The 72,089-nt window shown below is 45.4% G+C and overlaps 1 protein-coding gene and 1 long non-coding RNA gene across 4 annotated transcripts; one reads left to right on the forward strand and one right to left on the reverse strand.

Moving 5' to 3' along the window:
* Nucleotides 1-5,033: 5,033 nt before the first annotated feature.
* Nucleotides 5,034-12,084, forward strand: LOC116638648 (L-amino-acid oxidase-like). The gene is made up of 7 exons (XM_032414755.1): nt 5,034-5,040; nt 6,726-6,940; nt 7,382-7,494; nt 8,587-8,788; nt 9,309-9,377; nt 9,531-9,730; nt 10,296-12,084. The coding sequence occupies exons 1-7, from the start codon at nt 5,034-5,036 to the stop codon at nt 11,086-11,088; spliced, it is 1,599 nt and encodes a 532-aa protein (XP_032270646.1). The 3' UTR covers nt 11,089-12,084.
* A 1,656-nt stretch (nt 12,085-13,740) lies between these two features.
* Nucleotides 13,741-35,825, reverse strand: LOC116648881. 3 transcript variants are annotated; one of them, XR_004302578.1, is made up of 6 exons: nt 35,676-35,825; nt 35,391-35,473; nt 33,481-33,571; nt 32,909-33,020; nt 25,572-25,679; nt 22,403-22,439 (listed from the first exon to the last, which is right to left on the reverse strand). It is a non-coding gene; the product is annotated as an uncharacterized LOC116648881 (long non-coding RNA). The 3 variants fall into 3 exon arrangements; XR_004302584.1 differs by lacking the exons at nt 22,403-22,439; nt 33,481-33,571 and adding an exon at nt 13,741-15,517 and having other exon boundaries at nt 35,676-35,815; XR_004302575.1 differs by lacking the exon at nt 33,481-33,571 and having other exon boundaries at nt 35,676-35,814.
* Nucleotides 35,826-72,089: the final 36,264 nt, after the last annotated feature.

Here is a 72,089-nt window from a genome sequence, read left to right on the forward strand (position 1 = left end):
TGGAAAGGAATTTTGTCCCAGGATGGATCATACCCAGAGTCTTCCCCATACCTGATCTGGATGATTTAGAAAATCATTTGAGCTGACAATATTTAGATGAGATCTTGGATTAAGATGATACTGTCATGTATCGAAACTGTGGGGGATTTGGGGCTAAATATGTTTGGCATGTGAGACAGACATGAATTTGGGGCTGCCAAAAGGTAGACTGCACTGGGCTGAAAAGTGGCTCCCCAAAAGATATGTTCAAGTCTTAACTTCTGGAACCTGTGAATGTGACCTTATTCGGGAAAACAGTCTGTTCAGGTGCAATTAAGTTAAAGATTTTGAGATGAGATCATCCTGGTTTAGGGTGGGACCTAAATCCAATGGTGTCCTTATAAGAGAAGGCAAAGGGAGATTTGAGACACTCAGACACAAAAGAGGAAGACCATGTGAAGGCAGAGATTGGAGGTAGGCAGCCCCAAATATAAGAACACCTGGAGTCACCAAAAGCTGGGGGAGGCAAGAAAGAATCCTTCCCTAGAGCACAAAGGGAAGAACCCAAAAAGCATGGCCCAGGCAACAATTGTGATTGAGGACTTCTAGCCTCTACAACTGTGAGAGAGTAAGTTTCTCTGGCACTAATCTGTTATGGCAGCCCTAGGGAACTGCTAGAAAAGCCAAAATAAGTGAAAATAAGTGCTCAAATACTTGTAAACAAATGTACATAACAGCACTATCCACAATAGTCAAATGGCAGAAACAACCTAAATGTCCATCAAACGATGAACGGATCAATGAAATATAGTATATATACACAACAGAATATTGTTCAGCTATAAAAAGGAATGAAGTAAAGATACATGCTACATGTGGATTAACCTCCAAAACATTATGTTAAGTAAAAGAAGACAAACACAACAAGTCACATATAGTATGATTCCATTTATATGAAATATCCAGAATCGATAAATCCTTAGACAAAGAAAGAAAATTGCTGGCGATCAGGAAATGCAGGGAGGGAGGAATGAGGAGTGGCTGCTTAATGGGTACAAGGTTGTCCTTTGGGGTGATGGAAATGTTTGGGACTGGATACAAGTGGCACTTGTACAATATTGTGAATGTGTGATGAATACATAGTGAATGTGCCACTGAAATGTACATGCTAAAATAATTTCATGTTCCATGAACTTCACCTCAATAAGAAGCTGTTCTTTAAAAACAAAAGTACAAAAATCATACTCTGAAAACTGCAAAACGTTGTTGAAGTAAGTAAAGACTATCTAAATAAATGGAAAAACACCCTGCATTTATGGATCAGAAGACAATATTGTTAAAATGGCAATACTTTTCAAATTGATCTACAGGTTCAGTGAAATCCCTACCAGAATCTCAGCTGACTTCTTTGTAGAAATTGACAAAATTCATATGGAAATTCAAGGGACTTGGAATAATGAAAACAATTTTGAAAAAGAAAAACAAGGTAGGAAGACACACTTCCCAGTTTAAAAACTTACTATAAAATGTTCATCAAGACAGTATGAAAGTCCAGAGGTAAAACCACGAGTCCATGCTCAACTGCTTTTTGACAACAATGTCAAAATCTCTCAGTGGGGGAAAGACTAGTCTTTGGTGCTGGGACAACTGGATACTCTCATGCAAAAGAATGAAGTTGGACCCAAACCTCACCCCATATACAAAACTAACTCAAAATGGACCAATGACCAAAATATAAGAGTTTAAAATTAAAAGCCATTAAGAGGGGTGCCTAAGTGGCTCAGCTGGTTAAGCATCTGCCTTCAGCTCAGGTCATGATCCCAGTCCTGGGATCGAGCCCCGCATCGGGTTCCCTGCCCAGCAGGAGTCTGCTTCTCCCTCTCCCTCTGCCCCCGCTCCTGTACTCTCTCAGAGTCCTGGGATCAAGGCCCATGTTGGGCTCTGCGCTCAGTGGGGAGTCTGCTTGTCCCTCTCCCCCCGCTCGTGCTTGCATTCTCTCTCTCAAATAAATAAATACTTTTTTAAAAAAATGTAAAAATTAAAAAATAAAAACCCATTAGGAGAAAACATAGGGGTAAATATTCATAACCTTGGATTTGACAATAGGATTTTAGATATGATACTCAAAGCACAAGCAATAAAAGGAAAAATAGATAATGTGAGCCTCATCAAAATTTTAAAATTCCATGCTTCAAAAACCATCATCAAGAAAGTGAAAACCTGGGCACCTGCGTGGCTCAGTTTGTTAAACAACTGCCTTCGGCTCAGGTCATGATCCTGGAGTCCCGGGATCGAGTCCCACATCAGGGTCCCTGCTCAGTAGGGAGTCTGCTTCTCCCTCTGACCCTCCCCCCTCTCATGCTCTCTCTCTCAAATAAATAAATAAATAATCTTTAAAAAAAAAAAAAAAGAAAGAAAGTGAAAACCTGGGGCACCTGGGTGGCTCAGTTGGGTCAGCATCTGCCTTCCCCTCAGGTCACGATCCCAGAGTCCTGGGATTGAGGCCCATGTTGGGCTCTGTGCTCGGTGGGGAGTCTGCTTGTCCCTCTCCCCCCGCTCGTGCTTTCGCTCTCTCTCTCTCTCTCTCTCTCTCTCAAATAAATAAATAAAATCTTAAAAAAAAAAAAAAGCAAGTGAAAACCTATAGAATGGGAGAAAATATTTACTAATGTATGTGCATATATCTGGCAAGAGATTTGTATCTGCAGTGTATAAAGAATTCTTACAACCCAATAATAAAGAGACAAATAACCAAATGTAAAAATAAGCAAAGGATCTGAATACACATTTCTCCAAAGAAGATATATGAATGTTCATTATGCACATGAAAAGATGTTTAACATCATTAGTCATAAGGGAAATACAAATAAAAAAACACAATGAGATACCACTTCACACCCACTGGGATGGCTATAATCAAAAACAGATAGTAACAAGTATTGTCAAAGACGGGGAGAACCTGGAGCTCTCATTTGTTGCTAGTGGGAAAATAAAATGGTGCAGCCTCTTTGTAAACCAGTCTGGCAATTCCTCAAAAGGTTAAACATAGAGTTAACACGCAACCCAGTAATTCCATTCCAAAATATATACTTAAGAGAAATGAAACTCTATGTCCACATAAAATCTTACAAAAGAATGTTTAGAGCAGCATTGTTTATAGTAGCCAAAAAGTGGGAAAAACCCAAGTGGCTATTAAGTGATAAATGGATCAACAAATATGGTATAAATGAAATATTATTCAGTCATAAATGGAATATTATTTGGTCATAAAAAGGAATGAAGTACTGATGCATGTTACAACATGGGTAAATCTTGAATACATTATACAAGCAAAAGGAGCCAGTCACAAAATACTATATATTGTATGATGCCATTCATAGGAAATGTCCAGAACAGGCAAATCCATAGAGACAGAAAGCAGAATAGTAGTTGCCTAGGGCTGGGAGGACAAGCAGAATGGGCAGTGATCGTTAACAGGTACCGTATTTCTTTTTGGGATAATGAAAATGTTTTAAAATTGATCCTGGTGGGGGAACCGCTTCTCCTTCTCCCTCTGCCTGCCACTCTGCTTACTTGTGCTCTCTCTCTCTATCTCTCTGTCTAATAAATAAATAAAATCTTTTTAAAAAATTGATCATGGTGATAGTAGCACAACTCTGTAAAGACACTAAAAACCATTGAATTACTCACTTTCAATGGAAGAAATGTAAGGTCTGTGAATTATATCTCAATAAAGCTATTACAAAAAAATAAAGGGAAGTAGAGAGAAAGAGTCCTTGCTCTGTGCCTAAAACCCAGCTATCCACACTGTAACCCCCGTGTGTTATTTTCTTTGGTTCTTCCGGCCACCTTGTGGTGGAGAAATTACCTCCCTTTGAAAGATATTATGATTGTGTGTGATCTGGTATCAAATCAGACCTTATCTCCAAAGAGAAAAAGGAAGTCAGTTTAGATGCCTATAGAGTGCAAAGTGCTATGCCAAGCTCGTCACATACATCATCTCATTTAATCCTGAGGCACCCTATAAAGAAAGTGTTATAGCATCATTTTATAGGTAAAGAAATCCAGGCTCAGAGAGGTATAAGCCTTATGCCCTAAGACACACAGCATTGACATAATAAAGCAAGATTTGAACCCAGTTCTGTCGGACTCCATTGCTGGTATCCTTTCCCCTACGCCACCCCTGGTAACCAGGATCTGAGTCCCGTGCCCCCGATGCCAAGTGCTCCTACCTGCCTTCCTCCCCAGCCCCATGCTGCTAGACTGGTGCGTGCTTCCTGTCCACTTCTCTCACCAGCCAGCCTGTCCCCACCCGCACTGTATACAGAGAGAACAAAGAGCTAGCCTTGGTGTCACAGCCAGCTGGCTTGATTCCCCAGAAGAAGGAATTCCAGTGCCAGAGAAGCCAGCCTGTGTCTACGGAAGCCCCAGAGGACCCAGAGGAAGAGGGGCAAAAAAACACTCCCCCACTGCAAATGGGCCAGGCCAGAGATGTCTGCCCAGCCTGCTGAGGGAGCCCCTGAAAAGGGCAGGACCGGCACAGTCCTCCATGGGAACTCCTGGCCAGAAGCCCCACCTCGGACAGACTAACAGTAGAACAGAAGGCTCACGGTGAGACAGCAGTAGAACTAGACGTTCTCTGCTGGGAGCAGTCGGGAACTTTGACCTGGGCCAGGATCCCGGACGCTGGCCTTCCAAAGCAGCCCAGACACTTAGCCTCAGTCCTCACCCATTTCCTGGGAGATGGTTCCAGCAGGTTTGGGATGGCCCACGGCTCCCACAACCCCGCCTCCCCACTGGTACCCAGGGGCTGGGGACTGAGCTGGGAGAAGGGGTTTTCCCTCAGAAGGGAGATGGGCCAGGAGGAAGATGAGGCCAGGGATCGTCTGAGTCACCATGGTCTTTTCACCAGGAGGGCAAGGCTTCTCTGCTTGGCCCAGCCCTGGGGGCAGGCTGGTGGGATGCGGCCAGCCACTGCTGGGGTGGAGCTGGCTCCTCATAAGGAGGGGGAGAGCTGCCCCAGACTCAGTAGGAGCTGCAGGGCCACGGCCAAGATGAGGGGTAAGTGGGGTGCCTCCTCTAAATCTGAGAGTGAGGCACCTGAGGGAGGAAACAGGGCAAGGAGCTAGATGGAGGGAGGGGGTTGAGATGGGCTGGAGGGAGAGTCTGGGCATAGGGCCATGCAAAAGGAAAAGCAGAGGGACTGAGACAGGACAGGGCTAGATCGGGGGCTGCACATAGGTCCAGGTGTTGAAAGGGAGTCAAGAGAATGTGTCCAGGTCAGGATAATGAGTCTGGGAGTTGGGCCCATTCACGGGGAAGGACATGGGGCCTGAGACAGGAATGGTGGTAGCTCAGGGAGATGGGAGAGTTTGTCAGGGGCAAGAATGGATTTGGGAGGTTGAGGTAGGCCTGGAAGGTGGGGAGAGGGGGTGAGGGTTGGGGATCTCTGCCACGGTGCATGGTCACCCTCTCTTCTTTTCTGAGGAGTCACCCCTGCAGAAGGTTCTCCCAGCATTTGGAAGGGCCTGCACTGGGAGCCAGCTGGGTCTCCTGCCCCTCTTCAGTGGGTGGTCCCTGGAGATCCCTTTCCTTCAGTGCGCCTCGGGTGGCCGGCATGGACAAAGGCTGGACTAAGGGGGTTCTCACCCACCCCCAAATCCTATAGGGCTGGTGCAAGGGGGTACAGTGCGTCACAGCTCCTGGCTGTTCCCCGTCAGAGCAGGTGACACCCAGGAAGCCACACAGCCTCTTGTTGCAGACTCCCAGGTGAATCTCTTTGTGCATCAGAGCAGTTCATTGTGGAGACGAAAACCACGTCACTCTGGACTCATTGCGTGTTACGTATTAACTACGGTTTCCCGTCTTGGCTGCCCATGAGGAAAGCTGGAGGGATGTGAAAGAATACTGTGAGGCTGGAGAAGAGCAGTGGGCCTGCCAAGGTCCCATGGGGCACTGGCGACACCACTAAGAAACTGATCACAGCTCCCCCCGAAGAGAAGCGAGCCTCACAGACTCTTGCTTTCACACACCCATGCCCTCATTGGCATGGCATTGGCATTGAGAATGCACACATTCTCAAAGGACAGAGACACCCTCTGGCTCTGCCACCCAACCTCATGCTCAAACACACTCACAGAATCACACACAAGAACACCGGCAACCACTTTCCTTCTCAAACTCCAGCAAATGCATGCATGTCACGCTCACTCTTCGGACCCAGGCCACACACACCCACCTCGCTGTCCCATACAGATTCATCCACACATTTGCTCAGGGGCCCACACCATGCCACAGACACACCCCCTCCCATGAAATCACAGATGATGCACAGTCTTACAGGGCAACAATCACAAACTCATGATCGCTGCAACTTACATCACAGACAGGCTCACACACACACACACACACACTCACCATCAGAAGCAGGCATATTCACAGTCAGAGCTGACCCTGGACACACTCATGAGTTTCCAATCACGTGCACACACATGAACACACGCATTCACGTTTACCATCGCACAACTAACACCAGCACAGTTCACACATACATCCGTACCCCACATAACACAATCGCCCCCACATAGACACAATCAGAAACGCACATGTTTACAACCCCACACTTGACAGATACTGTTTCACCGCACCACCCCTGCTCGTTCACACGGCCACGCTCCTCCTGGGTAGGGCAGCACATAGAGCCTGGGCTCCAGAAAGACAGCCCCCAATTCCCTTCTCCGCCACAGGAATCCTGATCCTGGGGCTCCTATTGGCTACTCCCAGCTGCCTTGGCTACTTGGAGGACCTGGCCAAGTGCCTTCAGGACCCCGAATATGAGTCCAGTCTTGTCACGGCGCAGGAGGGACTCCACACCTCCCCAGTGCCCAAGCGCGTGGTAGTAGTGGGAGCTGGTATGTCAGGCCTGGCGGCGGCCAAGGCCCTCCAGGATGCTGGCCACCAGGTGAGCAGATCTTGGAGGGGTTTCAATCCTTTGCCTCCAGTTTGCTTTCTTGGGCGGGAAAAGGAAAAGAGAGAAGATACAGCCAGCTCTTAGATGGCTGCTCATAACTGGCTGGGTCTCTTAGCCCTTAGTTATGGTTCCTCAAAACTCCAGGCTCCCCCAAGACTTGACCCTAGCTGCACTTGTGTTCTCATGGAAGCAAAGTGGAGAAGAGTTGTGTTAACAAGAAAAGGCCAAGAGGCACTCGGTCCCCCATGGAGCATTCTGCCCCACTTACATTACTCAGGACCCTCCCCGCCTCCATCTGGTTATTCTGCACATTCAAGGAACCTACTGCTGGAAATTCTGGACTACAGCCTGTGGCGGGATGGAGATGGGTGTACGGGGTGGGAGAAGGGAAAGCATGATGCTGAGAACAACAGCAGGTCCTCTGGACCCCAGGTAACCATCCTGGAAGCCAGCCACCACATCGGGGGTCGAGTCAGCACATTCAGGAACGAGCAGGAGGGCTGGTACCATGAACTGGGGCCCATGCGACTCCCAAAGTCCCATAGGTAAGTCCCAGGGAAGGAATGGGCAAAGGGCAAGCAAGAGGAATTAGGTGGTGGGGAGGGGGAAGGACAGGGGCCCTTGCTGCTACAGTGTCAGAGTTTCTCAGATCCACTGTCTCATGTGGTTCAATCCTGCAAGTTGGGACCAACACTGGTCTCCCATTTGACAGGGAAGACCGAGGTTCAGAGCCCAGGGTCACACAGAAAGTGGTAGGTCCCAGACTAATAATAATAGTTACCATTAATTCATCAAATGGTGTACTTCAAATATGGACAGCTTCTTATATGTCAATTATACCCCATTAGGCTACAAAATAATAATAATAATCCTATCAGCTGACATTTGTTGAGCACCTCTATGTGCCAAGTGCCGTGCTGAATGCCACATGTGCATTATTTCATCTGATCCTCTTATTTTTCCCAGTTACAAATCAAAAAACTGGGCTCAGAGATATTAAGTGACTCATCCAAGGTTCTCCTAGGAGAAAGTGACAAAGCTCCTCTTCAAAATCAAGGAGGCAACTGGCCCAAAAACATACACTCAACCCCTACGCTCTAACTGGCTCCTGGAACAGAACCCAGCCCCTGGTTCTGAGGCTTCTAAGACAAAAGAGATCCTTCGCCCAGTGTCCCACAGACCTCCAAAAATATGATTACTTTTTTGCCTTAAGTGTAAACTGAACCCAAGTCTTCCCTCCAAACACCACCAAAAACAAAAACAAAAACAAAAGGAACCAGCCCAAACTAGGAGTCTTTAGATTTGGTCTCACCTTCCTTAGAAATGGAAGATGGGATTTCAAATACTGTCTGAAACTAAAGGCCTTGGTCTCTACTTAAGTCCTGTACTCAGGGATTTCTTACAGGGCTTTCCTTGGGTGATGGGTAAACTCTGTCCTCACGATCTTCCTTGGGGCAAAAACAGAAGGAAAAGAATTAATACCACAACATGAGGAAGCAGAGTTAGAGTTGAAAAACAGTCCGAGCTCCCTGGGCACATGAAGAAACTCGTTTCCCTGGAAATGGCCTCTATAGTCAAGCCAGCAGGAACGAGGTGTCACTGGGAGAGGTGCCATGTTACACCTGTATCTGCTCCAGGCTGGTTCATACCTACATCAAGAAGCTTGGCCTGAAGCTGAACAAGTTCATATCATATGATGGCAACACCTGGTACCTCATCAAAGGACAACGCTATCGCTCCAGGGAGGTCCAGAACAATCCAGAGGTCCTGGGCTATTCCGTGAGCCCAACGGAGAAGGGCAAAAGCCCTACAAATCTCTTCTACCAGTCCATTGCCAAGGTGCCTACTGCCTCACCCCTCCCAGGGTCGGGAAAGAACAAGTTCTGGCCCCAGGTCACCTGGCAAGTTAGTGGATAGACCCAAGTGGCCTGGTTCCCACTCCAGCACCCTTGTGATTGGTCTCTCCTCTAATGTCCCCTAAGAATGTTGCCACCCTGTCCCTAGTGCCCAGCCCCATCTCTTTCCCTGTCCCTGGTGGTCTAATGGCTTACTGCTTGATGGTGACAGTGGAAGGAAGGGGAATCACCAGATAACCCAGTCCTCGGTAGCGAATCAATCTTCCTGGATTGCAGTGAATGTCTTCCCCTTAAATTTCAGTCTCCAAAGGTCCTTCAATGAAAGGGAGACTTAGGAGGAAAAAGGAACATTTAGGAGCTCTTGGAAGCATCCTTCCCCTGGTCTTTCCATTCCCCACCGCCTTGTTCCTCCCCTCTTTAAAGGGACATCCAGAGAAGGCAGGAGTCCTGCCACTGGCTCTGTGGCTTTAATCTCAGCTCTTCCCCTTTCTCCCCTTTTGCAGCTCAAAGAAAATCTGAACAACTTCAACTGCAGCCACCTGCTGTCCTTTTATGATTCTTACTCCACCAAGGTATGTGAGGCACAGAAGTCCCAGGATAAGGGTGGAAGGGGTCTGTGCTCAGCCTAGCCCCCTGGGGTTGTCCCCTGATGACAAGGACCTTCTCTTCCCGCTACCAAAGTCTTCACTTTCCTGGAGTCCAGTCTTGCCCCTTGCCTGCCCTAGGCCCCTGCTGAAGCCCCTTCCTACATGCGGGGCCCTCCATCTGGAGCTTCTACCTCTCCACAGGCTTACTTGGTGAAGGAAGGGATGCTGAGCGAAGGAGCAGTAAAGATGATCGGGACTGTGATGAATGAGGATTCTGGATACTATAAGTCCTTCCTAGAGTCCCTGTGGGATAGCTTCATCTTCTCCCAAAGTAACAAGTAAGGCCAACTGGGACCAGGGATGGAATCTGCTCCTCCTCCACCTCTCAGAGCAGAGAAATGGAACTATGATTACTGGGTAGTCACTATGTGCCAGGCACAGTGATAAGCACTTTCCAAAAAATTGTCCCATTGAATCACCTGGAAGGTTGGTACTATTATTCAGAGCCATTTTACAGGTGAGGATGCTGAGGCTCAGCGGAATTCTATAATTTACCCAAGGTCACATAATGGGTGAAAGCTGGAGCCAGAATCCAAACCCAGGTCTGTGGGACTCATCCTGGGACACAGGACTGTATGGTAGCTGAATCCATGGGCTGTGGGTCTAGACTGTGGGTGTCATCCTGGGACAGTCCCTCTCCACCAGGTAACAGTTTCCCAAAGTATAAAATTAAACAATGATCCCTCTCTCACAGAGACTAGCTAAGGAGATGTATATGAAGCATCCAGCACAGGTTGCAGGAAGCTAGTTTCCTTGCTTTTCAGACCAGGAAGGCTGTCAGCAACTCAGCAAAGGGGCCCAGTGCCCCCACACTCCCCCTCTGCCCTCCCCTCACCCCTGCAGCTTTTCCGAGATCACCGGTGGCTTCGACCAGCTCCCCAAAGCCCTCAGCGCTAGCCTGAAGCCTGGCACCATCCGCCTGGGCTCCAACGTGGAGACGGTAGTGAGGGATGGGCCTGAGGTCCGGGTCTCCTACCAGCTGGGCAAGTCCAGGTGGGCGCTGAACACCCTCACCGCGGACTTTGTCATCATCACGGCCTCAGCCAAGGCCACGCGCCTCATCACCTTTAAGCCACCGCTCTCCCCAGACAAGACGGAAGCACTCCGCTTGGTGCATTACACCAGTGCCACCAAGGTGATCCTGGCCTGTGAGGAGCCCTTCTGGGAGCGGGATGGCATCCGGGGTGGGGTCTCTGTCACCGACAGGCCCTCGCGCTACATCTACTACCCCAGCCACAGCTTCCCCAGTGGCAAGAGCATCCTGCTGGCCTCTTACACCGTGGACGATGACTCTCTCTTCTTCACATCCATGACGCACGAGCAGTTGGAGGATGTGGTCCTGGAGGACCTGGCGGCCGTGCACCAGATACCCAAGGAGGAGGTGCGGCGCATGTGCCCCTCCTCCGTGGCTAAGCGCTGGTCTCTAGACCCCCTCACCATGGGTGCCTTCACTGAGTTCACACCCTACCAGTTTATCGACTATTCACAGGAGCTCTTCAAGCCCGAGGGCCGCATCCACTTTGCAGGCGAGCACACCAGCCTGCCCCATGGCTGGATAGACACTGCTATCAATTCCGGCCTGCAAGCGGCCAGGAATATCCAGGCTGCTGTGGATGAGGAGGCCACAGGAGAGTAGAAGACATCCACTCACACCCAGAACCATTTCTAACCTAGAGAGAAACCCCTGAGGGAATCTGGCAGGAAAAGGGCTGGGAGGTGGGAGTTGGAGGCAGAGACCCAGGAGAGAGGTCACCGTTAGTCCCCCTGGCCCACAAGCAAGAATCTAAAAATGTGGAAGAATCAGCTGTCAAGTCCACAAAGAATCACTCCCTTTCCTGCTTCTCTCCCCTGCCAGGCCTTGAGGAGGGAAGCAACTGAGTCAACATAGATGGAGGGTAGGAACAAATCAAGGATGGTGAGCACTAGAATCAGCCCTTAGCTTGGATTGTCTCCTGCTGCGTAATCGTAACAAGCAAAAGAGAAAAGCTCCAACAGTGCCCTAATTTCTGTCATATACAACCAGAAGCTTCCAAAGGAACAGACAAACCCCAAACCATAGCAATGTTAAACCACAGATTAGCCACACACAAACCCACAGAGCATATAAACCCCATCATTGCGTGCCTGAGCTGGGAGCCTCACATCTTGGCCCAACATGAAATCTAGATGGATGGGAGAGATAAGGGTTCTTCTCTGTTCTTTTTGAGCTTGCAAGAGCAGGAACTTGGCTTCCTAGAGACACCTCCTGGCCCATAGACTTTTCCTTTTCACTCTTACCTCCCCATCACCAACCAGACCCCCCCACACACACACCTCTGCCTGTCCATCCTACACATCCCCCGGGGAGGACACAAAGCTCCATTCTCCATACTTCCACTCTGCTCTTCTTTAGCAGAAGAGCCCTGTCCTTCCAGACCCAACTAACTTATTCCTCCTCCCCGAATCCTCTCTTAACAGCCGCACCCAAACCCCAGGGATCTTTCTCTCTTTCTTAAACCTCCACCCTTCCTCCCTAGAGTCCCAAATGTTTGGACTGTGGATCTTCCCATGTTATTATGTAATTACTTTGTGAGGGCATATTATCTGCCCATCTACACTGAGAGCCCCAAGGGCTGGGATCATATCATGTATGCTTCGGTTAATTTTCCCCCATAAACAATATATGCTATTTCCCTCACCCTCTCAATAAATATTCATTTTGCATCTACCATGTGTCAGGCAATGTGCTGAGTGCCAAGTACAAAGAATAAGCTGCATTATTCAATTGAATCAAACCTCCAACTCTACCTGTGTCCCCATACCTCCAATGATCAGCTTCCAAATATGGCTCATTTTTTATCCCAATTTCTTGGGTATTTGGGTCCAATCATGCAAAAGAAAGAAGTAAATAAAGGGGTAAACTCTTTCCCTGGAGAACATTCCTACCAAGGTGACCCTGGAAGACTCTGAAGACCAGCATGATGCAGGGAGTGCTATGTCTTGAGACTGGCATATTGCATAGAAGGAAAGGAATAGAGAAAGGAAACTCACATTTTCTTACTGCATTTTGGTCTCTTGTTAAAATCCCAGCTGGCTTTATTCCAGTTTTTCACTCACCTCTATATTAGTCAGGACTTTTTCAGTTACAAGTGCTGGAAACCAAACTCAGACTAGCTTAAAGGAAATGAAATGTTTTAGCTCACATATCTGGAAAGTCCAGGGTGAAGCTCACTTCATCCAGGCTGATTGGGTTTAGGCATTAATGAATTGTCATTAAGGTTCTCTCTCTTTCCACCTCTTGACCCTTAGCTAACTTAGCTTCTGTATTGAGTTAAATAGTGTCCCCCAAAATTCATATCCACCCCCAAACCTATGAATGTGACCTTATTTGGAAATAGGGTCTTAGCAGATTTAATCAAGTTAAGATGAGGTCATACTGCAGTAGGGTGGACCCTAATCCAATGACCAGTATCCTGATAAGAAGAGCGAAATTTGGACAGAGACATACACAGAAGGAAGACGGCCACGTGAGGATGGAGGCAGGTGGGAGTGATGCATCTACAAACCAAGGAATGCAAACGACTGCCAGATACCTCCAAAAGCCAGGAGAGAGGCATGGAACAGATTCTTCCTCAGAACCCCCAGAAGGAACCAACCCTGATGACACCTTGATTTTGAACTTCTTTGAGTACTGCGAGAAAATAAATTTTTGCTGGTTTAAGCCATCTAATTGTGCAGTGATTTGTTATAGCAGCCCTAGGAAACTAATACAGCTTCCTTCCTTCTTCTGGCAAGGAACACAGTCAGAAGCAACTCCAAGGTTATATCTTCATAGGTTGTCATCCAAGGGGAAAGAAAGAACTCTTCTCTCCCAAGGCATTTTTTTTAATATTGTCACACTCCCCGTCCACCTGATGGATCAGGCGCCCACCCCTTGGAATAGAAAGCAGGTCTTGTGACTGGCAGCCCCAGCCACCAGTGGAAGGGGAGAAAGGACCATCTCTTAAGAAGAGTATTTGGGGCAGATAAAAACAACAGATGTACACTGCTAACAGCAACACCTCCAGACCCCAGGGTTGGGCTAAAGGATGCTGCAGACAGCCATGCTAGATAAAGAACCAGACCACCTCCTTTGTTTTAGAGATCTTGGTTGAGTTTGATAACTGACCATTTGGGCCACTTTTCTTTTATCTTCCTGAGCTTTAAATTCCTGCTCTTATGTTTTAAATTCACCAAAAAAAAGAGCATGTCTATAAAACCCTAGGTCCCCCACCCTCTACCCCAGTAAAAACAGAACCCCAGGCCCATGTGTTCCCTTTACCTGCAACTTTCCTGTGTAGCCTCAGGTGTGCGGTGTAACTTCCAGGTCTTGTAAATAATAAATCTTTATTTATTCAAAGTTTCCTGATGGTTGTTACTGAAAGGTGCCTTATAATCATAAGAACTACAAGGGTCAATCCAGTCACAACATTGGTTTGGAAAGGGAAGATGTCTGCGGGAAGCTCACCAGGGCCAGGTGAGTGCCCCCTGGCATTTCTAGCCAATACTGACAGACTGAGACTGGCACAAAGCAGAGGCAAATGACTTCCAGCGTTCGGATGGGAGTATTAGGCAGAAAATGAAAAGGTTCAGAAATACCAGAGGACTGTCATTGGGGACACATAGCTGCTACGCAGAGTTCTTGATTACAAACAACAGAAACCTAGTCTGAGTGACTTAAGTTGAGGAGGAACTTGAGGAAGAGTATCAAGAATCTCACAAAGTTGACAAGAAGGAGAGTAGGCAGATGCCAAAGGAGCCCAGGTGGCCTGAGTCACAGCCAAGCTCCAAGCTCCTGCCATTGGAGCAACCTGATTGCTGGAACTTTGGCCATGGAGCACAGCATCCACCACCAAGACCAGCCACAGGATGCTCCTGCTGCTGTCAGAATGAGTTCTCAACTATCCACTGCTTCTTGGTGTCATTTTCCCCAAAGTCCCAGATGGGAGCATCCAATTGGCTGAGTCTAGTGTTCACTCCCCGTGTGGGAGGTCAGGAAAAGCAAGCAACCAAAAACACTCTGGCTTCCGAGGTGGGAGGTGAAGCACTGCCTTCCATCAAACCTTATGGTGTTGGCTTCCCCAGGCATAGGAAAGAGGTGCTGATGCTGGCAGCCATAAGCAGAAGTCAAGGTAAGGCCCAAAGGGATGACAGGGCACAGACCGCCGTTACGACATTAGCCACTGAACACTCTAAGCCTCAGCTGGACAACAAGGATAGCACCCACCACATCATGGGTGAAGGGATTAGAGATTATGTACGAAAGGCACCTGGAGAGCCTGTGTACAAAACATATGTGGTAAGTCCTTGTACTCTAATGCTCTGAGAGAGGAGTTATTCCCATTTAAAGATGAGGACACTGAGGTTTAGCAGGGCTGAGGGACTTGCTGAAGGTTTGACAGCGACTGCTGCGGAGAGGATTTGCACCCAGGGCTACCTGACTCAGAAATCTAGCTCCTTCCACAACACAATGCTGCTGATCTAGTTGGAGAGAGGAATGACTGGCCTGAAGGAGATGGGACAAAATCCAGACCAACAGATGCTGAGGAAGGCAAGGTGGCAGGAGCTCCATGAAGGCCAAGATGGGCAGAATGGACCTCCTCTCTGGGTGACACACTATCCCTAGAATGTGACACTCCCTTATTTCCTTTCCTACAAGCTTTCTTGAAAAGGGAAAAAAGAGTGGTGTTACAGTTCATAAAACCAACAGCCTCTCTACAGATCTCTGCTACAAATTTCAGTAAGCAGCTTTTTTTATCTTATATATCAAAATCTGAGAATACTCATAGAAGTGTGAGCACATATAACAGTATATGTAAAATAAGCCTTAACAGAAACAGCAGTTAAGAATGACTCCAATAACTATTGAGAGGTGAAAGCATGCCCCATACCTTCCCAAAATGCACCACCCACACAATCCATTTGGAGGTCTAACTTCTGATCATTCCAAGCTGAAGTTCACTTGGGAGCATGGAGCATCTTGAAGAAACCCTTACTTGGAGTCCCTGGGCATGACATTTTCCTGCCCCCAGGCATCTTCTTAGAATCTGTAAAGACATCAGGGATCAGATTCCAGAGCTCCAGATGAAGCAGGGCTGGAACTTGGAGCTGGGCCCCTTGGATACCAAGAACCCACTAATCAGCACCAGGAAAAAGGGTGAAGCAGGAGGGGTGGAGAAGGAAGAGGAAGTGGACCTTGCCAGGAGCAACAACTCAGCCCCTCTACACCTTCCTTTTCCAAGTCATTCTGTATTCATCACTGAATATTAGTCTTCCTGCTTGACAGACAAGGAATTCAGGCCCCAAGAGTGAGATGGACCCAGCATGCAAGTGGAAGAGTCCAGACCAGATGATAATAAGAATAGCCTTCATTACTCAGTCTCCATTTGCAGGTACTGAGCTAGAACCACATATTCATTTTCTAACTGAATCCCCACAAAAACAAAAGCAAAAAACAACCCTCTATGAAATAGACACCATTATCATCTCCACTTTACAAACAAAGGAATTAAGAACTAGAAAAGTTGTTTTTCTAGAAATTCCTCAAATGACCAAACATAGTCTCCATATAACTTGAGATTCTATTCCTAGGTAAGAAATGAAAATATACATGTACATAAAAACTTGTATTTGAATGTTTATAGCAGCATCATTCATAGTAGCCAAAAGGTAGTGGGGCCTGGGTGGCTCAGTCGGTTGGGCATCTGACTCTTGATTTCGACTCAGGTCATGATCTCAGGGTTGTGAAATCAAGCCCAGTGTGGAGCCTCCTTAGGATTCTCTCTCTCCCCTGCCTTCCCCCCGACTCATGTTGGATCTCTCTCTCACTCAAAAAAAAAAAAATTAAAAATTAAAAAAATAGGGCACCTGGGTGGCTCAGTTGGTTAAGCGACTGCCTTCGGCTCAGGTCATGATCCCAGGGTCCTGGGATCGAGTCCCACATCGGGCTCCCTGCTCTGCGGGGAGCCTGCTTCTCCCTCTCCCACTCCCCCTGCTTGTGTTCCCTCTCTCGCTATGTCTCTCTCTGTCAAATAAATAAATAAAATCTTAAAATAAATAAATAAATAAATAAAATTAAAAAAATAAATAGCCAAAAGGTAAAACCTCCCAAACGTCCATCAACTGACAAATGGATAAATGTGTAGCAGTTATATAATGGAATATTATTTGGCCATACAAAAAGAATAAAATACTGACATACTAGAACATGGACGAACCACTAAAACATTATGCTAAGTGAAAGAAGCCAGTAACAAAAGACCACATATTATGATTCCATGTATATGTAATGTCCAGAAGAGGGAAATTTATGAGATGGAAAGCAAATCAGTGGTTGCTTGATTGGGGGGGAGGGGAGGAGGGAATTGATAGCTGAAAGGTACAGGGTTTCTTGAGGTAATGAAAATGAAAACTGACTATGGTGAGGTTGAATAGATGACTATACTAAAAACCATTGAATTATATACTTTAAATGGGTGAAATGTATGGTATGTGGATTACATCTCAAAAAAACTGTTTAAAAAAAAAGAAAAGTTATTTTTTTGTAAGTTGCATAAACAGACATTTCTTTATGGTGCCCTGAATGTCCACATAAATTTAAAGTTTTAGTTTAACAGGTAAATTAAATCAAAAGATCTCCCAGATCCCCTGTAATAAAAAGTGAACCAGTACAAACCAGAGCCAGACCTAGTATTGTCTTTAAAACCATTTAACTCAAAAGAATCAGAATGCTGCTTCTTCCTTGAGCCTCTGGCTGTCTGAAGGGTTTCTATTCAATACAAGAGGCTGGCCCCTGCCCATCTCTCTAAGACTAGAGAAGAAGGAAACAAACTCTCTGGTGATACCGCAAGGAGGCCCAAATTGACTTTAGGAAGCACGTTCATCTGTGTACCTGGGAAGATTGGGAAATTGCTTTCATTAGAAATGGTCCCATCTTGGTACCCCAGGGACATGGAAGTGGGGATGTGAGAGTCAGCCATTGCCCCCAAGGCTGTTCTGCACATAGCAAGTAGCTGGGACTCAAGCTTTTCAGGCTTAGCCAGTGCAATGGAAATTCTGAGTCCCTAATGGGTGGTGGCACCAGAGTAGGACTTCTAGACCAAACTTGGCATCCTAAGCTATCCAAAAGAGAAGGGTAATTCAACAGAAGAGCTCTGACCTAATAGCGCATCACCATCAGCATTCCACACTCCACCCCAAGAGGAAGACAGGGAGTGTTTATGGACTGAAAGTGTCCTTAAAGAACATGGAGCCCAGCCCCTATTTTTAAAATAAGAAAACTGAAAAGCCCAGAGTAATTAAAAACATAATCAAGGGAAAGAGAATATAAAAAATTTGTTGATCTTGGGTGCCTGGGTGGCTCAGATGGTTAAGCGTCTGCCTTCGGCTCAGGTCATGATCCCAGGGTCCTGGGATCGAGTCCCACATCGGGCTCCCTGCTCAACGGGGAGCCTGCTTCTCCCTCTGCCTCTCTCTCTCTCATGAATAAATAAATAAAATCTTTAAAAAAAAAAATTTGTTGATCTGATTTTAAAAATAACTAAAGAGAACTTCAGAGGTGAAAACCATAAATGCAATTAGAAAGACAAGGAATAGATTTAATAGGAGGCTAGACTCATTTGGAAAGATAACCAGCAAACTGGAGGAAAAAGCTAAAAGATGAAAACCATGAAAAAGAATTTAACAGCCACATAGGATAGAGGGAGAATATCCAGTATAAAACTAATTTGGTATATAGCAGGAAAAGACCAGAAGGGGAAAAAGGCAATAGTTGAAGAAATAATAACTGAAAAATTTCCAGAATTGATGAAACAGCTAAAACAAGAGACAAAGGAAGTCTTGCAAATTCCCAAGCTGGCTAAGTAAAAAGAAGTGCACTCCTGGACACATCATGGTCAAACTGCTGAACACAAAAACACAAAGATGTTAAAAGCATCCAGAAAAGAAAGATCACCCACAAGGGACTGTCAATTAAATTGATAGCTGAATTCTCAATAGCAACAATAAGACCACAATACACTGGAGTATTGCCTGCAAAGTGCTTAGAGAAAGTAACAGTCAGCCTAGAGTTCTAGACCCAGCAAAACTATCTTTCAATAGTAAGGATGAAATAAAGACATTTCTGGGGCACCTGGGTGGCTCAGTCGGTTGGGCATCTGACTCTTGATTTTGGCTCAGGCCTCCACCTCAGTGTGGTGGGATCGAGCCTCGTGACAGGCTCATGCTCTGTGCAGTCTGCTTGAGATTCTCTCTCTCCCTCTGCCCTTCCCCCATTCATGCTCTAGATAGATAGATAGATAAAATCTCATAAAAATTTTTAAAAAATAGACATTTCTACAAAACAAAAACCAGACAGGCTTTCCAATGAACAGAACCTCGCTGAAGGATCTTCTGAAGGGTATACCTCAGGAAGAATAAAATGAGTCCAAAGTGAACATCTGCATGGAGAAAAGGAATAGTGAGCAAATAATATTGTAAGCATGTGGTAAATTTAAAGAAACACCAACACTGTTAAGACAATAATGACTATGACCAATTTTTAGTGTTAAAAGTTTTTTTTTTAATTTTTTTGGCTGGGGGGTAGGGGGAGGCTAGAGGAAGAGGAAGAGAGAGAATCTTAATCAGGCTCCATGCTGGGCTCAGTCTCACGACCGTGAGATCATGACCTGAGCCAAATTCAAGAATTGGACGCTTAACTGACTGAGCCACTCAGGCGCCCCTCTTAGTGTTAAAAGTTCTAAGGTAGAACCAAATTCCTGGACAAAAATAACCTATAAGTCAAGAGGAAAGTGCTTTGAGAAAAAATATACTGTGTCTCTGTAAAAGAAGTAACACTGTACAGTCCATACCAAGATAAAGACTTAATAGAGTTAATTGAACTTCAAACATTTAAAACTCTGTGACAGATTACCTACCCATATCTATTATCCCCCTCTTCATTAGTAATAGATCCCTGCAACGTTTAAAGATTTTATTTTTAAGTAACTTCTACACCTAATGTAGGGCTCAAAACTACAACCTTGAGATCAAGAGTCACACGCTTCACTACTGAGCCAGCCAGGCACCCCAGAACCCTGTACTGTTTAACGGCAATGTGCCCAGCTAAAACCCCACATTCCCAGCCTCTTTTGAAGATAAGCATGGCCAATGAAATATAAACCAAGTTATGGGATAAAGCATCTAGAAAAGCTCCTTAAAGGGAGATGACTCTGAGGGAAAGGGCTCCCCTTTTGTCCCTTGCTCTTTCCCTTCTTCTTGTCTACAACTCAGATGAGATGGCTAGGGCTCCAGCATCCATTTTGTGACCATAAGATGGCATCCAACTTAAAACATTAGGAAAAACAACCAAGAGAATAAACATAAGGAAAACAGAAGGAAGGATTTAATAAAGATATTAATACGTATCTAATTAATAAATATATTAATTACAAAGATTTTTAAAATAACAAATATAAGTTATTAGCTAACCTATTCAAGAAAAATAGGAGGAAGCAGAAATGCATAACATAAAAAATGAAAATGGGGTATCACTAGTAGGGAGTAACTAAAAGAATCATACCTAGACTACTTTTCCCAGCAATACACAAGTAAATTTGATACTTGAATAGATTATTTTCTCAGAAAGTGAAAATTAACAAAACTGGCCTTAGGAGAGACAGGAAAGTGTAAACAGAACAACCACAATAATGAAAATAAAGATGCAAAAAGGCCAACCCTCCCTCAAAGAGCACCAAACCCTGATGTTTTCACATAATTTTAATAAACCTTCAGGAAACAGATAATTCCAGTGCTATGTAAACTGTATCACAGTGAAGAGGAAAAATAATAATAGAACTTTAAAAAGGGTAAAAACTATAGATACAATAGAAGTTTTTCTTAATCATAAGAGAATACTATGAATAATACCAATAAATTTTAAAATGGATAATTGATCAAAAGAACAAGTTTATTTAAAAATATAATTTGGATGAAATGGGCAATTTCATAAGAATATAATTTACTGGGGCACCCAAGTGGTTCAGTCAGTTAAGCACCTGCCTCCAGCTCAGGTCATGATCTTGGGGTCCTGGGATCAAGCCCTGTATCAGGCTCCCTGCTCAGCAGGGAGTCTACTTCTCCCTCTCCCTCTGCCTCTTGCTCTCTCTCTCTCAAATAAATAAAAAAAATCTTTTAAAAAAGGAAGGAAGGAAGGAAGGAAGAGAGAGAGAGAAAGAAAGAAAGAAAAAAGAAAGAAAGAAAGAATGCATTTTACCAAGGGGCACCTGTCTGGCTCAGTTGGTAGAGTGTGCAACTCTTTTTTTTTTTTTTTAAACATTTTATTTATTTATTTGAGAGAGAGAATGAGACAGAGAGAGCATGAGAGGGTCAGAGGGAGAAGCAGACTCCCTGCCGAGCAGGGAGCCCGATGTGGGACTCGATCCCGGGACTCCAGGATCATGACCCGAGCCGAAGGCAGTCGCTTAACCAACTGAGCCACCCAGGCGTCCCGAGTGTGCAACTCTTGATCTCAGGGTTGTGAGTTTGAGCCCTACATTGGATGCTGAGATTACTTAAAAATAAAATCTTAAAAAAAAAGAATATAATTTACCAAATCCAAATGAGGAGAATTTTTTTAAAGCTACATTTATCTATAACCTTTAAATACATAGAATGAATAGTTTATAGTAACTTATGTTTCTTTCAAAAAAAGGTCCTGAAAAATGTAAAGCTAACTTCTGCCAAGTGCTCAAGTGACATATGATCCTAACTTTATACAAAGTATTCAAAAAAAATTTTTAAAGGGAACGCTCTCAAATTCATTTCAGATGGACATTCTACTTTGCTACCAAAGCCAGAAAGAGAAAGTTGAAGAAAGAAAAGCTATGGATCAATCTCACTTATGAACAGAGATGTAAAGAACATTGATATATTAGCAATCCATTTCCCATGTATACAAAAAAAAAAAAATCTCTTAGCAAATAAGGTTTAAAGGAAACTTCCTCAAGCCAAAGGGTATCCCCTAAAAAACTACAGCAAACATCAAACTTCATGGAGAAATATTAGATATAATCCCCCCAAAATCAGGGATAAGACAAAGATGCCCACAATTATCACTTCTCTTCACATTCTTCAAGTTGTCTTAGGTAGTGCAATAAGATAAGTTCAAAAAGTATAAGAATTGGTAAGTAGGAAACAAAACTGTTAGCATTCACAGATAATATTACTATGTTGATATTATATCATTGTCTACAAAATCCAAGAGGAAATAAAAGTCTAAAAATTATTAGCATTAGCAAAGTCACTGAAAACAGGTCTATATACAAAAATGAATTATATTTCTATGCCAGCAAAAGTTTTAAGATGGACTTTTTTAAAGATATAATTTACAATTGGATTTCAAATATCTATGGATAAATCTGACAAAAAATGTGTAATACCCTCACACAGAAAAGAGTTAAGACATTTTTGAGAGAAATTTTAAAAGACCTAAAGAAATGGAGGGATATGTAAATGTTCATAGATTGAAATACTTAGTTTTGTGAAGATAGCACTTCTCCCCAATTAATTTATAGTTAATGGACTCCAAATCCAAATTCCAAAAGTGTGTGCATGTGCATGTAAAGTAATTTGACAAGCTGATGCTAAAACGTATGTGGAATTACAAGGGGCCCGGAATAGCCAACAACACATCCTTGAAGAAAAGGAACAAGATGAACCAACTTGCTCATCTTGGGATATTATGACTCCATCTAAAGCTACAGTAATTAAGACTGTGTGGGATTGGCACCGAAACAGGCAAATAGACTAATGGAATAAAATAGAAAACCTGGGGGCGCCTGGGTGGCTCAGTCTTTAAGTGTCTGCCTTCAGCTCAGGTCATGATCCCAGGGTCCTGGGATTAAGCCCCGCATCGGGCTCCCTGCTCAGTGGGGAGTCTGCTTCTCCCTCTCGCACTCTCCCTGCTGGTGTTCCCTCTTGCTGTGTCTTTCTCTGTCAAATAAATAAATAAAATATTTTTTTAAAAAAACCTTAGCCATCTAGAAATATAAGTAAGCCGACCATTTACAAAAAAACTATAGCAAATGTCATTCTTGGAGGATATCTATTATCACTGCTTTTATCTAGTATTTTTCTGGATGTTCTAGCCAATGCACTAAGTCAAGAACAAGAAACAAGAGGTATAAATATTAGAAAATAAGAGGCAAAACTCTCTCTTACTTGCAGATTATTTGCAGATAATCTAAATAGCCAGAAAAATCTGAGGCAGGACAATCACTAGGAAAGCTATTAGAATTAATAGAAAAAAATTCAGGATGAGACTTGAAACTGAGGATTTAGTGAGATGGCCTGATATAAAAATAATATATAAAACCAAAGACTCAGAATGCACATCAGTAAAATGGAGATTATGATATTGTAATTATAAAATAAAACAATAAGTGTAAATACAGTATTTAGCAAAATGCTTGCCATATAGTCTTCCCTCAATACATAAATCACTATGAGTGCCCTCAATACATAAATCATTATCATTTATTTGAAAAGTTTGCTCCAAAAATAACATTTACATATAGTATAAGATAATTTTGTTTAGACTCGGCTGTTTCTGTAAATGAGTGGAATATTCTGTAAATGAATGGCAACAAACAATCAGACATGTTACATAGTTCAGATCTTATGCTCAAGGCATTTTGCTGCCATCTGGCGACAGCTTATCTAAAAATTACAGTCAGGTTTTGAAAGCTCTTTCAAAACACTAACACTCTGAATTATAGTAGGTCTCATGGCACTTTTTTGCCCAGAGACAGATGCTGATCTTACAATCTCAGGAAATCCAGTTGCTAACTATAGACAGAAATTTGAGAGCCAACCTTACCAAGCAACTTTAGAAAATACTTAGAGGAAAAATCAACTGTATTTTGTTTCCACTTGCTTGCCACATTCTAAAACCTAGGCAGAAGCAGACATGGCTAAGAGTTCATCCAGCAAACGGCACCATTATTCTCGTGGGAAAAACGAAGTGAGGAATGGGGGAATCTGGCCAAAGTGGGTTTGGGATGTAAGCATGAAAAGTATGGGCTCTGGAGCTAGGAAGACCTAGATTTGATTCCTATCATCATCACCACTTACAACCATATGACCCAAAGGAAGTTTCTGATCCTAAACTCATTTTCTTATCTATAAAATATGAATAGCACCTACTTGGCAAGGTTACTAGGAGAAAATGTAAAGTTCAGTCTGTTCCACTCCAAAGCATGTTCCTGTAACACAAACTAGCTCTCCTGTGACTTGCATAAAAGGGTGTTGTTATTATGTATACGTTGCACTAGTCCACACATAATTTTTCCCACATAAATTGTTATTTTCGGTGCCTGATTTTATACAGTGTGAGATTTGTCGGTATGTGGCTTTATAGTAGGCGTATCTGTACTTAGCTGACCCCCTCCAAAAATAGGAGCTCTCTTCCCTGCCCTCCAGAAACAGGAGAGGTGGGTGGGGGGATGGGATAAGTGGGTGATGGGCATTAAGGAGGGCACTTGATGTGATGAGCACTGGGTGTTATATGCAACTGATGAATCAGTAAATTCTACCCTGTAAGTAATAATACACTATATGGTAACTAACTTGAATTTAAATAAAACCAAAATAAAATAAAATGCAGTAACAATGATAGCTCATTTATGTAGTATTTACTATGCACCAATGCTTTTCTAAGTGCTCTATTTATATTGCTGCATTTCATCAAATCTAAGACATCTTCAATTTTAAGATGCATCATTATTTTATGCACCGCTAAGAGAGAAAAAACTTTGCCATTTAAACTATAATACAATGCTTTCTTATCACATTGAATTTTTATTGAATAAGTATTGAAAGAGCTTTCTTAGGTTTTTAGTATATGTTACTGATGTGCCTACATCAAAAGGAAATAAGTTGGTGAAGTGAATAAGTGAAATAAATATGTAAAGGTAGTCCTAAAACTTCTTTATATTCAGTCGGACTCTTCCGAAATACATTTTGTCTCAGAGTTGTCAATTTACATATTTACAGACAATTTACAATGTATTGCCTTCTATACAATTATGAGCATTAGGATACAGCATGTCTTTTATGAAGTAAAAGCCATTTGGTGCTGGCTTGCTGAGGCTCCCCCTTCAGGAACACTGCTGAGTACATTTCATTTACTATCTTCCCCACCCCTCTTCTCAACCATTTCCTTCCTGGGAGTTAAAATGGCCCCCCACGATTACCTCCAAGACCGTCTTCCAACCCCCTGACTCCCATTATGCAAGGTTTGATGTTTAAGTTTTTGATATTTGCAAACACACAGGTAATGATTTTATCCCTACTGCCACCTAGCCAACTAAGGTTGTAAGCTGTTTGCCATCAACTTTAAGAAATATTCCATTTTTGGGGTGCCTGGGTGGCTCAGTCATTTAAGCATCTGCCTTCGGCTCAGGTCATAATCTCCTGGTCCTGGAATTGAGCCCTGCATCGGGCTCCATGCTCAGTGGGGAGTCTGCTTCTCCCTCTCTCTCTCCCTCTGTCCTTCCCCACCGCTCATTCTCTCTCTCTCTCTCTCTCAAATAAATAAATAAAATCTTAAAAAAAATAAAATTAAAAAAAAGAAATATTCCATTTTCAAAGGTCTAAAACATGGAAAAATGTGCATCCAAAAAGAGTCTGTAAAATGAGTAACATATTTCATTCTTACAATAACCCTACAGCATAGGCACCACTGTTATCTTCATTCTTTAAATGAACTAAAGCACGGAGAATTTAAGTAACTTGCCTGGGATCACAGAATTTATCAGTGGCGCTAAGGTTCAAAACCAGGAGTCTGGCCCCAGAGCCATGCTTTTAAGTAGCACTCTGCTTCAGAGCTCCCAGTTCATCAAAATTTTGCTCTAAAATATCCAAGAAGCAAATATTTACACCAGTCTCCTAAGTCATGTTACATGGTGCAAATCATAATTAGAAAACTCCAAGGCTTGTTGCGAGGTTTTAATTAATTTGAATATCCATACAGAAGACCACCGGCAACACTGCCCTAACTTACTACATCTTACAAATCAGAAATGTTAGTTCATTCTCCCCGCTGCTTGTTCTCCAAATGCTTACCTGGGTGCATTTTCCTCAAGGAGGTCACTTCTCTCGAGACTCAGCGTTCTCCCTCTCATTGTTCCAGCCTGGAGAACAATGGAGCTTTTGAAAAAGGGATTCCCACATCTGCAGAAAGACAAGAGTTACCACTGATTGTATATAGCTTTCCCAGAGCTCTGGGGCGAGACCCAAGGATCAGGGATAAGCTGAGACAAAAGATCATGTGAAGCAATTCAAATGACCACTACTTAGTCTTGGATGGAATACTCTCCCTTAGATATTAGGACTTTTTTTCTGATGTAAATCTTCAATTAATGTCTATCTTCCCCCAGAAAACTCTAAGCTCTATGAAAGCAGGTGCCATGTTGCTTTTCTCACCTTATATGCCCAGCACCTACAACAGGATGTGATGCACTGCTATGTAAAAACCAAGCAAAAACTGAAATTATTATTAAACACATTTTCTCAGTCATATTTGCTCTCTAAATCAAGACCATAAGGAAGGGAAATTTTTAGATACGCAGACTGCCAAGAACTTAAAAAAAACAGATGGAATAACACAGATCCCTCCAAACTTTAGTCAACTGAATACGCCAAAGGTTATCAAACTTGCTTACCCCTCTAAGCAGCCAAAAAAAAAAATCTGAAATCACACTGTCTACATAAACATTTTTTATTACTGCAACAAACACATCCAGTCTCACTCAACGAGTTTCCCTAACTGCCTCTTACAGAAACTTCAGGAGCCAGAGAAAGTCAACTTCTGGAGCTGACTGGGGGACAGGGGGCTAGAGATATCCCAAACACAGAGCAGATACTTCATACTATGGATTATCAGAAGTGAGGCCAAGGACTTGAAGTCAGGGCTGGGGTCCAATCTTCTTTGTCTGTAGCCAAGTTTCCTTATAAAGTTCGAAGGGGAAAAAAAAGCATTTTGCATATCATTCAAATAGAAAATCATTTGCTGAGGGGGGAAAGATGGCCCAGGAGTAGGGGACCTTATTTCAACTGGTCCCCGGAATTGAGCTGGATATCTACCAGACCACTCTGAGCACCCACGAAACCAGCCTGAGATGTAAGAAGATCTGGATCTCTACAAACAGAATATCGCAGGCGGTTGGTTTTGAGGTACGAAGCGGGGAGCCGTGATTCCGCGGGCAATTATCGGAGGATAAACGGCAGCAGGAGGGTACCTGGCCATGGGGATCCTGCACCACCGGTGAGCGACAACCTCGCACGCTGCAGACGGGCACAGACCCGCAGACCGGTAGCGGCAGGGAAAGGACTTTAGAGCAGTCCCCGGGACGGGAACTGGAGCAGCGGGGTCGCACGGGCAAACTGGGAGTGGCTGGCGGTTTTAGAAGCACAAAGGGCAGAGACGTGCCCGGACCTGGAAGCAGGACTGGGGGCGCTGCGGAGGGGTGCACAACCCAGGCCGCTGCAGTTTATAGCAGCACGGACAGAAACGGAGACGGTGTGGCCTGGAGAGCTCACTGAAGAACAGACTGTGGTGTCCCTGCTCTGAGGCAGAGGGTTGGAAACGGTCTCTTCTGCTCTGACTCGTGAAAGAGACGCGGAAAGCCACCAGGGAACAAAAGCCCCAAAGACTGATTCCCACTGAGCCCATCCCCCGCCACAGGGGGCAGGGCAACTCCGCCCGAAGAGGGTTGCCTGAGTAACAGGGGGGCAGGCCCCTCCCGCAGAAGACAGGCTGGGAAAACAAGAGGCCAGCAACCCTAAGGTCCCAAGAAAACAGGTGCATCTTGCTTGGGTTCTGGTCAATAATTTGGACTCTATACATTCCCTCAAACACCCATCAACAGAATGACTAGGAGGAGGAACCCCCAAAATAAAAAAGACTCAGAGATTATGACTTATGCTGCAGATTTACAAATGGATGCAGATATAACCAAGATGTCGGAGATGGAATCCAGGCTAGCAATTGTGAAGACAATGGCTAGAATGGAGAAATCAATTAATGGCAACATAGAGTCTCTACGGGCAGAAATGAAAGGTGAATTGGCAGAACTTAAAAATGCTATCAATGAGATCCAAACCAATCTAGATAATCTAACAGCTAGGGTAAGTGAGGCAGAAGAACAAATAAGCGACCTGGAAGACGATATAATAGATAAAAAGGGAAAAGAGGAGGCCAGGGAAAAACAACTCAGAATCCATGAAAATAGAATCAGAGAAATAAGTGATACCATGAAGCGTTCCAATGTCAGAATAATTGGAATCCCAGAGGGAGTGGAGAGAGAGAGAGGGCTAGAAGATGTATTTGAGCAAATCTTAGCTGAGAACTTCCATAATCTGGGGAATGAAACAAACATTCACGTCCTAGAGGCAGAGAGGACCCCTCCCAAGATCAAGGAAAACAGGCCAACACCCCGGCATGTAATAGTAAAACTTGCAAATCTTAGAACCAAGGAAACCATCTTAAGGGCAGTTAGGGGGAAGAGATTCCTTACGTACAGAGGGAGGAACATCAGAATAACGTCAGACCTATCCACAGAGACCTGGCAAGCCAGAAAGGCCTGGCAAGACATATTCAGGGTACTAAATGAGAAGAACATACAGCCAAGAATACTTTATCCGGCAAGGCTGTCATTTAGAATGGATGTAGAAATGCAGAGCTTCCACGACCCGCAGAAACTGAAAGAATAAGTGACCACTAAGCCGGCCCTGCAAGAAATATTAAGGGGGTTCTATAAAAGGAGAAAGACCCCAAGAGTGATATACAACAGAAATTTACAGGGACAATCTATAAAAACAATGTCTTCACAGGCAACATGATGACAATTAATTCATATCTTTCAATAATCACTCTCAACGTGAATGGCCTAAATGCTCCCATAAAACGGCACAGGGTTGCAGATTGGATAAAAAGACAGGACCCATCCATATGCTGCCTACAAGAGACTCATTTTGAACCTAAAGGTACATCCAGACTGAAAGTGAAGGGATGGAGATCCATCTTCTATGCCAGCGGACCTCAAAAGAAAGCTGGGGTAGCAATTCTTATATCAGACAAATTAGATTTTAAACTAAAGTCTGTAATTAGAGACACAGAAGGACACTATATCATTCTTAAAGGGTCTATCCAACAAGAAGATCTAACAATTGTAAATATCTATGCCCCCAACATGGGAGCAGCCATCTACATAAGCCAACTGTCAACCAAAATAAAGAGTCATATTGATAACAATACATTAATTGTAGGAGAGAGCTCAATACTCCACTCTCAGCAATGGACAGATCATCTAAGCAGAAAATCAACAAGGAAACAAGAGCTTTGAATGATACGCTGGACCAGATGGACCTCATAGATATTTACAGAACATTCCACCCTAAAACAACAGAATACTCATTCTTCTCGAGCGCACATGGAACTTTCTCCAGAATAGACCACATACTGGGTCACAAATCAGGTCTCAACTCATACCAAAAGATTGAGATTATTCCCTGCATATTCTCAGACCACAATGCTCTAAAACTGGAACTCAATCACAAGAAAAAATTTGGCAGAAATTCAAACACTTGGAAGCTAAAGACCACTCTGCTCAAGAATGTTTGGGTCAACCAGGAAATCAAAGAAGAACTTAAACAATTCATGGAAATCAATGAGAACGAAAACACAGCGGTCCAAAACCTATGGGATACTGCAAAGGCGGTCCTAAGGGGGAAATACATAGCCATCCAAGCCTCACTCAAAAAAATAGAAAAATCCCGAATTCACCAACTAACTCTACACCTTAAAGAACTAGAGAAAAAGCAACAAAGGATGCCTAAGCGACGCATTAGAAGAGAAATAATTAAAATTAGAGCAGAAATCAATGAATTAGAAACCAGAAACACAGTAGATCAGATCAATGAAACTAGAAGTTGGTTCTTCGAAAGAATTAATAAGATCGATAAACCACTGGCCAGATTTATCCAAAAGAAAAGAGAAAGGACCCAAATTAATAAAATTATGAATGAAAGGGGAGAGATCACGACTAACACCAAGGAAATAGAAACAATTATTAGAAATTATTATCAACAACTATATGCCAATAAACTGAGCAATCTGGATGAAATGGAAGCCTTCCTGGAAACCTATAAGCTGCCAAGACTGAAACAGGAAGAAATTGGCAACCTGCATAGGCCAAAAACCACTAACGAGATTGAAGCAGTGATCAAAAACCTCCCAAAAAACAAGAGTCCAGGGCCTGATGGATTCCCTGGGGAATTCTACCAAACATTCAAAGAAGAAATAGTACCTCTTCTACTGAAGCTGTTTCAAAAAATAGAAACAGAAGGAAAGCTTCCAGACTCATTCTATGAGGCCAGCATTACCTTAATCCCCAAACCAGGCAAAGACCCATCAAAAAGGAGAATTTCAGACCGATATCCCTGATGAATATGGATTCCAAAATCCTCAACAAAATCCTAGCTAATAGGATCCAACAATACATTAAAAGGCTCATCCACCACGACCAAGTGGGATTTATCCCCGGGATGCAAGGGTGGTTCAACATTTGCAAATCAATCAATGTGATAGAACACATTAATAAGAGGAGGGAGAAGAACCATATGGTCCTCTCAATTGATGCAGAAAAAGCATTTGACAAAATACAACATCCTTTCCTGATTAAAACTCTTCAGAGTATAGGGATAGAGGGAACATTCCTCAAGTTCATAAAATCCATCTATGAAAAACCCACAGTGAATATCATCCTCAATGGGGAAAAGCTGAGAGCCTTTCCCTTAAGATCAGGAACACGTCAAGGATGCCCACTCTCGCCACTATTGTTCAACATAGTAGTAGAAGTCCTAGCAACAGCAATCAGACAACAAAAAGAAATAAAAGGTATTCAAATTGGCAAAGAAGAAGTCAAACTCTCTTTTCGCAGATGACATGATACTTTATGTGGAAAACCCAAAAGACTCCACTCCCAAATTACTAGAACTCATACAGCAATTCAGTAATGTGGCAGGATACAAAATCAATGCACAGAAATCAGTTGCTTTCTTATACACTAACAACGCAACTGTAGAAAGAGAAATTAGAGAAATGATTCCATTTACAATAGCACCAAAAACCATAAGATACCTCGGAATAAACCTAACCAAAGAGGTAAAGGATCTATACTCTAGGAACTACAGAACACTCATGAAAGAAATTGAAGAAGACACAAAAAGATGGAAAGATATTCCATGCTCATGGATCGGAAGAATAAACATTGTTAAAATGTCTATGCTACCCAGAGCAATCTATACCTTCAATGCCATCCCGATCAAAATTCCAATAACATTTTTCAAAGTGCTGGAACAAACAATCCTAAAATTTGTATGGAATCAGAAAAGACCCCGAATCGCCAAGGAAATGTTGAAAAAGAAAAACAAAGCTGGGGGCATCATGTTGCCCGATTTCAAGCTATATTACAAAGCTGTGATCACCAAGACAGCATGGTACTGGCACAAAAACAGACATATAGACCAATGGAACAGAATAGAGAGCCCAGATATGGACCCTCAACTCTGTGGTCAAATAATTTTTGACAAAGCAGGAAAAAACATGCAATGGAAAAAAGACAGTCTCTTCAATAAATGGTGCTGGGAAAATTGGACAGCCACATGCAGAAGAATGAAATTCGACCATTCTCTAACACCATTCACAAAGATAAACTCAAAGTGGATGAAAGACCTCAATGTGAGACAGGAATCCATCAAAATCCTAGAGGAGAACATAGGCAGTAACCTCTTTGACATCACCCACAGCAAATTCTTTCAAAACACAACTCCAAGAGCTAGTGAAACAAAAGCAAAAATGAACTTTTGGGACTTCATCAAGATAAAAAGCTTCTGCACAGCAAAGGAAACAGTCAACAAAACAAAGAGGCAACCCACAGAATGGGAGAAGATATTTGCAAATGACACTATAGATAAAGGACTGGTATCCAAGATCTATAAAGGACTTCTCAAACTCAACACCCAAAAAACAAATAATCAAGTCAAAAAGTGGGCAGAAGATATGAAAAGACACTTCTCTGAAGAAGACATACAAATGGCTAACAGACATGAAAAAATGTTCATCATCATTAGCCATCAGGGAAATCCAAATCAAAACCACATTGAGATACCACCTTACACCAGTTAGAATGGCAAAAATGGACAGGGAAAGAAACAACAAATGTTGGAGAGGTTGTGGAGAAAGGGGAACCCTCTTACACTGTTGGTGGGAATGTAAGTTGGTACAGCCACTTTGGAAAACAGTGTGGAGGTTCCTCAAAAATTTAAAAATAGAGCTACCCTATGACCCAGCAATTGCACTACTGGGTGTTTACCCCAAAGACACAGATGTAGTGAAAAGAAGGGCCATATGCACCCCAATGTTCATAGCAGCAATGTCCGCAATAGCCAAAGTGTGGAAAGAGCCGAGATGCCTTTCAACTGATGAATGGATAAAGAAGATGTGGTCCATATATACAATGGAATATTACTCAGCCATCAGAAAGGATGAATACCCAACTTTTACATCAACATGGATGGGACTGGAGGAGATTATGCTAAGTGAAATAAGTCAAGCAGAGAAAGTCAATTATCATATGGTTTCACTTATTTGTGGAACATAAGGAATAGCATGGAGGACATTAGGAGAAGGAAGGGAAAAATGAGGGGGGGGGAATTGGAGGGAGAGATGAACCATGAGAGACTACGGACTCTGAGAGACAAACAGGGTGTTAGAGGGGAGGGGGGAGGGGGGATTGGTTAGCCCGGTGATGGGTATTAAGGAGGGCACGTACTGCATGGAGCACTGGGTGTTATACGAAAACAATGGATCGTGGATCACCACATCAAAAACCAATGATGTATTGTATGGTGACTAACATAACATAATAAAATTTAAAAAAAAGAAAAGAAAATCATTTGCTTATCTTACAGTCCACTGGTATAAGGTAAGGACAGCACAGCAATCAAAAGATAAAAAAACAAGGGGCGCCTGGGTGGCTCAGTTGGTTGGGCAGCTGCCTTTGGCTCAGGTCATGATCCCAGGGTCCTGGGATGGAGCCCCACATCGGGCTCCCTGCTCAGTGGGGAGCCTGCTTCTCCCTCTCCCTCTGCTGCCCCCCCGCTTGTGCTCTCTCACTGTCAGATGGGTGGATAAAATTAAAAAAAAAAAAAAAAGATACAAAAACAAAACAAAAACCTTAAAACTAAATTCATCACACTTTATAGAAGTAGCCTAAGATCCCTGGATCACAGAACTAGAAGTTATATAATTACTGTTAGTTTCCATTTGAATGTGTATAAGCTGAGTTAAAGTCTTGAGGCTTCGCTCCTTGACTAGAATTACCCTGACTGGCCCTCACCTGTGTGTCTTCTTTGGCATCTCCTCTTCCGGGGAACCTGGGAATCCAAGGGCCATGAACTTTTCCTCTTGTTCCAACCAAAGAGTAGCATTAGGTTTGAGGTTCTGAAGGCCTGTTAATGTGACGTTCAAAGGGGGTAAGAAGTTAGACAAGATTATCTGAAAAATCAACCCTCTCTCTCACTCTCCCACTTTCTTCCTCTCTGTCTCTCCCCCCGCACCTCCACAACCCCACCTCACTACTCAGTGCTTCTCAAAGTTTTCCACTGAAATGCCTGTAAAATGTCCATGTCCGTGTACTCCTGCAAAGAGATGGAGTCTGGAGAAAAAGATGAAGGCACCCCGCTATAAACAACAAAACACTCATAAAAATCTTTATTTTATCTCAGGATTTTGTGCAGTTTGAAATCTACCTTAATAAATCTGTTTTTCTTAACTAAATATTTTCTGCCCAGGAAGGTGCATCATGGCACATGGCTGCGTATCTTTGAAGTTTCAAATGCACCAAATTTGAGAAGTATGTTCCTGTAACATCTATAAAGAACTTAGCTGCAGTTCCGTTAGCACAGTAACCTGTAATCTGTTGAACAGTGGGTGTTCAATAAATGTTTGTTGGGTGAATGGAGAGATGGATGGATATCATTTGGAGAAGTATCCTTTAGATCTGTGAGAAAAAAACAAAACAAAACAAGTTGTTCTTGACCCAACCTAAGGAAGCCCCAGGGTCTCCACAGGATTAAATAGAAAAGCAAAATAAAACAAAGCAAAAACGAATAAACCAAACTGGAACTCATTTAAACCATTTAAACCAAGTCTGGTCTACTGATTGGCTGGCTCAATCAGTAGAGCATGCAACTCTTGATCTTGGGGTCGTGAGTTCAAGCCCCACATTGGGTGTGAAGATCACTTAAAAATAAAATCTTTCAAATAAATAAAAATTTTAAAATAAAAATAATAAAACCATGTTTTTGGAGCAATCCCAAATGCTTGCCTACCCAGATACAAGCAAAGTATATTCATTAGTACCTCTCAAGAATGCTCAAGTCAAGGGGAGCGTGTGGCTCAGTGGATTAAGCATCTGCCTTCAGCTCAGGTAATGATCTCAGGGTCCTGGGATCAAGCTCAGCAGGGAGCCTGCTTCTCTTTTTCCCTCTGCCCTCCACCCCCTGCCACCTCTCATGCTCTCCCTCTCGCTCGCTCTCTCTCTCAAATAAATAAATAATAAAATCTTAAAAAAAACAAAGCCAAATTGAATCAAACTAATTAAACTAAAAGAAAAGATAATGTGAGGAAAAGAGTCTTAAAACAAACTTTCAAACTAAATTAATTTCCACCCTGAAATTGTCCCAATTAAAGAGAGGCAACGAGGCTACCCAAAGCAAGCCCTTCAAAGAAGTCACTTAAAGAAACTCCCAGACCTCTGAGTGAGATCTCTGCACTGGCCTTCCCAGCACCAAAAGATTTTATTTAGAAGCACATTTGGTGTGTCTTTGCATTTATTCTTTTTTTTTTTTTAAAAGATTTTATTTATTTATTTAATTTACAGAGAGAGAGAGAGAGAGACAGCGAGAGAGGGAACACAAGCAGGGGGAGTGGGAGAGGGAGAAGCAGGCTTCCGGCCGAGCAGGGAGCCCGATGCGGGCTCGATCCCAGGACCCTGGGATCATGACCTGAGCTGAAGGCAGTCGCTTAACCAACTGAGCCACCCAGGCGCCCCCTTTGCATTTATTCTTACACAGTTTAGCTGATGGATGTCTCAGGCAGGAAGGATCATTAGCCAATTCATCAATCAAGGTACTGTTTATAATTCTCTTATAAAAGGAAACCATTTGCCAATTTAAATAAGTGGCTGCAGCCAATTTTTAAAAGACCTCAGTCTAATTTAAGCAATATTCTAGCATTAGCCTATTCTTGCTATGAAAAGCAAGTATGATATAAATCATCTGCTCCTGGGCACAAATGACTTTAATAATGGCAGGGCAGCTCAAGAAAAATGATGGGTATTGATAACAGATGAGTGAAAAATAATTTGCCTATTAGATGATGGTTTTCTCTCTGCCTTTCTAGTAAGGCCTGCAGAGGAAAGGCGAATTACAAGTACTGTAAGATACCAAAACTCTCCTGGCAGACACAGGGTCACACTGTGTCTCTCATATCACTTTCCACGGCTCCAAAGGACCGATAAGCCCAGTCTCATGGAATTCTACTCATAAGAACTCTTACAGTTCCTGAGCGCCTGGGTGGCTCAGTCGGTTAAGCGTCTGCCTTCCCCTCAGGTCGGTCCTGGAATCCAGCTCCTCATGGGGCTCCCTGCTTCTCCCTCTGCTTCTCCCTCTGCCTCTCCCCCTGGCTTGTGCTCTCTCTTGCTCACTCTCTCTCTCTCTCTCTCTCTCTCAAATAAATAAATAAATAAATAAAATCTTTAAAAAAAAAAAAGAAAAAACTCTTACAGTTCCTAATTAGAGAGGGAAATGAATTCTTACCAAGAGGCTATGTTCCCATAATTCTCAGGCACCATATCCCTACAAAGCTACCTCTAAGCAGGACGCATATTCTTCCATTCTTCCTAGAAAAGAGAAACACTCGTATCATTAAATACCAGTGATTTGTACAATGACTCAAAGGCCCAGTTGTCACCTCAGGACAGCAAAAGAAAGTCAAGTAATAACATCCTCAAAATAATAATCATAACAATATCATCTTACATTTATACAGAGTTTATTGCTTTAGAAAATATAGTCACCTACACCATCTCCCCAACTCCTTACCAAAAATATTCTTGGCACCCTCCGCACGCAGCTCCGCGATGCCCCCGCTGCACCCCGGGCGCGGGACCCCAAAAGCCAGCCACCTGCCGGCCTCACTCACTCCTCCTCCGGGATTGGCCAGCGAGCTCCCGCCCCGAGGAGCCGCTCGGCAAACTGGGAGTTGTAGTTCTTACCGCGGTGCCTGATGAGAGACTGCAGCCTTGCGAACTCCCCGAGGCCACGGCGCAGGAGATCGGAGCCTCCGAGGTGAAGCCAGGATGCTGAGAGGTGGACCTGCCAGCATCCTCCCCGGACTTTACGGGCGTCCCACCGTCAAGGCCCGCGGGCACCAGAGCCGGACCATTGGAACACGGTCTCCCCAAGGCCCAAGCAGGCGACCTCTCACAGCAACTGGACTTAACATCCTGCCCGGCCCCAATCACTGGCATTCCAGTAACTTTATTATAATCACCTCGTGTTTCTATTGCGTTTTACGGAACACTAAGACCCTTCACATGCTCCTTTCTCAGCTAGAGTTCCGCGAAAGTTTTAAGCCTTTCAGAAAATGATTTCAGTGTCTCTTTTCACAATTCCCTCAAGGATGACACGTAGCGAATATGGTTCTAGATGCCTAGTAAAGACGTTAAATCCTTGCAGACACTAAGATGCCTTATAGCATTAGGGCACAAATCTCTAGTGGAGATTTTCCCAGCTGTACTTTAAGGCTCTTATCATCCCCATTTTGACCAAGGGTAACTGAAGGATGGAGAAGCAAAGGGGTGCTAGGATGGTTAGCATCAAAGCTAAAGCCAAAGGGAGAGCATGCATCTGTTTCATTCTTTTGCACCCTTAGACCCCTCTTAAACTCCTTTATCTACCACAGAAGTCTGGTCTGAATGGAGACCAAATTCCTTTTTGTCTTACTGCTAGTATTACTAAATCTCTCACTTGTTAGAGCATTTTCTCATGCAAGGAGTTTTCACTGACGACCATTATTTTTTATTGGCTGAGGAAATAAGCCCAGATGGGTTTGCTGACTTGCCTAAAGTCACCCAGCCAGCCAATGATAAAACACAGAGGAGAAGCCCCTCTTGAGTCCAGGGCAAGCACAGTGCACTTTCCAGGGCATTGGTCACCTCTCTGAATTGGAGTCCTGCCCTCGCTAAACTCCCAAGTAGTAGAGAGAGGCTACATCAGGCTTCACTAGGTCCTTCAATTTGGAGAGTGGCAGAACCAGAAGAGAGCATCAATAATAAAGTAGAGGTTTAATAATTTAAAAGTGCAATCCTCCCAGGAGCTCAGTTCTAGTAAAGCAATACAACAAACATCTGTTTCGTAAATGAACAGCAATTTTAGATGATGATTCAGGACTGGAAAGTAGCAATTGAACCTCTGCCAATGGATCACTCTGGGAAGAGAGTCAAAGAAGAGTATCTGAAAGGCTGTGTTTGCATGTTTAGTGGAAAACCAGTTTGGCTTTAGAAATAAATGGCAACACAGCAAGGATGTCCTCAGTGGATTCATTTATTAAAGGAAAGAACGAAAAAACCAAAATCTAACATTTATTGATCACCTACTATGTGCCAGATTTGCTAGGTGTTTAAAAGATGAGCAAGATATAGTTCCTGCCTTCCAAGGGCTCACGGACCAGTAGGATTGACCGACAAGTAATTCATCAGTTATATCCCAGGGTGCATTAGGTTGGACCTTATGAAATGGCTGATCTTTGACTGTTTTCAAATACAAAATAGCAATTTTATGTGGATCAACTTAATAGATGCCAACCATTAGATGTTCCACATTCTATTTATTAATATGCCTTTTTCCATCCCATGAGGTAAGTTTTGTGTCTCTGATGTTTGGATTTTTTTTTCATTGCTAAGTAATGGAATTTCAACACTTAAGCCTTCAAACTGTGGGTCTTTCTAACTGCTGGTGAAAGAACTCTTAGCTAGGTAAGAAGAGAAAATGTTCCTTTCTTCTTCACAGCTGCAGATAAGCAGATACTATTCTGCATCATACAATTGTTACTGCAAATATTATTTCTACCAAGATAGCCCTTCGTTTTTTTAATATTTATTTATTTAAGTAATTTGTATACCCAACGTGGGGCTTGAACTCACAACCCCGTGATCAAGAGTCACATTCTCCTCCAACTGAGCCAGTCAGGTGTCCCTCTAACAAGACAGCCCTTTAAAACACTGGGGCTGGAACTCTGGAAAACAGTATGGAGGTTCCTCAAAAAGTTGAAAATAGAGCTACCCTATGACCCAGCAATTGCACTAATGGGTATTTACCCCAAAGATACAAATGTAGTGATCTGAAGGGGTACGTGCACCCCAATGTTTATAGTAGCAATGTCCACAATAGCCAAACTATGGAAAAAGCCAAGATGTCCATCAACAGATGAATGGATAAAGAAGATGTGGTATAGATACACAATGGAATATTATGCAGCCATCAAAAAACCAAAATCTTGCCATTTGCCATTACGTGGATGGAACTAGAGGGTATTATGCTAAGCGAAATAAGTCAATCAGAGAAAGACAAGTATCATATGATCTCACTGATATGAGGAATTCTTAATCTCAGGAAAGAAACTGAGGGTTGCTGGAGTGGTGGGGGGGTGGGAGGGATGGGGTGGCTGGGTGATGGACATTGGGGAGGGTATGGACATTGGGGAGGGTGATGGACATTGGGGATGGACTATGGTGAGTGCTGTGAATTGTGTAAGACTGATGAATCACAGACCTGTACCTCTGAAACAAATAATACATTATATGTTAAAAAAAAAAAAAAAAAAGAAGATACTAGGAAGGGAAAAATGAAGGGGGGGAATTAGAGGGGAGACAAACCATGAGAGACTATGGACTCTGAGAAACAAACTGAGGGTTTTAGAGGGAAAGGGGTGGGGGAATGGGTTAGCCCGGTGATGGGTATTAAGGAGGGCACGTATTGAATGGAGCACTGGGTGTTATACGCAAACAATGAATCATGGAACACTACATCAAAAACTAATGATGTAATGTATGGTAACTAACATAACATAATAAAATAAAATTTAAAAAAATAAAAATAAATAAATAATTAAAACACTGGGGCTGGGGCATCTGGGTGGCTCAGTTGGTTAAGCGTCTGCCTTCAGCTCAGGTCATGATCCCGGGGTACTGGGATTGAGCCCTGAGTTGGGATCCCTGCTCAGCGGAGAGCCTGCTTCTCCCTCTCCCTCTGTGCCCGCGCCCCTGCTTGTGCTCTGTGGCTTGCTCTCTCTCTGTCACATAAATAAATAAAACCTTAAAAAAAATCGAGAATGCTTGCATATTCACATTTCCCTGGGGCTATATTGATTCTTCTGTTCTGCATTACAATCAAATCCAAAGGGTCCTGGATTGGGGTGCCTGGGTGGCTCAGTTGGTTCACTTCTCAGGAAGTGAGAACCAGATAGATGGTTCTGACAACATAAGAAGGTCTCAGTCAACACTGCTGGCTCTGAAAATGGAGGAATGAAGCCTTGGGTCAATGTATGCAGGCAACTTCTAGAAGCTAGAAAAGGCAAGGAAATTATCCTCTAGAGCCTCCAGACAGAATATAGTCCTGCTAACACCCTGATTTTTGTCCCATGAGGCCCACTTTGGACTTCTCACCTCCAGCTATAATAAATTTGTGTTGTTCTAAGCCACTCAGTTTGTGATAATTTGTTACAGCAGCAGATGTAACAGGTATTATATACACCTGTACCTTCAAAAATGTCAATGTCATGAAAAAAAGACTGAGGAACTCTTCCTGTTAAAGGAAACTAAAGAGACAACTGGAACCAATGCCTAATCAAAGATTTTCTTTTGCTTTAAAGAACTCCACCGGAATGATTGGCAAAATCTGAATAAGGCCTATAAATTAGAAAATAGTATTATGTCAGTGTTAATTTACTGGTTTTGAACATTATAACAAGGTTATTAAGAGAATGCTCTTGTCTGGGGGATATATACATGGAAATATTTAAGAGTAAGGGGGCATTGTGTCTACAACTTACTCTTGAAAATTCAGAAAAATTATACATGTACATAGAGAAATGCCAAAGTGTTAACAATCGGTTCTTTGTATTATTGCTGCAACCCTGTTCCAACTTTTCTGAAATTGTAAGTCCAAAACTGAATCAAAACTAAAAGTTAAGAGAAAAATTTTTTAGTTCCGGTTGTAGCAAAAAACAAAACAAAATCGAAAAGAAAACCAGTCATATTTGCACGCACCTTGATTTTAGGTATCTTTCTAATGCCTGGAGGCACGCCTCTTTTGGTAGAATTCCCAAGTTCGATTACATACATAAACATTTTATACTAAATATTGACACTGATAATCTAAGATCAGTTAGCTTGTCGGGATTAAATTGTTCATACAAACATTTCCAGATATCAGTGTTACGCTGCATTTTTTTCTCTCTCCCTTTTATAATCTTTTTTGTTTCTGTAGAATCAGGGGCAAAGTCCCCACTTTCACTTCTGATTTTAGTACTTTGAGTTTCTCTCCTTTCTTCTTAGTCCATCCAGTGAAAGGTTTGTCAGTTTTGTTGATCTTTTCAAAGAACCAACTTTTGGTTTCATTTCTTTTCCTCTGTCATTTTTCTGTTCTCTTTTTATCTCCACTCTAATCTTCATTATTCCTTGTGATAGCTATACAGGTTTAGTTTATTATTTTTTCTAGTCCCTTAAGTTGTAAAATTAAGATCTTCCTTGTTTGTTTGTTTTTTAAGATTTTTGTTTATTTATTTGAGAGAGAGAGAGAGCACAAGCAAGGGGGGAGGGCACAGAGGCATAGGGAGAAGCAGACTCCCCGCTGAGCAGGGAGCCCGATGCAGGGCTCGATCCCAGGACCCTGGGATCATGGCCTGAGCTGAAGGCAGACGCTTAGCCGACTGAGCCACCCAGGCGCCCTGAGATCTTTCTTGTTTTTAAAAGTAAGCATCTTTATGTTATAAAGTACTCCCTTAGCCCTGCTTTTGCTGCATCCCATAAGTTTTGTCATGTTATGTTTTCATTTGTCTCTATTTTCTAATTTCCCCTGTGATTTCTTTTGATCCATCGGTTCCTTAATTAAGTGTGTGTTGTTTGGGGCGCCTGGGTGGCTCAGTCGTTAAGCGTCTGCCTTCGGCTCAGGTCATGATCCCAGGGTCCTGGGATCGAGCCCCGCATCGGGCTCCCTGCTCAGCGGGAAGCCTGCTTCTCCCTCTCCCGCTCCCCCTGCTTGTGTTCCCTCTCTCGCTGTGTCTCTCTCTGTCAAATAAATAAATAAAATCTTAAAAAAAAAAAAAAAAAAAAAAAAAGTGTGTGTTGTTTAATTTCCACAAAGTTGTGAACTTCCCAGTTTTACTTTGGTTATCAATTTCTAACATCATCCTGTCATGGTCAGAGAAGATACTTTCTATAATATCTATCTTTTAAAATCCACTGAGACTCAATCTGTGGCCCAACGGTCTGCCCTGGAAAATACTCCCATGTGTGCTTGAGAAGAATCTGTATACTCTTGTTGGGTAGAGTGTTGTATCTATGCTTATTTCATCCAGTTGAGTTATTATGAAGTCCTCTGTTGCTTTATCTTCTGTCTGGTTGTTCTATATTTGACTTTTATACAAAGACATTTGCTGCTTTTTTTTTTTTAAGTTTATTTATTTATTTATTTTAGTAATCTCTACACCCTATGTGGGGTTCAAACTTATGTCCCCAAGATCAAGAGTCTCATGCTTTTCCAACTGAGCCAGCCAGGTGCCCTCCAAAGACAATCACTTTTTTTTTTTTTTTGCAGGACTTGCCATCTCACATTCATCCTCATATCTGGTTACATACATTTTATACCCATTCTTATCTAATCGTAAGCAGAATCACAAAGTAGCAAGATGATTTCTAAGAATACAGTCTATTAGGTTTTGCCTAATCATGTGTCTTTTCTACTCCAAGAATGCTTTGCAAGTAATATTATAGATTCCCAGGCATGTCATATCATCCATTTAATTTTAATTAATATGTTGTCAGATTCGTTGCTCACCCCTATCTTCTGCACTATCCAGCTTCTCTACTCCTGAGAATCTCTATTCTAATTCAATTTTCAATTTGGTAAGATATTTTTCTCAGGTGGAGTCCATGTGTGGTAGTATCTCTGAATCTTCGTATGTTTTTCTTTTGAGCCGTCAGATGAATTGTGTCCTTTCTAGATTTAGGATTATTGAACTACACAAGCTGTTTCCTTCTGTCGATATTGCTCAACTATCTTTTATCCTTTGTTGTTGTCAATGAAATAGCCAATATTAGTCAGATTCTTTTTTTCCCTCCACTGGTAACCTATTCCATTTATAAGAGAAGTTTATAAGATTTTTGTCTTTATTCTTGAAGTTTAGACATTTCCATGGAAGTGTGACTTTTTGCCTTTAAAAAAAAAAACCATACCTGGGATTATTTTGAGCTCTTTCAATCTGAACGCTCACCTTTCTTTTGCTCTGGGAGGTTTTCATATATAATCCCTCTTTTTTTCCTTTTAATTCTATATACTCATGTGTGTTTGTCACATGTAGGCCAAGGAACTGGAATGAGTGTGGGTTTTTCAATGGCAAATTTAGCCCACATTCAACTAGACAAAGCTGCATTTTTCTATTCGTGCTTTAATTATTACTTCTCCATCTACTTTCTTTTTTTACCCTCTGTAATTCCTATTATTAGCGTGCTCAGCCTCCTAGATCTATCATTTGAGACAGCTACTTTTTTCTCCCACTCAAGATTTCTATTTCTTTTGTATTTTTACTCTGGATTATAAGAATTTTTTTCAACAATCAGAATGGTAATTCACTTCTCAGCTCCAACCATACTTTTTAACCAATCTACCAAGTCTCTAAATTCAGAAATCATGTCCTGCAGTTTTGGAAACTATTGCTTTGAGGTTTAGTTGCATCACCTTTGGAGGTCTTGTTGGTCTTTTGTTGTGGTTCTCTTTTTCATTGCCACTTAGCCTCGAGAACACCCATCTGTTGTAACTGTCCAGCTTTGTCCCTCTCCTCTAAGATACTCTCCTCTTAAATGGACTGCAATTTGTGTGTGAGCTGGGGACTCCTATGCAGTAGCAATCCAGCAGAAGGTGAAAATCATGCAGGTTTTTGTTCTGGAGGGCCAGTGGCAAATGCGCTGGTAAATAATGACCACTCCTTTGCTTTCTGGCCTTTCAGGTATAAGTTGAGGCTGGTATTCATCTTTCAGCTAAACTTACAGTCGTTACCCACTCTCCAAGACTGCCAGCAAGGTCAGTCCCCCCAATTACAGCACATGGCAACGGGGCTGATGTGTTCTCTCTCTCTTTGAAGGTAAGCTGGAGTCAAGAAACCTTGGGTCTCCACACCGGAATTTGAAGAATGAGATGCCTTTTCCTCTGCCATTCATCATTTTTCCCCCCCTTTTCCACAAAGAACTCTTATACCTTATTGCCACTCCCCAGAGGACTCAAAAAACCTGTGGCCTTAAACACATACCCCAGGGTCCACTCTGTGCTCACTTTGGTTGTTGGGAAGCTCCAGAGTGGGGACTAGGATGTAGAGAGATTTGGGAACATGCATTTAAGTGGTAATCTTCCAAACCCTTCCACTTGTGTGTGGGTGTGCAGGGGAGGGGGTGCCCCATTAGACATTAAAACAAAATCTTATTAACCTGATTAACCCAACCTGGCTCAGTCGGTTAAGCATCTGCCTTAGGCTCAAGTCATGATCCCAGGGGCCTGGGATGGAGTTCCGCATGGGGCTCCCTGCTCAGCAAAGAGTCTGCTACTCCCTCTGACCTCCCCACCCCACCGTGCTCATGCTTGCACTCTGTCTCTCTCTCTCTCTTTCTGAAATAAAATCTTTAAAAATAATAATAAAAGTCTGGTTTTAAGACCCACATTTCATACCATACCATATGTTAAAATCATGGATTCAAATCAAATGAAAATAATAAAATAACCATTCACCAAAAGAATGTAGGTAGACAGTTATCTAACTTCTAGAATATGATAGACTTTCCAAGCATAAAAGAACAGAACAAATGAAAAGCGCAAGCGCGCGCACTTACACACACACACACACACACACACCTGGAAGGTACTGTCCCCAGGCTGGTGCTTTAGCTGAGCTTGCACTTAGTTGTCCATTGTTACATCAGGCAGGCTACTTCTAGGATTATATTAACCAGTGACTCATGCAGCGATCAGTTCACTTTCTAATGTCGTTTGCCATAAAATGGGTCCCTTGACTTGAGGCAATATGTGAGATATGCCATGACAATGGACAGGCATTCTGTAAGACTTCAGATAGTGGTGTTATTGAAGGTGATGCAGTCAGAGAATGAAAATCTATCAAATTATCAATCCTAGCAAGAAGAAAATGCTGCCTCCTCCAAGGTGTAAGGCAACCAATGTGGTCAACCTGTCAGTAAGTAGCTGGCAGGTCTCTCTGAAGAACAGTACCGTATCAAGGGCTCTGCATCATTCTCTGATGCTAGACGGTCAAGCTTTAAGTCATCCTTAGTGACAGGGAGCCAGTGTAGTTGAGCCCATGCAGAATTGTCATCCATGCCACTATGGCCATTATCTTTGGACTCACCGGGCAAGTTCTAGGATGGCCAAGGAGAGAGGCTAAGGTTGAGTGTGTGTTTTTTTAAGTGTCCTAAGTGAATGTTCTCTTCTAGACATTAATGTAGGAAACAGATCTGCATGCTTTATGCCCACTCCCATAAGTCCATTAAACATAACTCTTCCCCAAGACTCCCAGTCTTTGTTCCTTCCTGGCCATTGACCAATTGGCTGAACCATTCGTCATGACCCAGGAATCAATGTGTGTAGGTATATTGGGTCATTTCTCCCTCTATAGGAACTCCATGACCAAGTAGAATGCTTTGATCTCTACTCACTGGGGACCTTTCCCTTCACTCCTGTCTTTCAGGACCATCCCTGATAGGGTCTCTCATCAGGAGCAATCCTCTTCTAGCACCAGGAAACCACACTGAACCATCTGTAAACCCAGCCCAAATCTGCTCACTCTCCCTCAGTTGGTCATAGGGACCACTTTGTGATGTTCTAAAGTGAGTTGCAGTAGTAGATGACATGGGAGTCTGACACACTTGTTCTTATAACTTATTCATGGCTCTTGAATGACTACTTTCATCATACAATGCATTGCTGCTGTGCTCACCCAGTCTCATGACTCAGTGAATCTACCATGATCCAATAATACCAGCTCCTGATAGGCAGCTATGATCACACAGTCTCCTGGTATCACGTGGTTGGGCATCTGGTCTCTACCAAGGCTCAGAAGCAGGCCAGGAAATATTTTTCAAATAGTATTTCTCTGCCACAAAAGTCACGGCCCTGTTTTAAAACCTAGAAGTCTGCCCAAGACTTCTATTACTGTCTGTTGGAGCTTCCCAAAGACTCCAGTGTCCTCATTCTCCATAGACACTTTGAGCACCCCCATATTTGCTAGTCCAACAGCTGAAGTGGCAGGGCAGCTGGTACCACAGCCTGGATCACCTGCAGAGCCCTCTTTTCTCAGGGTCCTAGGCAAAACTGGAAGTGTGGTAAGTGCCACCACCAAAATACAACCAAGGGTTGTGCCTCTTTCTACAAAGCTTCTACCCAGGGCCATCTGCGGCACAGCTTTGCATCTAGTGAACTGTTGGGTGAGATGTGCATTAACGCTCCCTGAACCCCTGAATTCTGAAAGGATGAGTGGGGGTTATTTGGAGCTCCTCCCACCTTCTCTTCTGAGATAAGACAGCTAATTCTACTCTGCCGGGACATGTCACATTTGGAACACCAGAGGGCGACCACTCCCCACAGATAGCAGTGCCTGGGCCAAGAACTGGCTAAACCAAAGGTGCAATGGGCGGATCTTCCTCTTCAGTCAGGTCTGCACACCCCATGTCCTAACAGTGCAGTACAAAGATCCACGGCTTTGGTAACAGAGAGACCTGTGCTTGAATCTCAATTCTACCAGTTACTTCCTATGACCCTGAACAAGTAACCTCACCTCTCTAAGCCATGGGTTCCCCGTCTGAACAAAACAGGGTACAAAAATAGTACCTACTTCATTGGGTTGCTGGAATGATAGTGAAATAATGTGGGTAAACAGCAAAACATTGTCCAAGTATTAGTTATTCTTAGGCTTTGTAATAGTTAATCTAATTTGATTCTCACCAGAGTCCTTACAGCCAGGGTGGGTAAACATGATTCCCATTTTTCAGATGAAGAAACTGAGGCTCAAAAGAGCTTAAGGCCCTGCAGAAGTATGATGGTAACAGCAGTTTAATTTTCTACATCTGTCCCTCAACCATTTCACAGTGATGGCAGCTGGCCTTAGAGACCCATTTATAACTCTTTGAGGTTCTGGGATTCTGAGGCCCAGAAAGGACAAATAGGCTACACAGTGAACCCATGACCAATACAAGACCCAGTGAGCCAGCCCACTGGGCTCCTTATCCAATATTGCAGCCATGGCCCACCACCCCACAGTGGTGAAAAGACACTGCCTTGTTAATCTGTTCTTGATTGCTTGCTGTAGGATCCCATCCGTGAGCCTTGTCTCCCTCAGTACACTGTGAACAGAGAAAAAATTCTCAAGGGATACATATTACTATGGAAAAGCATATTGCTAGATGAGACAGGGATCTGTAAAACTGCGGGTACATGATCCCAGGATATATCTATGTATATCAGCAGAGAAAAAAGTGGAAGGGATTGAGCCCCGCAGGGGCTCCCTGCTCTCAGTGGGGAGTCTGCTTCTCCCTCTCCCTCTGCCCCCCCCACCGGGCTGGTACTCTCACTCTCTCTCTCTCAAATAAATAAATAAAATATTTAAAAAGAAATGCTTATCTCTGGGTGGTGGAATTATAGCTGATTTTTAAGTTTTTCCCTTGCACTTGTGTGTGTGTATGTGTGTATCCAACAAGCATGTTTTACTTCTGTGATCAGGAAACAATGTGTGTGTGTGTGTATTTGTGTGTTATGCTATTTCAAGTGTCCATTTAACAAATTACCACATTAAGAGTCAGAGATCCCAGGCTGTCCCCTACATTAGTTTCTTGTTACTTTGCACAAGCACTGGGACCCTGCTAAGCCTGTTTCTCCACCTGAAAAGTAAGGAGGACAACTCCTGTCCCCCCTTCACCCGGAGGCTCAGAACCTTCCAGTCTGGCGGCCACCTGTTGTTCCCTCTTCTCCTCAGCCAAGCTTCCGGGCAGTTGTGGACCCCCACCCCTCCACCGGGCCACCTCTGTCTCCACTCCCCTGACTCCACTAATTAATCTTCTGCCTCCTCGCAGCTTGGGTTTTGCACCCTGTTCTCCAGCCTAGACTCTACAAAGATCACTGGTGGCCTCCTCATTGCCAGAGGCCATGGCCCCATACTTTCTCCCTAGCTCTATCTCTCTCTCCAAATCCCTACCAGTTTCCCCAGCAAGGGGCTCTCATGGTTGTGTCCTCCTCCCTGAAGCACACTCTTCCCTCACCGGCTCTGACCATGGCTGGCTGGGGTTTCCCCAGTCCTCTGGCTGCAGCTTCTCCAAGGTGCTGCTTCTCAGAAGGGGCTTCTGGCTCCCAAGGCCCTTCCCTCTATCTCTAGCCTGCCTGTTGACCATGAGCCTATCGAATAGCTCCCACTCTCATCAACAGCCCAGGCCTGGCTCGTGAGCTCCAGGCCTGATAACAAGTCCAGCAGGGGCCCACCCCACACTCAGCACACTGGGCTGAGCCCCATCTCTCCCCCAGCCCCTCCCGCAGCTCACCAGTCCCCCTCTGTTTTCTGCCCACAAGTGCTCAGCCCAGACTTCGCCCTCCCCTCTCCCCTGCCCCCATGACTTGTCCCAAGGTACTGGTCAGTCATCTCAGAAGCACTTCTCAAATCCATCCCTCCTCTCCAAACCCCAACACAGATCTTAGCACCTCTCCCATGACTGGTGAAGCCACTCTCAACGTCTGCCTCCTACTCACATCCCACAACCACTCAGTGCGAGAGTTCTGCGCACCTGCCCACAACACCCCAAACCTTCTGAGCACTCTGCCCCCTTCCCTTATCCACCCAAGGGATATCATCACAGACCTTCATAGCTCTCATCCACATGACATCCACAGATTCACCACTGGTCCCCTTGCCTTCACTCTCTCCCTCCAGCCTAGACTAAAATAGAGGTTACATCCTCAGAATTCTTATTCAGCCCTCCTGTGTGTCAGGCATTGAGGGCTTTCCCTATATTCTCACTTATTTGTGTTTTCCTCACAACAACCATATGAGGGAAGTACTATTATTATCTCCCTTTCAAAGATGAGAAAAGTGAGATATAGAGAATTTAAGTAACCCTCTCTTGGTTATATAGTTAATCCTAGTTACTAAAGTCTTGGAACTAGGATCTGGATACAGATGATCTGATCTGACCGCAAAGCATCAGCCCTTAACCACTCTGCTACACGGCCAACTTGCCTTTTTGCCAGAAACACCTATGGGATGAAGTCCACACCCTTCTACGCAGCCTCTGAGGACCCTCCTGCAGAGCTCAGACACCTTTTCAGTCCTATCACCCACTGTGCCCAACAGGTACCCACCCAGCCCTCCTGACTGTCTGCCTCAACTGCCCACTTTCACACCTTAACCCATGCCTTCTTGCTGACTGGTGCCTGTTGGCTCAACCCCTCCTCCAAGACTATCATAAATGCCTCTTCCTCCATGCGGAGCAGGCTGTGCTCGAAAGCAGCCATGATGGAAAGGCCGGTGACTGGGAAGCAGGAGACCTGGAAACTTGATCCTTGCCCTGCTGGAAGGTCTCGCTCTGGGCCCCAGTTTTCCCATCCATGAGATGGAGGGGTAGGACCAGATCATCTTTAGAAGCCCTTCTTGCTCTAGCAGCCCTGGCCCTGTGTTCTCCTGATCCCTGAAATGGAGGTGAAACTGCTCTCTTTGAATCCCTTTAACATTCACAGAATGGAGAGAATGTCAGGACTGGGAAGGACTTCAAAGAACCTATAATCCCACCCCCTCTCTTTCCCCCAGGGATGCTGAGGCCCAGGGAGGGGCAGAGGCCTGTCTAGCCATCTGGGGAGCGGTGGGAGGGAGGCTGTGCTCTCCACTTGATGGAGGACCCATCTCAGCAGGTCCCCAGCCCTGCAGAGAAAGGGGTGGGAGGAGTCAAGGAGGGCAAAAGCTGCAGAGCCTGGCTCCTGGCCGGCTTGGCCTGCCCAACACCCCCCGCCCCTGCCGGAGGCCTCAGTAGTTTTCCACAACCAGCAGGCCTGCAGCCCAGGACATGGGCTCCCCTCTCCCCTTGCCCCCCACATTCCTCTGTACACTCAGGCAGCAAAATGGCATTCAGGGCTCTGCTAGGGCAGGAAGCAGGCAGAGACCCAGACACACACAAAGACAGATATCAATACAGCCATAAACTACAGGCCAGAGAGATAACGCAGATCCAGATGAAGCAAAGGTGCCCAGACACAAATGACACGTGCAGATCACCGCGCCCACCCTGCCAGGCACGTAGACCCATTCGGAAAGGCACGCACAAATAAGGCTGTTTTCCAGAGATATTCCTCCTATGCACAAACAGCCGCATTCACACCCGGAGGCTTACGTGCACACTCCGCAGACACCACCACCCACCCAGGCCCCTGTCACCAACCCCCCTCCGCCCCCGCCAGCCCCTGTACTGCCTGTCTAGGTCAAACGTAGGTCAAGAAAGGGGAGAAAAAAAACCTGAGCTGCCCCAATCCTGGGAGGCGGGAAGGAGCTAGACAAAACCCAGGAGCCAGCCAGGCTCCCTCGGCACTGAGAAGGCGCCACTTTTTCATTCCAAAGAATTCACTGGACAGTCCCCACCCTGTTCCCAGAGGCCAGGGTGAGGCTGGTTCTGGAGCACCACCCCCTCTACGACCCTTTCTCTAGGGTCTCTGAGATTCCAGCTTTGTCCCCTGCTGTTAGAGGCAGAGCAGGGGGGGGCACCCAGCACCATTCCCCGGGTTCATTTCTCCTCCAATCTTCTCTCCACACCACCTGACATCTCCACCCTCACACCTATCTCCCTCACTGTATCCCCACGTCCAGCCCCACATCTGTCCTCCAAGAGATTAACTCCACACCTTCACTGGGTCCACCACACCCAAGAACCCAGAAACACAACTCCTTGACCAGATGTACCCAGTGACTTACATCCTTGCCAGAGCCTCTCCCTGGGTATTCCATGACTATCTGGGGGCAGATGGGTCCAGCAGGGTGACCGCATGCACATCCTGCCTCAGGTCCAAGCTGGCAGAGGTGGGCTCCAGTCCCAGCCTGTCTTAGAACCTTGGCCAGGTGGCTTCAAAGCTTTGAGCTTCAGTTCTCTCATTTATAAATGGAAATCATAATGCCACCTAGCCCTCAACAATATATATATATATATAGTTTATCCTGGGGCTTAATATGGACCCCTGGTTTTAACCAGCGAATAGTATGCGCGACTTGGGTCTAGTGATTCAACCTCTCTCAGCCTCAGGTAGCCCTTGCTACCTTGGGGGGTGAAATAACCTTGTCGGGGAGCAGATGGTCCCTTAGGGGGGTCTCCCGCCCAAAGGCTCCCCACCTGCCCCCAGCCGCACTCCGGTTCCCACGCCGCCTGGCCCCCGCCGGCTCGGGCTGTCAGCCGGAAGGGATTTGCAGCCCGAGAGCAGGGATCAGCTGCGTCTGCACAGAGGCCGCCTTGTCCCGGTGGGGACCCGGGGCCGCGGCGGGGCCGCTCCATCACGTTGCTCGGCGGCCGCGGTGCCAGCGGCCACCCCGCCCCCGCTCGACTTGGGCCCGCTTCAAGGGCCGGCGCCGGATTTCCTGGCCCCGCGCCCGAGCCCCGCGCCCTGAGGGTGGTTTGGGGGCGCGCAGCGCGGGAGCCGCAGGGCCTCCAGGGCACCCGGTTTTCGCCCCAACTGGAGGGGGCCGCCGCACACTGCCCCCTCCGCTCCCACCCCACCTACTGTCGGGCAACTGAACCCGCCAGGCTGAATCCCCACCCTTTCCCGCAAAAGGCGCGGGCCGGCCGTCTAACCCTCTTCCCCTAACCCGGGCGTCCTGACGCGTGATCACCGATTTCCCTGGAAAAAGCCTTGCAACTTGGGAGATGTCTCAGGATGAGCTCAACCGAAGATGGATGGGGGCAGAGGGGGTGGGGGCCTGGGTGAGTCTGTTCCATCTTGGAACCAGCTCTGGGGTCAGGTTGTAGGGATCCAATCGCAGTGTTCTGGATCTGGGTCTGAGCTGGAGGCCAATCCAGGAGTTATCTGGTCCACGTGTTGGAATCTTCTCTCAGTGTTCAGAGTTTGGATGTTGGGACCCTCTCTGGGTGTTCTCAACTTGGATGTTGGGATCTTTATTGGGGTTCTGGGTCAAGATGTAGGAATCTACTCGGGCTGTTCTAGGTTTGCAATGGAAGCCTATCCAGATGCATCTAGTACAAGTGTTGGGATATTTTCTCAGTATTTCGAGTCCAGATGTGATCTTCTCTAGGTCAGATTGCTGGAGCTTTCTCTGGCATGGCTGTTGGAAGGCCATCCGGTGTATGTGACCCAGTGCTGGAGATCTCTGGGTGTCCAGTGTCTGGCACTGGGACCTGCCCTGGTAGATCAGGCACAGGTGTTACCAGCTGCTCTGGGTTTGTTTGGGGCTTCTAGACAGGAACATAAGGTCCAGCCCCAGACCTCCCATTGGCCTGAAAGCAGACATCACCGCTAAGTCTCAGCCCCAGCTCACCAAGACCCCTATGAGACCAGCAAGGGAGGGCCCCTGCAGCTTAGCTTGACACACCTCTTCAGAACCCAGGAACTGATGCTTGGAATCATCATGACCTCACTCTATCCAGAGGCACATCCCTCCCCTTCTCTAGCTCATTTACTCACCAACAAAGTGAAAGAAGTGGATTTGATATTCTCCGGGGCCCCTATGCCACCTTCTCTCAGGTCTTCCCCTACACAACACACATACACACATAAACACACACACACACACACACACACACACACACACATTTTTGCCCACTCTGATTTTTCCACCTGGAATACCCCAGTCTCTCCTTATCCCCTCCAGCCTCTACCAAGCCCTCCCCCTTCCTTCCAGAAAATCTTCCCCCTCACCCACCCCTTTTTCAGGTGCAGGGCATGATCCCCTCCTGCCCTGAGAAGAGACCCCAGGAAGTCACTGACCCGGCCAGACTTCTCCATTGAGCTGGGAACTCTCTGAGGGCAGGGCCCTATCTACTCCTGGACCCCACTCTGACACCTCAGAGTCTCGTGCTCAGCTCAGCCACCATCCCAGGCTGGCAGTTGACCCTTTAAGAAGAAAAAGAATCTCTTTATTCTCTAATATGCCGGATGGTGGGGTGGGCACTAAGCGGATTTGGGAGGCTGTCTCCTGCCCGCACCAATCCTCCTTTCCAGGCCACTGCACCCATGTGACTGACAGGCAGTCTGGGGTGGTGGGGATCCCTCAGGACCACGTGAGCCCAGGCGGATAGCTGGAGACTGACTGCCCAGTTCTACCTCTCCTGGGTGGCTGTGTACCTCGCAGACAGAAGTCAGAAACCCCAGAGGGCAGGAGTGATCTAGAGCAATACCCCATTCTCTAGACCAACCTGCACAATCGAGCATGTGCACATGAATGTCCACATGCGTACATGCACACATTCATGTGCACACACATGTACACCTCTCAGGGAGGGAACTGAGCCAGATCCTGAGCTAGGCACTTTGCAAACAATATTTTTTAGTCCCCACAGTACTCTTGTAGGAAAGTTTAGCTCTATCTGCAGACGAAGCAGCCAAGGCTGGGGACGGGGGAGGGAGGCCTAAGCTGAAACCCAGTTAAGTGTGGAATCAGAAGTCAAAGCAATGTCCTGGCACACACACACACACACACACATTCGCACATACCCACACATGCATAGGTGCACACACAGCTTTCCCATGCTTGTGCTCAACCCCTAAACCAGTCGTTGACTATGAAAGCTCCAAGGAAACTGAAGAGATCATCTTGTCTATGCTATTCCATTTTATAGAAAGAGAGATGGGAAGGGATTTATTTAAGTTTTCAAGACATTTGGAGGTGGCAGAATCAGGACTGAAATTCACATCTCCATTGTCACACACAGTCATCAGTACACACATCGACATGCCACACAGCTTTTACCCACAGACTCTTATACATAAACCCATGAATGCAAACATCTACTTGCACCCGTGGATGGTCATTCACACCCCACACATATTCCTACTTGTCTTGTATGCCTACATACATGTCATTGCACATCCACTCATCACACACACACACTGTCATATGTAGGTGCACACAGTACACATTCATGGACATTCATTCTCACATGATCCTTACACTCACATATCTACTTACACATACACACACACCCATGCTCTCTCACTCCTACATCACATGTACCCACCATCCTGATGCAAGAGATAAGTTGACCCTGATCAGAAACCCTGCACAGCTAAGGCTCGACAGTGGGTGGGAGCTATACACTGAGCCTTTAGGAGGGGAGGCCCTCAACCAGCATGGCATTGCATGGGTGTGCCCTGGCATCGCTATCCACAGCCCCGGGAAGTGCGCTCTGCCAGCAGGTTCCCACACGCCCCAGCAACTCGCCTTGGCCAAACCTCAAACCCAGCAGGTAGCCCCAGAAAGTGCCGAGTCATGGGCCAGGAGTGGCCAGGCCAAGCTGGCGGCTGGACTGGTCCTGGCTTGTGAGCTAGTGTTGTCTTCTGCCTGGAGTCACATAGAGGATTCTCCTCCCTCCAAGGACCAGACCCTGAGTCATGAGGCTTCTTCCTATATCCACCGAAGATAAGGATCAAGGGGCCAGGATTTGAGGGCAAAACACCCAGAGCTGCTAATGGGATTTGCCAAAGTTGGTGAGCCAGCTGACCCAGGCTTCAGAATGACCCTTTGAAATGGGCTAGTTAAGTCTTTCTCAGTGACTGAAACCCTATGTATGTATCAAATACAAACTAATCTCAAAATCTAGCCCATAAACAGTGACAACTGTCACAGTTCCATAACAGATGCTCTAAGCTGGGCAGACCAGACACGTGAACAAATAATTACAATGCAGGGGTTGAGGACTGTAACACAGAGATAGATGGAGCATGGTGGGAGCTCAGGGCAAGGAGTTGCCAAGTTGGACCAGAGGTGGGGCCACTAGACTTGGGTCTTGAATGGTGAGGCAGAGTTCACCAAGGAGCTTTCCAGAGGGAAAATTGTGTTTCAGGCAACAGAGAGCAGCTTAAGTATGGGCTGAATTGGAGAGGTAGAGGGTAGGTAGAGGTAGGAGAGGTAAAGGGGAGGTAGAGGTAGAGGTAGAGGGTAGACTGGAGGTACAAGAAATAAGGCAAACTGGAATTTAGCCATTTATCAAACATTTATCAGGTACCTACTATGTGCTAGATTATGACACATAAAATACACAAGCCTGTCTCTCAAAGAGCATAAGCTCAAGGGTCCCGTATTCAAGTACTTTCAGGTGCCAAGCAGATGATGTGATGTAGTGAAATGGAGGGTGTAAGTAATAGGGAGTGGTGGGGCTTGTGTCTAATAGGTTAGTCGATGCCAAAGTATTTATGTTCAGAGATATTTGTCGATCCTGTGGCAGCCAAAAAAAAAAAAAAAAAAACTCATTTGTGGGCTGGCTTCAGATGGTATACCCTGAAATTACAGCCTTTGGTTCTAAAGTCTAGAACCTAGACCCTAGAATTTGGAGGAAGCCTTGCATATGGAGCTAAGGAGTTTGAGCCTGGCCTTGTAATGAGCCTAAGACCCAAGGGAGGTTCTTGCCATGAAAGGACATTTGTCACGGGAGCCTCCAAGGAGAAAGGTCTCACCCCAGGATCATTGAACATAACAGAGCTGTGTGTATTGCCCAAGACCCTGGAAATAAGGATAATGTTCTCCTTTGCCCATCACAACTGTTCCCTGGCAAGGGCCGCTCTGTCCTCATGTGAATCTTCATCCTCACCCCCCTCTCCTACTCTGACTTCAAACCCTCCTTTTTCTACCCACATCTTACATTAAAAAACTGAGTAGATTGGATCCCCTACCTCTCTCTGACCAAGGCCCCCACAAAGGATATCCACTCTGACACACACACACACACAGATCTCTGTCAGGTGAGAGGTTTAGATTAGTTGATCTAGGAATGATTCTTCGTGTGTTCCATCTCATGAAAATGCCATAATGTCTTTAGAGATGAAAATGCCTGACTTGGTGTTCTAGTCTTCCTGAAATTTCATGGGCACCTGGGGACTAGATTGATGTCCAGACAGGAATGGGGTTCCGATGCAGCTCTCCTGTTGTACAGGGAAAGAGGGAACATGGTCAGGCACCCAATACAGCCTCCCCCCTCCCCAACACATATGCAGACCCCAGATACTTGGCTGTGGAGCCTGGAAGCTGCCCTGGGCACAGGCTAGCACCCCCTCCTACCCTCCACCAGCTGCAGCCTCCCTTGTGGACCCTCATTAAATTATTCCACCCCACTGGTATGAGGCTCAGGCTGCCTTTGATGTGTGCCCATCCAGCTTCTGAGGCCAAGACCAGGCCCTTCACACCAGGCCAGGCTGATGGGCTCTGGCAGCTCCCCTGGGGCCCCATGTGGCAGGAACACCAAGGCCCACATTCACACCCACAGGACACATGCACAGGCCCGTGCACAGCCAGAGATTCCCACACTTACATACAACACTCTCTCTCACACACACACACTGTCCTAATAGAACCTGCACTGTGGCACACACATGTGCACCTGGCACACTCACATGCCCTCAAGCACACCCACATTCATGCACACCTATATATGACACCTGCAGCACATACACGCTCACACACTCTTCTGATCTTGCACACTCACTCATGGCACCCGGGCTCTCATACAGGGCCTCCTGTGCCTTCCTCCTTTGCCACTCAGCTGGTGTGTGAGATCATCTGCACTCACACCTGACCTCCTCACCTTCCTCATCTTTTGGAGGTCCTAGCTTTGTGATTATGAAGCCAAACAGCTTGACTTCAGTTCTTGGGTACCCCATTTACAAACTGTGTGACTGTGGGCAAGTAACTTACCTCTCTGGGCCTCTGTTTCCCTTCCTGTAGAATGGGAATGATAGTGGTATATTGCTACAGTTGTTTAGTGGCTTAAAAGAGGCTCTGTACTCAACCACTTAGAACAGTGCCTGGCACATAATAAGAACTCAACAAACGGCTCTCATTTCTTGCCCCTTCCCTTCCATACCCTTTGCTTCAGCCATAACAAAATCATTAAATTTCCTAAGCCTGCCCAGCTGCTACATGCTTCTGACCCTTTACATAGGTTGTTCCTTTTATCTGGAACATCTCTTCCCCACTTCTTCAATGCTCCATCCACCTGGTGAGCTCCTACGCATCTCTTAAAACCCTACTCAGGGGGCTCCCCACCAGCAGAACTGGTCACTGATGGCTTTGTGTCCCACCCCTGACCTGAACTGTCTAGTTCCCTAGACGGCGAGCTCCTCGAGGACATGGGGCCTTGTGAAATTCATCTCTTCGGTCCTGTACCCAGCACTGGACGTGGGGCACCATGAGCATCAGCAGTATGTGAGGGAGTTCATGGTGCCACATCATCACGAGATAAGAACAAGAATCACTTGTGCACATGAGTATGAAATGGTATGGAGATGACTATGTGGCCCAGAGCACTGATAGAAGCAACAGTGTCACACCGGGAATGACAGCTGACTTTGCTGAATGGGAGCTCAGAACGGAGGGTTCTCTCGGTTCTGATGCTTACAGTGATGCTCTGAGGCTGTGGCCGGGTGTGTCTGCCACGTGGGGTGGTGGGTGAGGGAAGCATGTTGGATGGTTGCCATGGAAGACTATACAGTAGCGAGAAGGAACAGAACAATCTACATACAGTGACATGGTGTTGAGTAAGAAGAGTAGGGACCAGAAAGATTTATAGTGCAATACTATTTTTTAAATTAACCCCCCAAATTGCATACTTTATAAAGACAAGCACATTTTAAGGACATATTAAAACAACAAAAACAACAGGGGCACCTGGGTCGCTCATTCGGTTGGGCATCCGACTCCTGATTTCAGCTCAGGTCATGACCTCAGGATCATGGGATTGAGCCCCGCATTGGGCTCCGTGCTCAGCACGGAGTCTGCTTGATATTCTCTCTCCCTCTCCCTCTGCTCCTCCCCCTGCTTGTGCTTACTCTCTCTCTCTCTCTCTAAAAAAAATTAATTAATTAAAAAAAAATATTGGAGGGGCACCTGGCTGGCTCAGTGACCATTTTTCAGTAGACTCCTGGATTGAGGAAGGGAGTAAGGGATGAGAAGGGGGATCTGAGAAGAAGGGGTGAAATTAAATTAGCAGAGAAGAGTATGAATAACCAGCTCCATGCACCTGAAATCCAAACAAACAGAAAGAAAAAATCCATGGGAGTGTATCATTTTTATGTCTTTTACAGTTGAGAAAATAAACAAGTTATATAGTCATTCTTTTATTTAGGTATTGATGTTATAGCTTCTAAATAGCATCACTGTTGATAATTTTCTTTAATTCAATAAAAAGTTTAAATTTTCATGTGATGCTTTCTCTTTCCCTCTCGGGCTCAGAATCATTTCCTAAAGCCCGGACTAGAACCTACACTAGATTCTCCCTGGCACGAGGGCAGACCTCGCGACTTGCAGGTCCTGCAGATGAACGAACGAATGAATGAATGAATGAGGGAAGGACAAAGGGAAGGCAGAGAAAGAGAGAGGTAGGAATGAAGGAATGATGAAAGATTCCACAGAAGCCTCAGTATGAAAAGACCCTCCCAGAACATTCTCTTCCTTTCTCCACCCCATCCTTGGCATGAATCCCAGGTTGGGGCAGGGGAAGGGGCAAAGGCTAGACACGGGACTGCCGATTTCCCCAAATCCTCCCGTCATGAGAAGGGTTGTTCCCAGTATCAGGAGGGGGCAGGGGCAGGGGCCGGCACGAGGTCCTGGGCCCTGGGGTAGCATGGCTCCAGGGATCCCAAATCCAATGTCATCTGAGCCCCCTGCTCCAGAGGGACGCTGAGCCTGGCCCTTGTACTAGCAAAAGCAAGGATAGTTGCAACTACTGTGCTATTTTGTACGGACACTCTCCCCTGTTGTATCCCCTTCGATTCTCAATCAGGTGTGACATTAAGGATTATCCCCAGTGTTGCAGTGAGAAAACAGACTTCGCTTAAGAGTCTCTTAAAGTTATTCAAGTCAGGGTACTTTTAGCAAACATTCCGAATGCCCACTCCATGCCAACTGCTCAAGCACATCATCTGATCTTACAACAGCAGCTATTGCCCCTGACCCCTATTGACGATGAGCTGAGATGCAGGGAGGGGGACGTGACTGCCCAGAGTCACACAGTTAACGTGGGGGGGACCTGGAAATTGCGCTTAACTGGTCTGGCTCCAGAGCTTGCTCTCCCCACTCCCAGGCTGTGCTCCTTTCCCACAGCAGAGCTGGGATTGGAAAGCAGGGTGAGCCAGCCATGTGGAGTGGGTTTGGGGGGAGGGGGTGGGGGAGGGCAGCTGGATTCATTGACACTTGTGGAGCCCGGCTCCCTGCCAGCCAAATGGGGGCCCGTTGGGAATGAGGTCAAGGACACACAGGGTCTGTTGCTAGCCCTGCCGGGGCCCCACTGTCTGCCCATAGCTTCCCTAAGGGCCCCTAAGCCTGGGGAGATGGGAGAGGCCGCCTCCCTCCCCCTTTCCCAGCCAGAGCTGAGTGCGCTAATCCTGGGGAGAAGACACATTAGTCCAGGAGAATCAGTCCCAGCCTGCTCTGCTGAGTCAGCAGGAAGGACTGCCCTTGCTCTGCCAGCTACGTGAGCCCCTGCACGGCCACCACGGCTCCGCCCCGCCTGCCCAGTGTGGCCCCCCACCATGGGCATGCCCTCATGCGCCTGTTTCCTGCTGACCTGCCCCCTAGAGCACTCTCCAGCTCAGCAATCCTGAGCCTCCCTCCCTGTCCACTTGCCTAGCAACAGACCTGTTTCCAGCATCATCCCTACTGACCCCCAAAAGATAGCCTTCTCCTTGTACACTGACAGATAATCCTCCCCAGGATTGTAGCAGATGGGAAGGAGTGTTTGGGGGGAATATAGTGAGTCTTTCCACGTCCAGCACACTGTTAGCTCCAGAGAGTTCATATAACACTGGGGTCACTGCCTGAACTTGTCCCACTCTCAGTGTGATCACCATCATCCTGCTCAGCATCCCTATCTCCCTGTTACCGCCAGCATCACTGTGACCCGACCATTATTGCCACTGCCATCAGCCTGATAGTAAGGCTACTGTCAAATTCACCACCGATGCCAGCACCCACAAACCACCACTTCCAGCACTTAGTGTCGCCAACGAAGACAGCAGGTGTTGCCAACACCCTCAGAAACAGGACTGTGGCTAGCCAGACGCCGGTGCCACCATCATCGCCACCAACACAAAACATCATTAAAATCATTTTGACCAACACCTTATACCAGCCCCGTCATCACTGTCTCCACCATCCAAGATAACCGTCAATTTACTCCCCAAAGTAGGACCATCATTTGCAACACCCGCACCACCACTGCCTCTACCACTCTCGCTAATACAACACGTCCACCCCCGTCACGGTCTGCATTAACACTACCACACTCAGTGCCACCGTCACCCTCACACTGCCCATCAGCACCATTCCTGCTCCCATCGTTACCAAGCAACACCGCTAAACTGGACACCAGCAGAACCAACCTCACCACCAGTATCATGACCACCATAACTGTAAACAATACCAGTGTCACCCTAACTATAACCAACACCACTAAACGTGGTATCACCACCATCTACGCTGCCATCGCTGTAACCACCACAGACGCCTCGTCACCCCCAGCATGATCACCACCACCACCCCACCTCTTCATGAGGATGAGAGACGTTTGCTGTTTACCTGAGCCAGCTTCTATGCCAGGCAGAATGTGAAAACAACAGTTGGAGAAAAGCAAAAGCAAAGCTCTTCCAACTTATTGTTCTGACTATACAATTATATGCCCACTAACTTCCCATTAATGTCCTCCTAGGAACAGACTTGATTGTTTGGCTAAGTTGGTCTGCTTGGCGATTCACGGAGGCACAGCCACGCATGCCTGAAAAACACAGAAGCGGTTGCAGGACTCACCCCCCCACTGCCTGTGACATCAAGAAGGCCAGCTCCCAACATCACACACCCTTTTCCCTCCCAACGCCCCTCCAGACATTCTGGGCCCCTGTAGATTTGTCTCTGTCCAGTGAAGACTTAATCCGTCCCCTTCCCCAACTTTTGTCCCACTCCTCTAGAGCAGAACAGTATGTGGAAAGGTCCGAGAGTCAGGGCCCTGCATCCTAGCCTTGGTTTCGCCACTAACAATCTGTGTGGCCTAGGTGATCACACTTCCTTTTGTCTGCCTCAGTTTCCCCACCTGTAAAAGGATGACCTTCTGACCCTGGTGCTTTAAAGACTTTTGTGAGCTGAGACACTCCCAGGACAAATCTGAGCCCTTTCCAGAAGATCCCTTCAAATGGGAAATCAGAGACTGTCCAGTCATCTATTGGTTCCCCCTGTCCTGGGATCTCAAGCCCGGAGATGCTGCTGCCTGGGCAGGGTGGCGTCGGAAGGGTTAAGCAGGTCAGGGCTGTGCGTGAGCAAGTATCTCAGATGAAAGGCTGGTCTGAGAGAATGACATGTGGCTGTTGTGGTTGGCAGGCTGGGGCAATGGGACCAGGCTAGGTCCCGAAGGAAACCCCCTCCTGGTCTCACCAGAACAAAGTGGTGTTTTACGAAAACGCCATTGTTCTTGGGCAAGTCTTTCCCATCTCAACATAAACCAGGAAGCAGTGCTTCCTTTCCTTGGGCGAGACCCCAAGGTCCCCCCACCGGTGGGAGTGGGGGGAGAAGAACAGTTTTTCCTGCTTTGAATGATCTACCACAAAGCCCCTACCCAGCTCTATCCAAGGCTTCCCAAAGTTGGTGTGTGTGTGTGTGTGTGTGTGTGTGTGTGTGTGTGTGTGTGTGAGATGAGGTAGGAAGAATAAACAGAGGAGCACCTAGTCCAATGTCTTGCCTCCAAAAGAACTCTGTAGCCTGAGCTGGACCATGAAAGAGGCATCACTGCCCACAATCTCCCCTCACCCTGGCGTCACTCAGGCTTCCATCTGTCCCCACCATCATGTCTATCCTGTCCCTGCCTAAGGCCTTTGCACATGCTGTTCCCTCTGCCTGGACCACTCTTCTGCCTGTCACATGCTTGAAGGTCTCTGTTCTAACCTCAGTGAAGCAGTAACTGTTAAAAAGTGTCTTGCCTTTCTAACTATCAGACATTCTGTCTGCTCAGTGAGAGCAAGGACTAAGCACTGTCTGTCTTACTCATTGCTACATCCCCAGCACCTAGCACGGGATGCCCCCCAAGTATGTGTGTCTATATATGTGCGTTCCCCACTCCCCATCCCCTCCAATAAAGAAAACAGGTCACAGCCTCTCGGGCAAGGGAGCCATCCCTTCTCGAGCTGGAAGATCAGAGCATTTCAGACCTTGGAGAGCATGCTGTCCAACAACTCCACTTTCCTGGAAGGGGAACTGAGGCTTCTAGCCCAGAAGGTCCTGGTGCACAGTTGGTCAGTGGAATTGCTCAGTTAGACTCCGGATCTCCTGCTGCCAAAGCTACTGGACAGAACCTGTCACCTAGTTTCCAAGCTTGGGCACAGCCTGGTGCTAACTCTCTCACTTCCTTGGAAACCAGACCTAGCAGTACATTGGCACATTCAGAAAACTGCCCAACCCACTTTTCCCACCTCCCTGAGAACTGAACCCCTCTTCACCACGACCACCTCACCCTTAAATCACCCTTACAAGGAGCATTTTTTGCTTTTCCAGAGAGAAGTGAAATAAACCTCTGGGGTGTCCCCCATGGGCCAAGGAAGCAGAGCTCCTGCTTTCTATCCCTTTAAATTTCGTTTTTCTTTCTTGCAAACAACATTTCTGCTTTTGTTTGTCCAGCTTTTGCTTGAACTAGGAAAGCTCATTAGCTTAAATATTTGCGGATAAAGAGAAGGGATATTAATGCCTCTTCATAGGGGTTGTCAGGAAGAATAAATGTCCCTAGCACAAGTAGATGCTCAATTAATGCTAGATCCCTTTGAAAGGTGTAACCATGCCATCCAAATACAAGATACTGTTACTTTCTAGGCAAGGAGTATTTACAAATTGCTCCTTTTATAAATGTGTGTTTAGACGTTCTGAGTAAAGAGCAAAGTCCCGGTTGAGAATTGTCCCCTGAGGTTGGTAGTAACTAGCACGGGGAGGGAACAGTTAGCTTTTTTTCTCTTCTTTACAAAATAATACCTACTCCCAGGTAGGACATGAAGCAAGCAAAGGAAGTGGAGATCAACTGGTGGACACAGGTGACGCTGACACCACTTCCCGAAAAGAGAAAGACCCTGAAAGAGCGGGAGGGAGCTTGCTGCATTCCATTCCATTCCTTTGTGACTCCTAGGTTTATCTCAGATCCCCAGCTGGGGGGAGGACACAGACAGAAGGATTTGTGCCTCCTGGCAGGGGCAAGATAAGGACCAGATAAAATTCCACCCAAAGAAATGAAGATAAGCAGATAGTTAAAGGGATTTAAACTCCCTGCGGTTGGGAAAGAGGGTGGGGAGGAGAAATGCCCTCTACTCCCAGAAAAACTGAAAGGAAGGACACGAAGCCCAGAGAATTTCTCACCATGGGAAGGGAGAGCAGTTGAATTCCACTTAGTGAATCCAACCCTGAAGCAAGAGGGGGTTAATAACCTTTGAATTCCCATAGAGATGCAGCTTAACCTGGCCAGTGGCTATGAATTTGCAATCACAAGTTCAAGTGTGTGAGTTCCTTCAAATCAAATTAAAACTAATGGTGCATCCCTTTATGCAGTGCTGATGGAAAATTCCAGTTCCATTATTATCCGGAGGGTCGTCCCTGTTCTGAGGATGCACAAAAGTCTGGAAGGCTTATGTTGTGTCCAGAAAAAGAGAGAACAACCCTTTGAGCTCCTTGCTACCCAAAATGAGGTCTGAGGACCAGCACCATCGGAGTCCCAGGGGAGCTTGTTGGAAATTCAGAATCTCAGGACCCACCCACGCCTACTGAATCAGAATCCCAGTGATTCATGTGCACATTAATGTTTAAGAAACACTGCAGACTAACCCCAAATCCTGCCAGCGCAGTGGCTTCAGTGGATCGAAGAAATGTGGGAGCCTGGGGTCCCGTCTCCCTAAGGGAGCCATGCTGTGGCCACTACTACCCGCTACAATTCTGCCAGTTCCTCGCCGGACCTACCCCTTCATCCCCTTCTCCTCCCTTCTTCCCTTTCAGCACAATCCCCTCAATAAACTCAGATTTTCAATCAAAAAAGCCTGAAAGTGGGGTGCCTGGTAGCTCTGTCGGTTGAGTGTCCGACTCCTGATTTCATCCTGAAATGATCTCAGGGTCATGAGTTCAAGCCCCAAACTGGGCTCTAAGCTAGGTGTGGAGCCCACTTTAAAAAAAAAAAAAAATCCTGAAAGACCAGTTGTCTGCTGGTGACTTCTGATTTCAGCCTGGCTTCACCAACACGCCCTGAGGTGAAGGAGCACAAAGACCGGCTCCTGGCTCTCCACCAGGGATGGAGGATGGGCAGGTGGGGGAGGGGGACCAGGGGAGAAGAAAAACCACCAACACAAAATAACATCTCAATCTATTATCCTGCCACACTTGTAATTCTTTAACTCTTGCTCTCAATTATATCTGGATTTAAGAGTACAAAACAAAGGCTTATGCTGTAATTTTAATGGACTTGTTTTTATAGAGAAAAAAAAAAAATGAGTCCCAGAATCCTAGAAATGATTGCTTCTAAGACTCCCAGGGATTTAATGAGCTCCTAGCTTAAGGATTAAACTTTTTTTTTTTTAAACATCCATGGCATGTGTCTACAGCACCCCCTTCCAAAATAAACCACATGGAGTATCCTGTCGTAGAAACCAGAAATAAGTTGCTTGTCAGGTAGGGGCACAGAAGCCCAGCTAGCTGTTTCCTTCCCATCCCCATAGCAGCCCCCGCAGTGACTCAAGCAGACCCCTAGCTCCAGGGAGCATGGGGTGAAGAATCAACTGCAGCCCACCTTCCACCCAATAGCGAAAGCCTCTTTGCGGCTTCCCTTCTCCCGCCTCTGATCACTCACGGTCAAAGATAAGTAGCACCGGCAGCCAGACTCATCATCCAGCAGAACCCAGGACTGGAAAACTCTTCCTATAATGATGACCGGAATTTGCTTCTCTGGCCCGTTCTCCCACAGCCCCCGTTCTGCCTAGGGGACGGCAAGGGATAATTCTAGCTCCTCTTTGACATGACTTACAGAGCATACCTCTCCCTGGAGTCTCTTCTCCAGATGAAACAGGCACTACACCTATGTTGATGGGTAAACGGATGAATAAATGAAGAAACCATCAAATGAAGGAGTGGATGAGGAACCTTGTAATGTTTTCCAGAGTGGCTGCACCAGTTTGCATGTCAACTGAAGGAAATACCCTGGTCCTTCGCCCCTGGACACCCTCTAGCTTGAAAACGGTTTTCTGGTGCACCTGGGTGGCTCAGATGGTTGGGTGTCTGCCTTCGGCTCAGGTCATGATCCCAGGGTCCTAGGATCGAGCCCCACGTCCGGCTCCTGGCTCAGCGGGGAGCCTGTTTCTCCCTCTCCCTCTGCCTCTCCCCCTGCTCATGCTCTCTCTCTCTCTCTCTCTGCATCTCTGTGTCTCGAATGAATAAATAAAATCTTAAAAAGAAAAAAAAGAAAAGAAAAGGAAATGGTTTTCTTAAAAAGTGACACTGGTAAAGGAAATTGTAGGTTTGGGAACTGAACACAAAATTCTAGAAAGACCTTAACCCAGCATTTTTCAAACTGTGGGCGGTGACCCATGTAAGTAGCAAAAATCAACATACTGGCTCTCAGATATCATTTTGCTCAGTGAAAGGACAGAAAAGAAAAAAATGGAATAGAACAGAAAATGTGAGTTCATCAATCAGCACTAAGGTTAGGAATTGTTTGGAAAACTTTTTTCCAGTTATACTACACATGTTTATACTAGGTCTTGGTGTAAAATGTATTTCTTTTTTATTTTTAATGTTTCAAGTTTGTATTTAAATTCTAGTTAGTTAATATATAGCATAATTTTAGTTTCAGGAATAGAATTTAGTGATTCACCACTTACATATAACACCCAGTGCTCATCATAACAAGTGCCCTCCTTAATCCCCATCACCCATCTAGCCCATCCCCCACCACCTCCTTCCATCAACCCTCTGTTTGTTCCCTATAGTGAAGTCTCTTACGGTTTGCCTACCTCTCTTTTTTTTTCTGTCTCCTATGTTCATCTGTTTTGTTTCTTAAATTCCACATATGAGTGAAATCATATTTGTCTTTCTCTGACTGACTTATTTCGTTTAGCATAATACCTCTAGCTCCACCCATATTGCAAATGGTAAGATTTCATTCTTTTTGATGGCTAAGTAATATTCCATTGAATATATATATATATATATATATATATATATATATATACCACATCTTCTTTATCCTTTTATCAGTGGATGGACATCTGGGCTCTTTCCATAATTTGGCTATTGTGGACATTGCTGCTATAATCATTGGGGTGCATGTGCCCCTTCAAATCACTATGTTTGTATCCTTTGGGTAAAATCTAGTAGAGCAATTGCTGGGTCATAGGGTAGCTCTAGTTTTAACTTTTTGAGGAACCTCCATACTGTTTTCCAGAGTGGCTGCCCCAGTTCGCATTCCCACCAACAGTGTAAGAGGGTTTCTCTTTCTCCGCATCCTCACCAACACCTGTTGTTTCTCGTGTTTTTAAGTTTAGCCATTCTGCCAGGTGTGAGGTGATATCTCATCATGGTTTTGATTTGTATTTCCCTGATGATAAGTGATGTTGAGCATCTTTTCATGTGTCTGTTGGCCATCTGTATGTCTTCTTTGGAAAAATGTCTATTCATGTCTTCTGCCCATTTCTTAACTGAATTATTTGGGATTTTGGGGGTGTTGAGTTTGATTAGCTCTTTACCAATTTTGGACACTAACCCTTTATCAGATATGTCATTTGCAAATATCTTCTCCCATTCTGAAGGTTGCCTTTTAGTTTTGTTGATTGTTTCCTTCGCTGTGCAGGCACTTTTTATCTTGATGAAGTCCCAGTAGTTCATTTTTGCTTTTTTCCCCCTTGCCTCTGGAGACATGTCTAGCAAGAATTTGCTATGGCCCATGTCAAAGATGCTGCCTGTGTTCTCCTCTAGGATTTTGATGGTTTCCTGTCTCACACTTAGGTCTCTCAAAATGTATTTCTTTTTTTTTTTTTTAAGATTTTTTTTTTTTAATTCATTTGAGAGAGAGAGAGAAAGAGAGCACAAGCAGGGGCAACAGCAGGCAGCAGCACTCGATCCCAGGACCCTGAGATCATGACCTGAGCCGAAAGCAGACGCCCAACCATCTGAGCCACCCAGGCACTCACAAAATGTATTTCTTCTTGTGAGTCACAAGTCAAAACATGAAAGTCAGTGCTCTAACCCTATGAAAGTCACCACCATTATCCTCATTTTCAGATGAAGAAAATAAGACACAGATAAATTACTAACCTGCATAAGGTCCCCCAACTAGTAAATGGCAGAGCTGAGACTGCAATGGGATGGGGTTAGGGGAAGGGAAGGTGTCTGACTCCAGAGCAAGAACTTTGAACCTCTCCACTCCATGGCCTTCAGAATAGAAATGGTCATGCCATGCAGGCAGGTGGAGGGTAGCGCAGGACCAATCTCGGGACCAGAGGGCATCCAGCAAGGTTTTCCTCTCACACAGCACACACACATTCTTTTCCTTTGCACAGGGCACACCCACAGCAGACACCAGTGAGTGATGGTGGCAGGGCCATATTGTTGATGCTCTGGGTTATAAAGGAGGCAGAGTCCCCATCCAACAGAATCAATGACTCCCTTCTACCCAGAGTAGAGGGATTCAAACAGCCACATGAAGCCTGAGCTACCCTGATTTGGTCCATATTTCTCCATTAACTCTCAAAGATATGTGTGAGAGACATTTCCAAAAAAAAAAAAAAAAAAAGATATTTCAATAGCAAAATTGACCTTGGTGCTTGTTAGTGGTACTTGACAAGGAAATCAGCCCCTCCTTAATCCATGTCATGTATTCTAAGAGATTCTTGATGTTTTATTCCCCTGGACAAATTCTACAACCTTTCTGGATCTTAAGTGCTTTATTGGACTAAGACTTTCACCCTCTCAGATGTTGGTTGCCAGTATCGATGGTTTCTGGGCATCTCATCTTCCTCCCTTGTGTGTCCCAAGACTCCTCCTTCATTGCTGACCACAAGACAAATTTTGGCAACACTCTTAAGACTCCTCTGTTATAAAAGGAAGCCTATAATTGTGATATGTAAGGAGCTGGGGTATGGTAGATTCCAGACCCTGGCTGATGAACTCTTTCCTTTCTTCCTCGACGTAGTTGTTATAACAGCGAAGTCTTATTTTTAAATCCTGCATCTGTGCCTTTTTTCCCACAACATATTCTGATCACCCTTCCTACAGGGGAAATCTGGAGAGTTAGACATGCCTTAACCTAAATGAACCCATCTTGGCTCCCAGTAATCCCTGCTTAGGAAAGGAACTTCTGGAATTTTGCCTAGGATTATGATAAGCTCAATGCACCATATTTTTCCCATGATTGAATGGAAGCAGCATGTTTTTGGCTTTCTTCCTGGCACCTCTCACCTTCCCAGAAGGGCCCCTGGAATGACCCATCTCTGCCTGGAGGGCCTCGAACAGAGCAATGGCAGCTGGGGGCAGCCCCGTCTCAGCCCCACCTGGCCTTTGGTTCCTGTCAGCCAGGAGGGATTGTTTTACTTCTCTGGTTTAAAGAGCTTTCTCCCTGATGGAGAAGGCAGGGACCTTCGGGTTCTGTTCTGTTCTGTAACATTCTGTCTGTCCTACAAATATTAAGTGTGCACCTTATTCTTCCTTCTTGCTCTGAATGGGGTTTAGAAAGTCTCTTCCACTGTTTTTAGGTCTCAGCATGTCAGGGAGGTGGGACATACCTTAGATCCTTTCTGTGATCTCAGCCCCAAACCTGGTGCTTAGGCTCAGGCTTCTCTGAGGAGCCAAAGCAAGGGAGGAGTGGTGAGCAGGACGGGCCTGGCCAAGACACAGTCTGTTGGGTGAGGGTCATCAATCATTATCAGGAGGAGATATGGATCTGCATCTTTGCATCAAGGAATGTGTGTGAGCTTTGGAGTCATATGGGCCTGGGTGGGGAATTCTGGATAACAATTCCATGCTCTCAGATTGCTGGGGGGATTACATGAGATCACGTTTGTTAACCCTCCATGTCTAGCACGTAGTAAGGATTTAACAAATTGCAGTTGATATTGTTATCATGACTTTTGCTGTTATCCAAAGAGTTCTGGTAATTGCAAACTCTCCAAGGAGTCTTCAGGGCCTGCCTATGACTTGCCTGACCCCAAGAGTCCCTGCAGCACTGGACACCACAAGCCAGCACAGGCCAGATTCCCTGTGGCCCCAGATCCCCACCTACCCAGTTATGAGTCAGGCTTCTCACATCTCCATCCCCACAGATTGAGGCAGGAACCCCACCCAGGCACATTTGTGTTAGAGGAAGAGCACTGGGCTTGGAGGATGGTGAGTTGGGTTCCAATCCCAGCTCCACTTTCTGACTCTGCTGAGCCTCAGTTTACTTACTTATCAAATGGGTATAATAACAGAGCCTGTCTCATTGGGTTGTTGTGAAGGTTATTATGGGAAAGTGTCCAGTTCAGGACCTGGTACAAAGTGGGGACTCAAGGAAGTTTGCTAAATTTTAACTGATATCTGAGTGCCTGGCCTCCTTCTGGAAATTATAGGAGGCCATGATACTGGGCAGGGAATGGGAGTTCAGAGAGAGTATAGTCTTGGAGAATGGAGACTTTTCTTCAGTGGCATTGGCAGCTGCTGGCAGAGAATCTGCCCCTGCAGGGTTCTGGTTGGGCATGTGGTATGGAGGGAAAGGGGAAGAGAAAAGGAGAGGAATCAGAGAGACAATAAAGATGAAGCCTCTTCGGGGCGTCTGGGTGGCTCAGTCAGTTAGGCATCTGACTCTTGATTGCAGCTCTGTTCATGATCTCAGGGTCTTTGGATGGAGCCCCACATCGGGCTCCATGCTCAACATGGAGTCTGCTTGCCCCTCTCCCTTTCCTCCTCCCCGGCTCGCATGTGCACTCTCTCTCTCTCTCTCTCCCTCAAATAAATAAATTTTAAAAATCTTAAAAAAAAACGATGAAGCCTCTTCAGGAAGTCCAGAGACCAAAGTTCCATGACCAGTCAGTGGAGAAGCAAAGATTGGAACACAGGTATGTTTGACTTGAAAGCCTGTGCCCTTTCAACTTCCACAGGCTGTCCAGGGGGAAGGCATGGCCTTCCAATGGGGCTTGTGGATGACTCTCACTTTCCAGAGCCATCAAATGGACACCAAAAGCCCAGGGTTACCTGGTGTGATTCCAGATACCAAAAGTTGCTCAGGCTGCTGTCAGGCTACGCTATGCAAAGCTGAAAAAGTTCAGACAACTCAGTGGGGAGCTCGTGAGCAAAGACTGCCCATTAGAAGAGTCCCACACTGGGCAGAAATGACCAGATCCTAGGACCTGGGTGCTTCTCATTGGCTGGGAGATGCCCAGGGAGCATGACCTTGGCCTGAAGGCTCTGCAGCTGAAAGCTGTCACCTACTGCACCCTTTACAGCCTAATGGTGAGCTCTTCACTGAGGGGAGGTCTGAATGGTGCACTTCCATGGCTCCCACAGCCCACCTGTGCCCCACGTGGGTGCACGTCTCCAGGCTTTCAGTGGGTCTTTCTTCCTTCAGGGAAAAGACTTAGAACAGGGAAGTCAGTGGGACAGACTACAGCTCCCATCACTGCAGCTGATCTTGGAGCTTCAACTAGTGCTCCTCATGTCCCTCCTCTACAATCTCTAAATCCACCCCAAAAGCCCCTCTCCCTCCCCAGCTGTCACCTTGGCAAGCCCTCATCCCTCATTCCAGGGCCTGCATTGTGATTCTCTTTCTGGGGCTTGCTACAAACTTCACACCACATCTTTTTTGCACCAGCATCTCCAACACCAAGATGGACTGGATTGTATGGTCTGAGGGGCTGGGCTGCTTACACTGCAGCCTGGACTTCCTGAGGAGCCATTTCTTGCTCTGGGTCCCCCTCAAAGCTAGGAGTCTTTCTTTTCCCCCAGATGTGGACTGGAGCAGTGTCTCCAGATAAGGAATGTGCACCTCTGAAACCCAAAAACGTCTGACTGACACTGTGCTTCCCTCTTTATGGTGGCAAGGCAAAATGCAGCCATTTGTCTTTGGCATTGAAGGGGAGGTCCCAATACACCCCTGATTTCTAGAGCCCTAAAATCTTTCCTGTTGTGGCAGGCTTGTAAATCTGTAAGGCTTATCTCCCACCCTCTGGGGTGCATGTGTCTTATCAAGGCCTCCAGTGTGCTAGCCACTTCCGGTTCATCATCCTGCTTAGTTTGATGTTATCAATGGCATGGATCGATGTGATGTTCTGCAGGATGTGCATGTCGTCCACAACACTTTGGAATATATTGTGACAAGGAGCAAGAGAATCAACACAGCCCAGGGAGAAAACCATGAATGCATATCATTGTCCATTCCATGTAAATGTGAACTGTTCCTGATCTTCTTTCCTAATTGGAATAGAAAATTACACATTTACCAACTCAATAATGGCACACCGTGTACCTGAAGCCATATTCATCTGCTCTAGCAAAGACCCTGGGTCAGCACGTGGCTGCATTTGGGGCTACTATTTGGTAGAGCTCTCAGTTGTCTCCAGTCACACTCTAGAATCCATCTGATTTCTGCAAGGACCATACTGATAAACTAAATAGAGGTATGATAGGGACCATCACTCCCACATCTTGAGATCCTTAATGATAGCATTAATATTGCCATCTCTCCAACCCCTAGGATACAACATTGGTTTGGATTTACTATCTTGGTGGGAATGAGAGTGTGGAGAATAGAGAGTGGACAGGGAAGGATGGAGAGGGGGATGGATTCAAAGGCTTCCACTTGGCTTTTTCCACCATGGTAGCTCTTACCCCATAGTTCAAGGGCCCAATGTAAGAATCTGCCAACCATGCTAAACCCAATTATCTGCCAACCATGCTAAACCCAATTATACATTCAGAGATCAGAGAAATGAGTACCGAGTGTTCTTACATCCCCAGGGGGCCCAATATAAGCTGGACTCTGGACAGGACTCCATTAATTATCAATAGGCCCTCATATGTAGGTCCACAATGACATTTCAGATCTCTGGGTATCAATGTCAACTCAGACCCCAGGTCCAATAGTCCTAGAAGTGTCTAGGCATTCCCATTTCTCCAGTAAATAATTTCTTTTTTTAAAAATATTTTTACTGTTTTTTTTTTTTAAGATTTTATTTATTTATTTGAGAGACAGAGAGCATGAGAGGGGGGAGGGTCGGAGGGAGAAGCAGACTCCCACTGAGCAGGGAGCTTAATGCAGGACTTGATCCTGGGACTCCAGGATCATGATCTGAGCCGAAGGCAGTTGCTTAAGCAACTGAGCCACCCAGGCGCCCCTCCAGTAAATAATTTCTGAGTAAATGGCTATCAGTGCCTTTGGGGAAGGACTGGGAAGACTCTTACAGTATATGCTTGCCATGGTGTAGCATAGTCCTTTCTCTAGGAGACCCAGCCACCTCTTTAGTCAATAGGTTCTCTCTTCTACTAACTCAAAGATCTAAAAACTGGATCAAGTCCAAGATCTTTGAGCAAGGAACTGTGACATTTTATTGGGACAACCACCCTAAACTTCCTGCCTAAACATTCTTGCTTTCTTTTGATGATACCCTTGCTGGTCACCTCTCTATCTTGACTGTAGGGATACTTTATTCTATTAACCATCTCCACAACCCTCTGCAGAGCAAGCTCCTCTGGCTGGCACCTTAACTTTGCTAGTTTTACAATAATTGTTATTTACAAATTGTAAAGCTCCTGGCTTTTCCAGGAGTCATCACCCTATATACAGGTGTCCCCAACCCATGTGTCCTCATCCTATGTGTTAGGTCTCAGATTGCCCCAACCATGGGCAAACTTGCCTCAGCTGAGCATTTGATGACTTTTGAAGCTCCTTACCATTAAATCCTGATTTTGATAACAGGCTTTCTCTGCTCTCTTGTTGGGGAGATAAAGGCTTGTTTGTAAGATGCCCCAAA

This window comes from Phoca vitulina, unplaced genomic scaffold (assembly GCF_004348235.1).
Source record: "Phoca vitulina isolate PV1807 unplaced genomic scaffold, GSC_HSeal_1.0 scaffold2, whole genome shotgun sequence".
In the NCBI taxonomy this organism is placed as follows: Eukaryota; Metazoa; Chordata; class Mammalia; order Carnivora; family Phocidae; genus Phoca; species Phoca vitulina.

Bases quoted from the DNA above. Each gene is read 5' to 3' on its own strand.
- LOC116638648 (XM_032414755.1), top strand. The intron at 7,495-8,586 runs GTAAGTCCCAGG...TATCTGCTCCAG, and splicing joins CGACTCCCAAAGTCCCATAG to GCTGGTTCATACCTACATCA. The intron at 9,731-10,295 runs GTAAGGCCAACT...TCACCCCTGCAG, and splicing joins ATCTTCTCCCAAAGTAACAA to CTTTTCCGAGATCACCGGTG.